The 71892-nt window shown below is 43.5% G+C and overlaps 2 protein-coding genes across 2 annotated transcripts; one reads left to right on the top strand and one right to left on the bottom strand.

Annotated features, from left to right (window-relative positions):
* The first annotated feature begins 15540 nt into the window (after nt 1-15540).
* Nucleotides 15541-48997, top strand: ASB2 (ankyrin repeat and SOCS box containing 2). Its single transcript, XM_014884516.2, has 10 exons — nt 15541-15833; nt 21639-21903; nt 23469-23561; nt 27961-28127; nt 28777-28932; nt 30850-31095; nt 33321-33492; nt 38249-38810; nt 42496-42649; nt 43381-48997. Exons 2-10 carry the CDS (start codon nt 21659-21661, stop codon nt 43515-43517), a joined length of 1932 nt encoding a protein of 643 aa, XP_014740002.2. The 5' UTR covers nt 15541-15833; nt 21639-21658; the 3' UTR covers nt 43518-48997.
* FAM181A (family with sequence similarity 181 member A) lies at nt 48600-51409 on the bottom strand. Its single transcript, XM_088166173.1, has 2 exons — nt 51257-51409; nt 48600-50828 (listed from the first exon to the last, which is right to left on the bottom strand). Exon 2 carries the CDS (start codon nt 50755-50757, stop codon nt 49888-49890), a length of 870 nt encoding a protein of 289 aa, XP_088022299.1. The 5' UTR covers nt 50758-50828; nt 51257-51409; the 3' UTR covers nt 48600-49887.
* Nucleotides 51410-71892: the final 20483 nt, after the last annotated feature.

The following is a 71892-nucleotide window of genomic DNA, read 5'->3' as shown; positions in this document are numbered from 1 at the left end:
ACCCATAATCTCAGGGAACTTAATTTCTGTAAAACATGGTGATAAGGACAGAAAGAAAGAAAACTCTCCCCCAAGTAAAATGTTGCTCCCTCAGTAGAGAATGAATATAGTGGGACTCAATAACAACAACAAGGAAATAGTAAGCCAACAAGGAAATAATCCATTGTGAGACTTCACACCAATGAGTGAAATTGTTTTTTAAGAAAAGCTGTTTGGTCTGGATTTTGGCTTGGTTCTTGTAGGCTGGGGGTTTTTGTTGTTTTGGTTTTTTTTAATGTCTGCATGGGTACTTCTGTGTCCTTTAAATAGGCCACTCCTTCAAACAGACTTGACCTGACAGTGAAAGCAAGCCAGTGACTTTTCTTAGCTCAAGGTCTAAATGTTGCCAAGAGATAAACTATTTATAAGCTTAACACCTGACTAGGTGCTAAATAGCTCTGGCTGATAAAGCTTTTGGTGCAAAATTATCACTCCAGATTAAGACTGGACTGGAAACCCAAAGACCTGGAATGCTAGAAAGGTTTCAGGTAGGATTTAAGATGCATTTAAAAAGTTGTATTTATTGTATCTTCTCTAAGGTTGTGTAATTCAGCAAGATTATGGAGTTTGATAATGATAGACAGGTCTTTTACCTGTATGTAAACAACAGAACAGGAAATTTATTTGGAAGAAAATCACCTAAGTGTTTAAATATGACATTAAAACACAAACGAGCCTTCTGCAAACTGGATCTGTGTTTAACTGGCCTCCACTGGATGGTGGCCCCTCATTGTAACATAAATATTCCCCTGACCTCAGTATATTTGTTATAAAAGCAAGATGAAAAAATAGCAAATATTGGACTGACTTGCTTGTTTGGAGAAGCTGACAGAGCATAGTTGGCCTTAGACATGGTGGGGAGGGGGTCAGGGAGCAGAACTGTTTTCATTTTATAGTGTAATAAATGTTTCAACATATCACAGCTCTCTTGCATGGGGTTGCAGGGGCCACAACCAATTTGCTGAAAAACACCAAGCAATAAAACAGTCTGGAGCCTCTTCTACTGCAGCTCTAATCCCCTAATAAAGAAGTGGAAATAATCAGACTGTGTCATTCACAAAAGGGCAGAAGTAGAATTTCAGGGCTGTCTCCCATCCACTTATTCTCATGCAAGCATGTACTGTGGAGCCATTTTGGGGCAAGATTCATAGTGACCTGGAGCAAGGGAATCCAACCATAGTCAAAACCCAAGTTCTGGGGCCTGAGGATGTGCCTGTATGGTCTGAGAAAAGTGCTGAGCAAGGCCATATATAAGTTGCCATTGGTACAGGCCATTTTCTTCAGGTTGGCCCCACCTGAGGGTTGCAGGGTTGTGTGAAGCCAGAAGCAAAATAGAACAGCCAATAATGGAAATGGGAAACAAGGGGGCCAGAAGGCTCAGGATGCTTATAGTCACTTTGAGTCCAGTCTGTGCTTGCAGAAATTATGTGGTGTAGCTGTCCAAGCATCACTGTCCACTTCTGCAGGCTCAGCAGACCTGCTGCCTATGGTAAATGGCTGGAGTTACAGATGTGAGAGCTTCCTGTGCAAGAGGCATGCTTCAGAGCCCACCTTCAAAAGCAAGTTCAGCAAGGCAGAAATGAACCAGACACTTTGTGAATCCTTTCAACAACTTCATGTCATCTTGGTCCAACCCAATTCCTGAGTGGACACCATCAATTAACTGTGGTGATGCTGTTGAGCTGCACTGTGCAGTTCTGACTTACTTTCTTCCCAAGCACAGTTGTATTGGTAAGCTGAAGAATTCTGCCCCTTGTGCTGGTATCAGCTGGAGCAGTTTGTGCTCTTTGTGCTCCTAGTTCCCAGCCATGAGGCAGGGACCAGGGTCAAACTGGGCTGCTGCTATTATTGAAGGGATCTGTCTCTCTCACCCTCTACTTGCCCCTTGAGCTTGCTGACCAGGCACAGAGGCTCAGCCCACGAAATGGGTCTGACTCACTCCCTGCTGCTCCTGCTATCAGCTGCCAGGTGCATCCCAGCACAGCCCTGCACAGCTGATTGCTGGTAACCAGACCCAGCTCAGGAGAAAACCCAGCAGTGCCAGTTGCTGTTATTACAGTAAAGGAGACAGCAGGTGCCTTAGAGTAACACTGTCAGGCAATTTGTCACTGTTTTTCAGCAGGAAATTCTTCATATACTTTGTATTTAGCAATTTTCCTCTCTAGCTGTTGCAGCTTGTAAAGAAAATGGAGAAACATATAAGACAATTCTAGAAGAGTTAGTTCAAACAGTAGGAATGAAAGCTGTTAAAAGGACCTTTTGGTGTCAAAGGAGCTTTTAATCAAGTTATGCTTCATAACATGAAGGTGTTGAAGGAGTATATAAAACAACTATCCTTTGCAGAGGAAATCCAGCAGTTCTGAACAGTTCAGCCTCCCAGTGGTCTCCTGAAAAATAATAATTTAATAAACATAATACTTAATAATAGCAAGTATTAATGTCCTGTGGTACTAGACATTTATGAGACCTACTCCCAAATACTGCATGCAGTGTGCCCAAAAGGCTGACTCGGACCACGCAGGTGCAGCAGGGAGATCTGAGCAGAGCAGGGGAGCAAAAAGCCTGTCTGGAACAACGGGAACTTGGCTGGCTCCCTGCTACTGAGAACGTATCCCAGAGTGGATACCAGTGCTTTCTATAAATAAAGCAAGGGCATAACATCAGGGAAAATAGAGAGCCAGCTGAGCTAAAGGATAGAGTTGGCAGCAAAAGAAATAAAGGACCATGAGTCAATTAAAGAAAATATTGTAATCAGTGGAAAGAGGTTTTGAACAATATATTACTGGGTGTAACAGCAGCTGGGGCTAGAATCTTGTTGGACACCATCCTTTTGCATCCTGTCCTTGCAAGTCACAGCCTCTTGAAAGCCCTCTAATGCTGGGCATGCCTAAATCACTTAGCACTCTCCCACAGGCATCAGGAGCCTCTGGGGAGCTGCCCTGTGTCACCACATGCCCAGCACTGCTCAAGATGAGCAGCTTCATTCATTGCTCATCCTTGAGCCCCATCAAAAGTGGCCGATATCCTGGGGGGTTAAACCTGGAGGGCTTCTCATCACGGTCAAGAGCCACTGTATTTTGAATCATGACTAGAGGAGGGGGAGAGAGTGCTTCATCGTCCACATTTTTTAGGCAGCTGCTTTGTTGATAAATAGACTAGATAACAGAGGTTAATCTCTGCTGACTGCAGAAGGAACCCGAGCTCCCAAATTTCAAGTCCCCTTTCAGTTTAAATCAGCATTTGTCTTGTCCAGCTCAGCTGTTCTTGCATCATGAGTCCCTTTTAGTACCTTGCTCCTATTACCAATACTGCAACATCGTGCTAATTTATTTTACTAACAGAATAGATAAAACAACAGACATGCAGGAGATCAGATGAGACCACGTGCAGTCAGAGGCAGCCCTGTGGTACAGTCTGATATTGTGGCAGAGTGAGCTTAGCCCTACCTGATTCTCAATTTTCAAACTCTCCTACCAGTTTATTTTTCTCTCCCTCTGTCATTTCATTCAATTCTGTTTCAGCTCGGTAGTTTGTGCTGCCTCATTTCCTTTTCCTACTGTTAGTCTTAAAAAAACTTATGAAAATAAAAGCTTGATTCTGGCACACGAGAAATGAAATGCCACCTTTAACAGGTGAATGAGGCACCATCTTTTCTTTCGATGATATTCCTAGTTACAGAATTTCTATTGAGACATCCTTACTTAATGCTTTGTCCAAGTCATAAGTTCAGTGATGGTGATGCTAATGCAAATGAAAAGGGAATCAGTCGCATTTGTTGGTGTTATAATCAGCTTAATTAGAAGAGAAGAGGGCAGGATACATCTACTTGTCTCCAGTACACTAGTCCTGAGCATACTCAATGCAGTAATGGCTTGAAAAGGTCTTAAAACAATTTTTAATTGATAACAGGGAAGTTTAATATTCTGATTTTTATATAGATTGACTGGTTTCAGAAGAAATTACAGGACTTGGAAAATTTTATGAAGCAAGGTCATTTCAGTATTCGTTATTTCAACATATCTTTTAGGTTCAATATTAAATTAAATTATATGTAAAATGAAATCTGATGTATTTTATTAGATTTTGGGGTTTTTTTTTAAATTAAGATTACACTGCATGTTTGGAAACAGATCAAGAATTTGCTTCTGGAATCAGACCTTGCATGAAAAATACCAGCTTGTAGTGGTAAGATTCTTTTCCTAATACAGATTAGCTCAGTTGGTCGGAACACGATGCTAAATAATGGCAAGGTTTTGGATTCTATATGGGCCATTCACTTAAGAGTTAGACTTGATGACCCTTGTGGGTCTTTTCCAACTCAGCATATTCTGTGATTCTTGATTCTGTGATCCTGATAATAGCAATGATATGTGGTGCATTGTCATGGCATACAACCACACAGCTCTGCCAGGTAGTGCATGATAGCAAAGATGAGGAAGGGCTGTGCTGAGACAAAGAAAAGAGTCTCTTCTATTGCTCTGACATCAGCAGTTTCAGTGCCAAAGGGGTTTTGGTCTGAGTGTTTACAGAGATGACTCTACTTTGAGATGTTCTGCATATAAAATTAATGGGTGTTTTTATAAAAATATATATCCATGTGGGCCGGGCTAATTATGAGGACAAAGTGGACTAAATACAGACTGAGGGAATATGAAACACACCTTGACAAGTTGGTGCAAAGGTTTTACTTTAGGATTGCACAGAGGGGTCAGACAGCAAATACATGACATCATATTGCACAATGGAGAAAGGTGAGGTTTCCAACAGTAGGATTCAACACAGAAATTACCAGCATGACAACCTTTATATTGCATTTTGCTTTAACATCACTGTTGAACTCCAAAGATTTGAAATTTTATAAATCTTCAAGGCCGGGTCCTGATAGGCAAGATTGACATGTATTTATTTGTATAATTCAATGTGATGGTCTTTGGAATGGATCTTTCAGTATGGATGGATCCTAAACAGCTCCTGAAGATTTTCTTCAAATAAAATGTTTGTCCCACCACCTCTGCAGAGATTTATTCAGCGGGCATGACAGTTGGAATATCTGAGAAAGTACCTGGTCTCATAGGGTTTACAAAAAAGAAAATGAGACATGGGCCCATCTACAGATTTTCCACATCCACAGAATCTGTTCCACGATTAGTGCTGTACAAAATGTCTTAGATGATCTTATGCATTTCATGCTTTTCATAGTTATAAAAGTTGGAAGTCTGGAGTGTTTCATTACTGGGGATGAGTGTCTTTGAAGGCAAACTGCAATGATCTTGAAATGTGCAAAACTAATGGGCATGTCTGGTATGTTGCTGATTCTTTTGGAGAGATACTCTGTTGGAAAGAACTGCTGCCAACACATGTGGGAAGGACTGTGTGTCTTGAACCTTTTGCACCATTTGAGAAGGCTGACGAACAAGTCAGCTCAATGTAAGCAGTGAGGAAATAGGTTTGTGCAGCAATTTAGAGCAGATCAGTGCATGTATTTGCCACAGCTCTGTGCTGTGTAAATAGATACGACAGTGGTGGGCACACTGTGGCTGAGGGATGGATTAGATGGACTTAATGCATGAGCAGCAGCTGCACATACTCAATTTCCCAAGTCTGTCCTAAGCTTCTCTGGGGCTGAGTCAACAAGTTGTGCACATATGTGTCCTATTATGCATGATGTTGTTCTCTCTTTAAATTTTATTGGCTCTATATTATTTTCTATAAATTCTAATTTTGCAATGATAATCACCTCTCTGTCTTCTACAATCTTCCCTATGTTGCAAAACAGATTTTAGTTCAGTCAGTGCCTACTGACATCATCCCAGTCTGCTTTTATGTTCTGGGATGCCACCCATGAACGTACAACACTAGGTGTACAGATAGAGTGTACAGATAGGGGTCTTTATGTGTACAGGAAAGTTACTACTCAGTCATTCTGCTGAGCAGAAAGGGGCTGCAGAGAACCACATTCCTGGCCACAGCCACAGACCCTGTTCCCCCAGCAGCCTTAGCCATGGCCAGGCAGAGATGGTGGCCAGGTCATCACAAACCTCAAGGCCTACCCTGGCAAACATTTCTTCTGCATGCCACTATGCAGAGTTCTGCCAAATCATGCTAACACCCTTTTCTGGGAAAATGTCCCCTCCTTGCTGAGTGTAAGACCTTGGGAGAATTCTCAGCCTGAAAGCTTCTAAATCGACTGCAAAAAATGCAATATAATCAGTTCTGAGGATAGTTTCAAAATATAAATGCTACAAATAGAATTGGAAGGCTGGGGTTAGATTTATTTGATTTTTCAGAAGGTGTTTGACTTTCTTGATGCTGTCCTTTTTTCACATAGTTCCTAGTCCTCTCTTTACATCTGTGGTGCAATTGTGCATATTTACTGCAGCATGTGCAGAGGTACACAAATTGTATCTATTTCCTTTTTTAATCTTCCTCCCAATGGAAATTGTCTCAGCAATATTTTGTTTAATTTGCACAGCAGAGTGTGTTTTTCCCGTATGAAACAAGCAAGAGGTGCAGAGCCCCATGATTATATCTGGTTTATGCCATTTTAGTTATATGGTATAGTAGCTTCATTTTGATGTAATTTCATTTGGTTCTCTGTTAATATGCATACTGTGCTGCAAACCTTTCTGATGATCTTTTCTTGAGGAGGCTTAGCCAGTACAGAATTCTGATCTGTGCACTCAAGGTGGCAGAGAAACAGAAACATACACTCCCTGCAATAAACTCTTTTTCCTGGTTACTGCAATTCAGCCTAACTACCTGCAGAATGCACACCTGTTTCTTATATTTCATTGATACTTGGCTCAGAGAGATTGGTAGACTCTGTGCATCAGGTCCTTTCCGGGTGTATTTGCAATTGTGGATGTCAGTAAATTACCCTGAACCATATGGCATCAGCAAAGACTTTTTTACTCATTTCAAAAGAGCTTGAAATATTTCTGCCTGTTTCTTATCCAACATAGGATATTGATCTGGAGCTCTGAAAGAAAAAGTGTTAATGTGTCATGAGAAATTCATACTGCAAGTCAGTGTGCAGCATTTGTGTGATGTTATTTGACAGACCTGAGGCAGAGTTTTAAAAATCTCTTTGTGGAACATCTGCCTCTCCCTGAAGTGATTGTTGTGCTCCTAGGCCTGATCACCACTTACTGTGGAAGCAAATAAGTACAGTTCCACTATAATCAGGAAGGTATTGATTTGTAGTACCTAGAGCAGAAATCTGTGTTCTCTGCCCTTGTTTGTCTGTTTTCCAGCAAGTACAGATGGAAACTGTTTGCAAGTAGTTTTAACTATATGAACAATTTCTTTATAGGAAGAAAGCTGTAGAAAGCCCATATCTTCTGCTTTATTTTCCCCAGCTATTCTCTTGCCATACTAATTTGTACCTGCAATGGGTATCTCAGATAAAGGACTTCATCTTTACCCAAGTGCAGCAGTAAAATGTCTGTTCATATGCACATAAATATATGAAGAGAGAGAGTCCTTATTCATGTTTTGAATGATGGTTTTGTTCTCACTTACTCAGGTATGGCTCCATCAGCTTCCCTGGTGCTGAATCAATATACCTGAGCATGCCACTAAGCAAATATTAAGTTCCATGCTTTGTTACACAGATGTGATGCAGAGCAGAAACAAACTGATCCTCAGGCCAAACATGTGGTATGGATCATGATTACAAAGATCAGTAAAGAGGACAACACCCTTCACTTACTACAGTGGTTTCTGGTAAATCCTCCTTTTTCCTCCTCTGTAAAAAGAATAAAAATAAAAATACTATGAAGCACTCCACTCCTCTTCATATCCTAAGCAGTGAACCAATAACCAGAGATTTTTAATAGAACTGGTGAAAATTTGCACTATCAATCATTTTTTTTTGAGATAGGAAGGAGTGTTTTGTTTCATGCCAGACACAAATGTGTCTCAAGCTCTGCTGCTGCCATGTGCTGCACAGGCTGCCCAGTGAGTCTGCTAGCACGTTCATTAAGAGCTGCTGCCTTGAAAAAGTGAAGTCTTGGTGCATATATGAGGTTTTGGACTTTTTTTTTTCCTTTGGCTATGTTTTGAAGCTAACCACAGTTTCCTGTGCAACCTGAACTCTGTGTTTCCAGCATACCCTACTGTCATTTCCGTTTGATTCAGATCTGGGCTGGGTGTTTGCAGCCTGGCTTTCCCTCGGGCATGACCCACAGTGCCAGCATGCACCAGGGAGTGAAGTCCCTGCTCCTGGTGTTCCAACCACATGTAGGTCTTCACTGGTATACAGCAAGAGGTAGTCAGAAGTTTGACAACAATAGCACAGGAATGTGCTATTTGAGGCTCTGGTACTCATTGTTTCAAAATATCATGGAGATAAATAATTTAGCAAGAATCATATTTAGGTTCAGTGTTACATGAAAACAAGACTATTGAGAAGCAAATAATGGAAAAATATTTGGAAAGGTTGCAAAGTGCCAAGTTTTGAAGATTTAAACCAGTCATCGTGTACTGGCAGGATGTCTCCAAGGGGAACTATTTATCCTGATCAAAGTTTCTTGCAAATGCTCCCAAACTATCACTGTTAGGGTCAGCCTATAGGGTCCACTTATGCTGACCACTGGCCTGATTGATTTTTATGTGTCAAGCCAGAGAAAATAAGATTACATCAGAGGTTCATCTATGACACATAGTAGTGACCATAGTAGTGACCACAACTGATGTGACAGACATGATGTACAATTTCAGTGGAGAAAGCAAAACCATTTTAATGAAAAATAGAACGTGCCAACCAAGAAATGACTCAGTGTTTGCATCACATTTCAGAGAAAATATCTTTGACATCCTGCATGCACCCATTTCACTCATATATAGTGTGAATAGTTTAAGACACCTTATCTTGTCTCACAATCTCAGGTCAAAAGGAAATGACTCATTAAAAGAAAAAATTATGAATCTGATTTAAGCACTTTTGAAAGGTGCTGTGCTGGCATGCCTTTGCTTTGGTATCCAGAGAGCAAGCACAAAGTGGATGCCTACATTTCCCTGATGGATACATGACACTGACATGGTGTTGTTCCTTGCTCTGGTCCCAAAGGACTGTCCCACCTGAGGGTGAGAGTTTTGGTGGAGGAGACCAGACAGTACCCACTGCAGCCCATGATGTGATGGATCATCCTGTCCCCAGACTGAGCCTGCACAGGCTCCCATCAGCTCCTGGGCAGCTGTCAGGTACCAGCCCCATTCACTGGGGCTGGGCCAGCTTTAGCCTCATGACCCAGGGGACTTTCTGTATGCCAGTTGTAGTGCCCTGAAACAAACCCCTCTCCCTGCTCAGCTACAGGCACTCCCCCAGTGCTTGCTCAGCAGCCCTGCATGCTGCCCAGGTGCTCTCAGTGCACCCTGACACCCAGCTGGTTTGCACAGCTGTTGGCCTCTCCATTTCATGGTCAACAGCATTCAGCGTTTTGTCTCATCCTGGTGACCTGCCCTCTGCCAGGCTGCAGCTCCAGGGTGTTTCCTCAGCAAGGAGCCGTGGAGGCTGCCAGCTCCTGTAAGAGGAGGAGAGCTTGGCAGCAATGTCCATCACCCACACATGGCTGAGACACCTGCAGCCCCACCAAACAAGGCCTGGTGAAAACACCCCAACCTGTCCTTATCAGCAGGGTGGGTCTAGATAAATGCCAAAGAACAGAAGCACAGCCACAGCTCAAGTACAGAAAATACATTCTGCTTATTGTTACAGCTCTCAGTGACATCAAAGCAGCTTGGCTGAAGCTCAGCTCTTTACTCCAGCCCTCATCTGTGCTTTTCTGCTGTTCTCATCTTATCTATGAAGGTGTTAAACAGATTTTCCATCTCACTTTGTGGTTTTGACACGTGTAAAACAAGCGTGCTTTTTCCTGGAGCTATGATATCCAAACACAGCTCAAGGAAGATAATGATGCTTAGTTTGGAGATCTGGGTCTACCTGACTCAGTCACATTGATTGGTGTTGAGTGGCCCTGTTGTAGCTTGTATGTAGCAAGCTACTTTTTTACTGTGAAAGAATCTGTCCTCTTTTAGGCTTAAGGTGGGAATTTTAACAGCCATTTAACTTTGCTCTTAAGGAATGAGTGATCTCTCACTCCAGTGGTGAAGAAACTCTTCACAATTTCACTCTAATTTACTTATTCACATCAATTTTTAAGATTGTCTGGACTGTCATACTTACAATGAAACAGTACTTACTACTTGATTTAAAAAAAGCTAAGCAAGACCAGAAACAGAAAATATTTTTTCTGTCTTCTTTCTTTTAGTAATATCTCTTTCCAGAATATACTTGTGACTCTTACTTTTAAACTGTCTGCTTACCAGCTCAGTAGACAGAGTACAGAAGTCTGCTGAGTTAGGTAAGCATACAGTTATTTTTAACCGAGTTGAACATTACATGTTCATATGGCATGTTGTGCAACAGATATACACTGGTGTCATGACATTCTGTCCAGACACTTGTTCTAAATTTAGCTCTAAATTTAACCTGAGATATAGGGCAAATAATTAAATGTCAGTATTGTGAATCAAACCTGTTGCTTTGTGATTTGAACTTAAAGGAGGCATAAACCTCTGCTCCTCTCTGGTTGCATGCTCAGTCAGTCCAGGACAAGGAAGCTTTCTCCATGGCACTATAAAGGACAGTTCATTTGACCAGGGCTTCTGGTGTTGCATTTATTACATACAGATTTGACAGCACACAAAACCAGCACTGGGTAAATAGAGAGGTGATGCAGTTTCGTTTAGCACAGCCTATTCTGGAGCCTCTGCTGCTCTTGTCTGCACACAACCACCTATGTCCCAGGCCTGGCCACCTCATCAGGGGAGTGGGCTAGCATAGCAGGATCAATGTGGAGGACAATCTGTCCCCTTGCTTTCAGCCTCTGAGTGCTGTGGCAGCAGAGTCACTTCCAGCTGACTTGGTCAGAAGCAACCTCCAGCATCCATCCCAAGCCAGGCTGGAGCCCCTGTTTCCAGAGCCCAACCCAGCCACCCCTCCCATGGGGCTGTGTGCAGGAGGGTCCTGCTCTGCCTTGCTGCTCTGCCAGTTCCTGCCTTAGCTTCTCTCCAAGCATATAGGGAGCTGTAATTCCTTGGCCTTCATTGTGGTAAGAGTTATGGACATCACTGCAAGCTGCTGAATTTAGGCAGGGACATTTTTTGTTGTTTGAGGTCTATTTATCTATGGCAAGAGTAAAGCAAAGACAGATCCGTATGCAGAAAGCCTCTCATTTTGTTGCAGGAAGGGGAGCACTGCAATAGGTCTTATTGTATACAGCAGGCACAGTAGTTAGAAACAAATCAGTCTGAAAGGAATTAGAGGGTACCTCAGAAAAGCTTCAAAAGAAATTTTGTTAATAAACTATCTTAAGAGACTGAATGGAGAGGTGAACAGCCTTGCATATATGTAAGGATTTCTATAAAAAACCTATGAAAAAGTTTTTTTCCATAAAAATTAGTTTCATCTTTCCATCAATTTGGAGACAGTTTTTCTCAGGACCTTTGCTATTCACAGCAGCTTGTGTCTCAGGTTGCCATTCCCATCCTCCTGCACCTCTGCAGGAGCCTCAGAGCCCTGGGATTGCAACAATATTTCTGAATTTTGTGGATTTTGTAAAGGTCAAGGCAAAGGCAAGTCTTTCATTAGAATTCTTACTAACATACATTATAACGTAAGTTAAATGATATTTGCACAGCAAAGAGAACTAAACGATAATGTTTGTGATTTCCCTCTTCCTCCAAGGAACATGTATTTGTTTATACAGTCTTTGGGTTGTGTTCACTTCATATTAGATTTTCATGTTCCCTCTGACTGATTCTTCCTTCAGGTTGAGTCAGTGGCTGTGACCTTATGGTGACATTTGCAGAGTGGCATTGACTGTAGTAGTTGTACACTCTTACAAAGCTCACTGGCAGGGCTGAGTCATCGGATACCTGGAAGTGGTCTTAGGACCTGGATTCTGGGTGTTCCCCTTTGTGCTCATGTCACATTTCCAGAGGACTGAGGACTTCATTTTGATTAGGTTTGAAAGGAAAAAATTTTCTGTGAGGAGCCACTGTGCAGAGGTGGAAGTCATACACTGAGGCAAAGTCCACCCTGATTCAGACTGTGTGTCAGCAACCATCGAAGTTGGATAAATTCATCCTGAAAGGAGAATTATAATCTTGGTAGAGTGATCTCAAAACAGCTACATCTTTCCAGCAAAGAAGTACTTAGGCAACAAAGTCAGTAAGGAATAATGTTTATCATATTCATTACCCCTGGGCATGTGTGACATCCTGCACCTTTTCCCATACAAGCTCCTCTGGCTCCTCACCTCTCTCAGGGTATTGTGGCCAAAGCAATCATTTGTTCTTGCAAAGGAAATTGAAACCATCTTTTGTTGAGAGAGTTTCTATATTCTCATTATTTGAACATGGGTTGTTAGCAGGGGGCACAGGAGAGGTGCTTGCAGTTCTGGTGTTCACATTTAATCTTTTGGACTGTCTGATGGAAGCACAGCATGGCAACTCTGAATGCAAAGCTCTGCTCACTGGCTATTGTGGTAAAGGATGTGTACTCTATCTCTATGCTCTCACTGAAATGTGCCACTCAAAATACCTTGTTGTCTTTCTGCAGTAAAAAATTCACACCAGATCTAAGTAATAAGACAACAGTTACAGGTAATTGGTGCACAAAGAGATGTGTGTCCTGAGGCAAAGTATTTTGAGGATTTTCTGTCCAGGAAGTGTTACTCTCAGAACTAGTCAGTACTTTCTTCCTTTCAGAATAGCCACACATGTGCCAAGTGTTTGGATGCAGTAGCATTAGTCACCATTGGTAGATACAGCCTGTGGAAGACAGTTTGTGCTGATGTCCTTTCTCACCTGCACTTCATCACGTGAAGGCACATCTGTGGCAGCTCTGCACACAGAATGAGTCAGTAACAAGCTCACTGATCTCCTGGGCTGCACAAACAAACTTTGGTTTTTTCCTCCAGCCTCAGCTGCCAGATTCAGCTGTGTGGCTTAGCAGAGCTGAAGGGCTTAGCAGTGATGATGGGCTAATTAATTCAGCTAGTGGAAGTAGAAAGGAATTTTAAATGTGTTTTCCTAACCTGGCTTCTTCTGGCTATTTTGAGGAAATATGAAGGAGAAAACAATCTTGCTGATTATTTTGCCATTTGTTTTCACATGGTCATCCTTCCTTTCTCCCCTAGATTCAAATCTCTTCTACTGTGCCTTGTTTGTGAGACCCTGGCTGACTCCCCCCCATCAGCATGAGTTGGCCATTTCCATCACTTCTATTTAAAGGAAGTGAACAGATCTAATATGCAGTGTCTGAAATTGAAATCTGTCCCAGAAAATAGTGTAAATTTACATATTTATTTTTGCAGGTGACATTTGTAATTTATTGAAATGTCTCAGAGTCAAGCTGAAAATGCAGATATGTAACTTTGCATGCCCCAGGGGAAATATTATCCAATCTGATGCAATGTGAATAAATCATTATTGTTATGCCTTGGATGTGTTGTAATAAAGACACAATATTGTTTTATTGGGAAAAAAAATCAACCCCCAAATGTATGATTTCATTTCTGTATAGTATTATTTCTGTAATTAAAATTCAAACTTATATGAGGTTGTCCTCTGAGGATTTCACAAATACTAATTAAATAAGGTCTTATTCAGCAGTCTCTATCCATATAAGTAGTCCCATTAACTTCCCATCTGCAAGGAATTTTGGACTGTTCTCTGAAGTTAATGCATTTGATTATTTCCACTTCACTAATGTAGAAAATGATACACAGAGGAGTTAAGTGATTTACTCAAGACAAAAGGGAGAGTTAATGGTATCTGAAAATAGATCTTCTGAAGCAGAGTCCCATGCTTTTATTGGAAAATGGTGCATCAGCATTCATAGCAGCTTCAAATACATCAAGGCTGCACGGAGTTTTTCAAGGAAGCCCAGAAATGTGGGAGGGAAGGGAACTGCAGTGTGCTTGGTGTTAATGGCATGGGGAGCCACCTGCAAGGTACATAGCCCAGGGGACCTTGAGCCCCAATGCCTTTTGATAATCCAACAGACTGTCCTGGGAAACTCATACACCTTTGCCTTTGCAAAGCACAAACCTGCATCCGTATCAGCAATTTTTCTTGAGTTCAGTGATCAAGGGTGAGAGATTGCCAAAAAGCAAGCAGAAGGGTTAAATGTGGGAGATACTCTTGGTTTTAAGCCAAGGCTAGTTACAATCTTGAAATGGTATCAAGGAAAAAAGCACTGGGTGTTGTTTAAAAGTCACAGAGGGTTGGCTGACATCTTGTCAAGGGCATAAGAGTTTCTCACACTTGGTGATGACATCCAGGGCTCCTTTGTCTTTCACAATAACTGCTGAATGACTTAACTTTGGACAAAATAGTTCCAGTGCTAGTTATGAGGGGCTGATACTTTTCCAGAGAGCAGGGAAGGAAGATTTGCCATGTACTCACCATGATGTCATGTTGGAGCAAGATGGATTCAGGACCAAGCATGGGGAGGGAATTATGCTGGTCCTGAAAGACTCTAAAAACAAAGCAAATGAATTGAAAAGAATCATATATTAGTGGATGATATGGTCTTGCTACATTTTTTCCCTCCAAGATTGCCCTTGCTAAGCCTTAGATGGGGGTATTCATGTATTCATGCATTGTTCATGCCTACAGTAAACCTGAGCCTCCACAAGGTACTCAGAAAGGATTCCAGACCCACTTCCATCTAGGCTTTATTCTCTGTATATGCAATGTTTTGCCATGGGAATGAGTGAAAGAGGAGCTGAAGGAAAATTCACAGGCAAAAGTTTGATATCCTATTATGGTTTCCCTTCATTCATTGTATTAGCTGGACAAACACATGGAAACTTTCCCAAAGTGAGTATTATTGTTTCCACGATCCAGAACAATCCAAGTGTCAGTTCTGCTATATGTGCCTGATTCTTTTCTTCTAATTCATCCCTGGATCAGTGCTATCTCCTCCTTGGCCAGCTTGCCCTCTTCCAGATGTGGGGAAGATGGGTGCCACTTCACATTTATGGTCTTGAGGAGTCTGAGAGAGAGTCTATTGTTCACATTTAGGTGGTATGAGAGCAGTCCTTTTCCACTAGTAAGCTTTTACAAATACTACTTGGAATGGGTTCACAAGTGCTGTTGTCATCTTTTGGAATCCTGAAGTCTCCAACTTGCAGCCTTAGAAACATATGAACAACTCCAAGACATCAGTAAATACCCATGCAATGTTTGGTTGTTTTGTTTAATAAGCATCAGCTAAAACAAAAGTAAATGGAGGTCACTTCTCCCCAGGCAAGTAAAACTCTCCAGGACAGCATATTTTATTTCAAAATTATATGGCAATTTTTTTTCTTCTTTAGGTTCCAGAAACATATCCATATATGGTCTACATGTCAGGGACAATAAATAATGATGTAATAGAAAGGTCAGCTTTGTGTCATTTAGCTACAGGATGTTGATGAAGTTCTTCAGATAATACAACAAAGAACTTTAGGATTGGTACAAGTTTCTGCTGTGCACCTTCAAACAGGAAATCTGAGATTGGGAACAACTTACATTTTGGCTTGTATTCGCTGATCATGGGGTGATCCAGAAATAAACTCCAGGCTTCAAAGCGAGCGTGTTTCAAAGCTGTCCTGCACTTGATCGAAACATCCAGGCAAAGCAGGGAGACAAATACCAGCGAGGATTTTCTGAATTAGGACTTAACCAAGGATATAAACCAATTCAGCACTATTATTACCCTTTTATTTCAGAACAAAAAGGTAATGCAAATATGCATGTTTTGAACTTATTTAGTACTTTCAATTTCTCAGTTCATTATGTCTATGCAAATATTTATGCCTACAGCAGTTTGTAACCTAATACCCTAACAGCCTTGGGAGTTTTGTGATTTGCTTTTGTTTGTTTTGGGCTTTGTTTTGTTTTTTTTTTTCAAATATGCCATAAAACACTGTCTGGTGTTAAACAGAACAGTAGCACCGTCATTTCCTTATTTTTCTTTTACTCGCAGGTGTGCCTGTATCTTTGTCTCTAAAATATCTTGTTCAGAAATCAATGTTGTAACTACAACATACTAATGTAGAATGTAGCATGCAAGGCACAGAATGAAGGAGAAAAATGACATCAGCAAATAATTTCATTAATTTCTAAATTTCTAGTTGGTTCGACATGAAGCTGATATTGCGCTGATTTCTGTGTGAATTAATACGTTCTGAGAAGAAAGAAAAGCTTGCAGGTGTATGAGTTCCAGTAAAGAATTTGCACAGAATCATGATTTGGTGGCATCAGGACATATGCCATGCTGATAGGTGACCTGTTTTGACAGCTGGGGCTGAACAGGGGGAGTTGTTTGCTCAGAGGATTCCTTCGGGAAGCCTAGCTTTGCTCCTTTAGCACTGGGCTAGAACTTGAGTGGTTTGCATAAGCTGTCACCACAAAGAATCCTTGCCTGTTGCCACAGCAGGACAGCATGAGGTGTCATCCTTCTGATGTCTCAGCTCTGGCAGATCTGATGGGCATTGAAATCTTTCTGTTTTAAAAAAATTATTTGCTTCCTTTTAATAGTTATCCAATATAACACCCTTGGAAAACTGCAAAGGTTTATCAGGAAACTGACCTAAAACGCAGAAAAAATGTGAGCACTTTAAGTGCTGCAGGTTGGTCTGGTTTCCATTGGCCACGGAGGATTTGTCCTGAAAGGTGCCATAGTAAGAGCTGAAGTAGAGGTTCAGTTTGCTGTGAAGACATCCAGCCGTGTTTGCCTTCCCCCACGTGTCCTCCTGCTGCTTTCAGAAGTAAAGACAAACACGTGGAAAAGCAAACACGGATCTGCAGAAGTTCAACCATTCTTTGCAAAAGGCAAAATGATGAAGCTTCTCCTCTTCTGTCTCTTTTGCAGCCTCCAAAGAGTTGGTTATGTTTTCACAAATGTGGTTTATTGCACCCTGAGCCATAAATAACAAGGTTCTGTATTCAGTTACAAGCTGACTGGAATAAACTCAGCGCAAAGGCAGGAAAAGTCTGGCTCTGTTCCCTTAATGACCTTGTCACTCATCTGCCATCCTTCTCTGACAGAAATAAGTAATTCTGCTAATTCTGATGCCTGGGATCTATTGAGGGGAGACAGGCAGCCTTGCTAAGCTTTTCTTTAAAGAAGTGCTATCAACAGGGACCAGTTGTTTCAGATGCTAATGGTATTGAATTGCACGGTTCTGCATGTTCAAAGCCAGCCATAATCCTTGTTTATTTATGTTGCATCAGGGATCAGAGGCCCATTCTCCTAAGCATAGTATGTTGACAGAGCTTGTAGTCCGAATATAATAGCAACCTAATTGTGTTTGTCTCTGGCTTTTGCCATCATGTAGGTGATTACTAATAGTCTCCCTTGTGAGTAGTATCTTTGGTTTCAGAGCTCTACCAGGCACAGCTGCTCATCAATACAGGTTAGAAGGTCCTTGCACAAGTATTTTATTTCCAGCCTTACCTTCTGGTCACTGGATGCATCTAGATTGCCTCTGTACGGCACAGGGCCGATTACACATCTGAATTAACAAACTCTCACTGAAATCAAGATGACAAAATTAAAATCAGGATCAGACTCTATGTGGAAATGATGATAAATCTAGATTCTAGAAGATCTTGTCAGACTGACCTACTAAATGGCAGCACAGACAGCAGAATCCCAAGACATGTCTCTGCCAAGAGAGATCACTAGTGAAGCCATCAGACCTGAAAGCAAAGCACTCTCTAAGAAATAATATGGATCCTATACCCATAGCTTTAACTATCAGGTTCTCCTGTCCCAGCAGATGCTGTGTGCTACCTGCATGTGAGGATGGGCTCTTGGGCTGTCAGAGAAATGCAGAGTACAGCCAAATGTTAAAACATTCCCCCAAAACCTGAAGTTAGGATGAAGTATAAACACAGCATTTAAATTTTAAATCTAATTCAAATAGTTGAAACTTACAGTAAACCAGCTTAGAGCAATAAAATAGATTCAAGCTGCATTTAGAAAGGCCACTTTGGCCAGATCTTACTAATCCAGACTTGTTCAAATATTTCTAGTAACAAAGATTGATTTTTTTTTTCACACCTTCATTACAGAAGGTAGAAAATATTTAGCTTATAGAGCATTAGCCTAGTGAGCTTTCATAAGTTTGTGGTTGGCAGTTCACTGATGGCCTCAGTGAGGTAAACTTAGCCCTGCTGTGTCAGCTGAGCCAGGGCACTGCCATGTAATGCCACTGAGTTTGGCCTCAGGGAAAGAAGGGTGAACTGAACCAGGCTGTGGTGCATTAGCCTCCAGTCAAGGGCATGTGTTGAGCCCGTTATTGCAGCTCAGCTGTCTCACTGCAGCTTCTTACAGACATAAGTCAGACCAGTGGCCCTGTCCTGTGGTCCTGCAGCTTCATACAAAAGCATCCTCAGATGGAAGGGGAGGGTGGTGGCTCTGCTGTCTCCACTCTGCAAGGAGCTGTAGGGGAGACGTGCCCTGCTCCTGCCAAACTCAGTCACAGCACACAGGCAAACTGCACACACACTTGTCTGAGCAAGTGGAGACGTGGGGATGCAGGGACAGCTTCAAGTCCAACTAGAACACTCTATGCAGGGGTTCAGGGCAGAGCAAACAAGGCTGTCCCTGGCTCTCAGAAGGACCCAAAAGCTCCTGCAGCCCAGGATGTGACCCCCACACCTTCATCGTATTTGTGCAGTGCTATGAGCAGAACTGAAAGTTTTCTCTATTTTGAGCCCTATGAAGTTTCTCCCTGCACGATGAGTCAGTGAAGGGAGCTGCAGCCAACACTGTTGCTTCTGCACTCTATGGAACTCCTGTCAAAATATTTAGATTAGCGAGGCTCACCAACATGCAGAAGAGGTTGTCCCTTTTGTCTGCGAGTGGGTTGGACCCAGTTAACCCCTACAAAAGATAAGAGGATGAAATAGGAGTGATCCCCACAAATTTTAAATCTTCCCTTTTTTGAACCCTTTGCCTTAAGAATGTGTGAAACAAAAGGATGGAGGGGAAGAAGGTCCAGAAGCGGCCTTTACACCCAGATCCATTTGGGATGTGGTGAAGCAGCTGTATCAGTTAGCTCCTCTGTGCCAGGGTGTGGAGTCATGTTGGCAGAGGTCTCCTGTACAGTCCTTAAAGCCCAGGCTCCCCAGGCAACACCCAGCTCAGAAGCACAGGAGCAATGGAATCACTGCCATAAGGATGCTGGCAATGGGACTGGGGAGGATACAGAGGAGGAATCTGTGTCCTAGCCTGCATTAGTGCAGGTTGTCCTCAGAGAGGAGCAGTTTCATCTTCATTCTTGCCTTCTCCAAGGATTCATTGTGCATCACCTCCATTAGGAGCTTAAGATCAGATCCTGCCCTCCCTGCTGACGGCTTTGTTTAGGATTCTGAGTCATCACTGTGGCCAGGTCCCTACATTCAGGCATTGCAGTGCTGAATGCTGCAGACGACTGCTGGATGTTCCAGCTCCAGCCGCTGGGTTCCACACCTGCAGCTCACCAATCACTACGTGAGTTCCCAGGCTGACCGACTATGTAAGTACTGCCCAGCGTGCCAGGGGCTGAGCAAGACAAACAGCAGCAGAGCTGCTGGACAAACAAAGCTGTGTCATGGTTCCCAGCCAGCTGCTGGCTGGAGAGCAGCCAAAGGCAGGTACCGGGGCAGTGGGGGCACAGAGAGGCTATCAGCTTGGAGCTTTGGGACAGCAAGGGTCATAGCAGAGCTGAGGCACCAACTGGAGAAAGGAAGCAACAGCAGCCATGAGAGATCTGGCTGCAAACAAAGGAAAGGAAAAAAACCAGAGAGAGAGGGAGAGAAAACACCAAAATTGGTTGCATTATTTACCGCAATTGAAGGTTTTATTTTGGCATTTTTCATGGCTGTAAAATATATCCTTTGTTGTTAAAAGTCATAATGTCAATCTGAAATCTGCTGGGCTTCCCTTTACCCTGAAGTCTTCCCACTTTTTCTGGAGAAGAGCCTGAGGTGGCTGTTGATGTGGGACATATCACCATGTCTGAAGTGAAAAGCCTAAATCCAAGATTTTAAGTTACTTGATTCAAGCTCTTGAAATTTCTTCAAACTGTATTTGGGGAGCTGCCATTTCCTCCAGGTCAGGATTGTCTCTTGGCTATGCACACAGCAGCAAGCACTGCTGCAACAGGGCACTTTCCTGGTTGTGAGGCTTGTGGCTGCTGGACCCCTCAGTGTGAGTGCCCAGGAAACCAGGCTGAGCTGGGTACTTGATGGAGAGAGCAGCTGTGCAGGGAGGCTCCTGCTGAGGCAGCTCCTGAGCAGTGGGAAGCTGGGTGATTCTGCTGTCCCCATGCTCAGGGCTCTGCTGGCTGGCGCAGATCAGCAGGACCTGATCCTGGGCAGAGCAGGGCTATGTGGAGCTGAGGACCAACCCTGCTGTGGCACTGATGGGGCAGGGACTGGCAGCCACAGGGTGGGGGCAGGCAGCTTTCTCGGTATCTCCACTGGCACACTCAGCCAGCCCCTCACCTCTCTGCACCTGGGGGACATGTCCCCACAGTCCTCTCCTGCTGGGTCCCTGTCACATCCGTGTCCTCTTGAGCAGCTTGTTCCCATTGCTCCCTGTTATTTTACACAGTTCTCGCTCAGCGTTTATAAAATCAAACCTATTCTGCACTGGCTGTTATCTCCTTAAAAGAGGCAAGCTTTTCCACCTTCTCCCATAAAATAAATCCTTGGCTCTTGAACACTGATGGCCAGAGTGCTCTCTGGCATCCAAATGATATCCTGCTAGAGCACTGTACCATTCATGGTATCAGTACTTCCCTATCACTGCTGGAAATGCTGCAGTATTTTGAATCGTCTTTGCCTTTTAGAGTACTGCAGTGGTGGTTCACAGTCATTCCGTGATTGCTGAGTGTGCCCAGTGTTTCCCCCTTCTCTCATTCCCATCTCACTCATGACCTTGAACTTTGTTCTGTGAAAAAAACAAAAAAACAGAAGTGAAACAGACCAGTGTGGTGTTGCTCTCCTCGCTGAGTGAAACAAAGTCACTTCAAAGCATAGCTTTGTATGTTGCTTGAGAGATCTCCAGATAAGGTGGAAAAAATTACAAAGCCTCTTTGCACTTCATGGTGGAGAACCCATCCTTACAGAAAACCAGCAAAGAGACAAACCTCTTCCCTTAATTTCCTGCAATTACAGCAAGAAATAAAACCAACAAAAAGAGACATCCATTGGTCTTCTCCTACATAAAATTCAAAAATTTGTCTCTTTAATCTTAAGGGGATTTCCTTTACCTATTTTTCTCTTGCGATGTGGTAGCCAGAATAAGCAGATAAAAACGTGCCTTGCTTGCAACAACTCCCCCTTTCTTAAACACCAGCTAAACCAGTTATTTCTGTATAATTGAAATGAGTTAATTCATTAAATTTGCACGTTGAATTTAGCTGATAATATTCTCTCCCTGGTGAAGGATTTCTGAAGGGTTTTCTGGTCAGCCTAATTAAGAGGCAACAAGATAGTTGAGGTTTTTTCATTTTCCAGATTTTGATGATCACAATTTCCTTTTACAGGAAAGCAAAGAGTTATAAAAATGGCTACGACGGCAGCAAATACTCAAAGACAAACGATAGGCTGCGAGGAGTACAGTCTGTACAGCAGCCTGAGTGAAGATGAGCTTATAAAGATGGCCATCCAGCAGAGCTTGGAAGAGGACTCAGCAGGTCAGCCAGCAGCCCAGAGCCCCCAGAAGTCGCTGGTGGCCCGTGCTGGGGAGGTGGCAGCCCCGAGCCGTGCCAGCCCCCACAACCCTCCCTACCGCATCTACCCCTGGCAAAGGTGAGTGAGTGCCAGCCCGAGCTGTTCCCCCAGAGAGCCCTGCCCAGGAGGGGAAACAGGCTCCCTGTCAGTGCACGTGCTCTCTAATTAGCTCTGCCAGGCTCTGCGAGTCTGTCATTAGTGTCAAAGCCAGAGTCTGCTATAAATCCAATGAGGTCAACAATCTACGTGCTCACAGCAAGAGGAGGGTTTGCTTAATGTTGTCTGTTTTAAACAACAAATAAAACAAAAAAAAGGGGCACAGCCACAAGCTTTCCCGAACAGCAGAAGCCCTCCCAAGGCCAGCTGCTCCTTTCCTCCACTCTATGCCAAGCTTAGGTTTTGCCAGAGAGCAAGCAAAGCATTTGTTATATGAAAATGTAAGAAAGGCACAAAAAACAGGTATATAAAACAGTGATACCTGACTACCTGTTAAATACCTAAGTTTTTTAAGACTGTGGTTATTTCAGATCAGTCTGACTTCAAGCACACCACTCTTAACCAAGAGCAACTCCAGACACCAAATCGTGGCAGCATCCCTCTCCCGTGCAATGCTGAGCTGTGGTCACAGAGACCTGCTGACAGTTTCAAACTCAGATATTGTTCCCCTTTCATTTTATAAAAGGCAAATTTCTCAAGGGGGATGGTAATGGACTGCAAAGTCACCTCCAAAGCAAGGAAAAAATACCCTTTTAATCTTTTAAGTTACTTTAGTATTTCCTTTTTTAATAAACAGAGTTACTGATGTTCTGTTCCTACTCCTTTTTCATAACTCCACCACCCTCTCATGCCTTGCTCATTACCACCTGTGGTTGTTTGGTTTCCAAGACTAGGAAACTGGGGACAATTTGATGAGCAGCATAGCTGTGGAATCAGGATGCTGTGCAGCCAGCAGTCCTGCTCCCACCAAAGGCTGTGCTTTCTGGGTGTGGTTACTGTGTGCCTCTACATCTCTCCTGTAGACACCTAGTGCAGGGGAGAATAAGGGCTTCCCTGGCTATTTGGTCCTGTCCTTGCTGAAGGTCCTTTGACACCTGCTATTTTGGCAAAAAGCAGCATTAGCAGTTCTGTGCATTAACCTGTCCTGCCTCAGCCCAGCAGTGTTTGACCTCTCACCAGAGGGAAAACCTTTGGAGCTTGTAGCACCAAATCTGTGGCGTTGCTGAACTCTTCTGCCACCTGGGAAAGCAGAGATGGAAATGGAGCTGACATCCAGTGGCTCTGGGTCCTCCTCTGCCCCCACCTCTGACCTGTTTGCATGTCACTTTGGAGGTGATGAATGTCACCTCACCTCGCTTTGTGCCTGCTTCCTGTGTGGTGCTGGTAGGGTTAACCACACTGTTGTCTTATATGGTCATTTGAATCCCCTGACGCTTCCTCAGAGGGCCAAAAATAAACTCGAGCCGAGTGAGCAGCTGAATCCAGTGCAGAGCAAGCCGTGGCCATCTGCTTTTATTCAAAGCCCAGACCGGCGGGCTCGCGCGCTCCGTCGCTGTGGATGTGTGTCTCTGTCTCTGCCTCAGCATGACCTGTTTCTCCTACTCGGAGTATTTCTCCTTATTTCACTCCTGTCATCGGCACTCCAGATTGGCAGCCCAGCAGACAGGCCATGCTCAGCCATCCAGCTCGGGGGCAGCCTGGGGGGTCAGGCGAAGGCACGACAGCACATCCCAGCCCGTGTAAGTGTCTCCCTCTCCCTCTCCTGCTTTCCCCCGCTGCCAAACAAGCCTTGCTACCCACTCTCTCCCTGAGACATCTTCTGGGTGGTGATGGTGCCTGGTGGGGGGAAATGTGGTGTTCATCTGGAGGAGGTCTCACTGACACCTGCACCTCACCCTCGCTGCGCTCCTGTTCTTCATTCCAACCTCCCCACTGCCCCAGGCCATGCCGGTGCTCTTGCAAGTGACCCACCTCAAATATCCCTTGTTCTCTTCTCCCTCTTCTTCTCTCTCCATCCCCGCAGTGCTCATGTCCTGGGGACTCTGGGTCAGTCAGAAGCTCTGAGGTGACAAGGATAGCAGGGAAGGGATGACTGCAATGTGGTTAATTTATATAGGCTGGCTCACTTATCAACAGGATAGATGAGGCAGGCAGGTGCTGATAGTAACTGCATTGGTATTAAGTTCAGGGTTCAGCAATGGGGAAAAGTAGGGGGAAAATGTATGATACATACTCTGATACAAAATGTATCAAGTATCTCACCTTGTTTATAACAAGGTGAGGAAGTCGAATCCTTCAAATAAGTATTTATATATGCTCCCAAGATGCCATGCCTGTTCCCAGGCATACCTGTGCTATCCAGTCACACTGAGGAAGGCTTACTTGTCCAAGGAGGAAACTGTCTTCACTGACTGATCCTCCTGGCCATGTTTTGCTATTGGCAGAGGTTCCAAATTAGCTTAGTTGAACACAGTCATAATTGAGAAAAGCAGCCAGTGGCCCAAACTCTGTCCCAGTGCCAGTGTGTAGTGCAAATACGTGGACCATGATGGGTTTATTACAGCTCTCTGAAATGCAGAATAGTCATGTGCACTGCCCTTAGCTAACATGACAAGAGGAAAGCGTTAACAACAGCACTTCCCTGTATCCTGTAGAAAAGAAACTCCCTACCTTTTCTATCTACCCAGCTCAAATTTTTTTTGATCGATCTTACAAGTCCCTCCCTGGATGCACAGGTGCAGTGACTACCCTTCCATCACTCTTCTTCCTTTCACCTCTCACCCAGCTCTACAATCTCCCCCAGCTCCCTCTGCATCTTGGCTAATTCAGACTCTGTACCTGGCCCTCCATTGGCATTGCACTTCCTGACAATTTGAAAACTTCTTCCTGCAACAACATGAAGCCTGCCTTATCCCTGTCACCTGCCAGCTTCCCTTGGCCACAGTGAAATCACAATCTCACTAGGTGCTCTGCACTCCTTACATGCCTCTTGGATGCAGTAGAAGACTTGAGGGCAAGCTGGTCTTCTCCACTGGGTAGCTGCATAGCGTTCAGTGTACAAAAAGGCTGAGAAACTAGCCCTCCTCTGCTGCCAGGTAGAGCAAAAATATAGCTGGGAAGTCCTAGGACAGCATGATGGTATGACTGGCATTTTTATAGCCTTAGTCTCAGAACTAGGCAAGGATGATATTTAGCTTCACCTGGAGAAGTGGTGTTCCTTCATCCTGCCTGCATCTCTCCAGGCTGTCAGGAAAAAAAGGAAAAGAAGGAGCTTCTTGAACCTTTCTGTGCTGCACTGAACCTCTTCTTCAGAACTGACCTCACCATGCATCTCATCTGCAAGGAGTATTTATCTTGCCTACCAGTCTTTGAAATGCAGTAATTCTTTTGAGCTGCCTATAAGCTTAAGATTTCATCGTATCTTCAGACTTCCTCCATAGTTTTAATATTTGTATTTTCTATATCTGATGAAATCCAGGCAGCAGAATGTGGTGGGTTTTTATAACAGCCAACTATAAGTCAGGCAGAAAACAAGGATTTCACATGGAGATTCATTGAACCTTCTGTTCTGATCTGGAATTTTCTTGGCTAAAGCATCCACAGCCTGGTCCAGCAAACCCCCTCATCTTACTCAGGAATCATCTAAGGTCAAGGAACCCAACAGAAGTTTGCTTCATTCAACATCTGAGGACTTAGTCAGAATAGTAACTGATTCTTCACACATTTTTAACCCCAGCACAGATCCAAGGTACCCTCCTGCTTTCCCTGAGGTCTCAGATAATGTGATTTACCTTGCATTTGCTGTGAGCCAGCCCATGCGCAGACTCCTGCCATGGCCCACCTGGCATGCAGTAATTCATTAAGCACCAGTAATTATATCATGTGCCCAAATCCTGAGGTCACAGCCCTACATGTGTAACATGAGCCTTTGCATAGAACAACAGATGGTTTCAGCAGCTTTGTGCCAGAGGTGTTGAAAGATGAAGATCCCCCACCTCCGCCTCCTCTCCCAGCCAAAAATGCCAATAGTTGCTGTTAGCAGGCTTCAACAAAATGCTCAATTTCAAACACCTGTATAAAAATCTACTCTGTTACTCAATTAGGAATCTTAGGTTTAGTCCCCAGGGTACTGTAAGCAGTATGGAGATACAGCAGTGTCCCTGGGACGTCCGGCCAGCAGTTATCAGAAGGTCAGTCAATTCCTCCTGGGAAGGCTGTGGCCAGGACAGCAGCTGCCTGTTCTAGCTGTTATCTTCTCAGGCAAAATGCCTGGCCTTGTGTCCCATATCTTTCCTCATTCCAGTGTTGCTATTTTTGTGACCCTACTGTCCTGAAATCACTGCTTCCAGCTATAGAGAAGGAGCAAGTACTGTTTCACCTGGGAAATGGTGTCTTTTCCCATTCTCTGGCACAGGTGTTGAGATCACCTGTTCCACTCTTGGCCCTGAATTTATCATCAGAAAACCAGCTTGGTAACTTCTTTCAATGTTAATGTCAGTGTTTATGGCATAGACTGTGTGCCTTTGGGCAAACTGAAATTAGTGAGGCCTGTGTGAGTTTCAGACTGTTGGTCTATCCAGCCCCTACAAGGCAATGGAGTTCAGTTCTGCTCCTGTAACTCCCATGAAGTGCAGAGGTTGTACCAGTGTACTGTTTTGTGACTCCTATGTTGACCTGCCCATACTTTTCTGTCTCTCATCTCACTTTGCTGTGGTATTTTTTACTTTCTTCTTGTCATAACTGGAGTTTCTGGTTGTTCCCATCATCACTAGCCTGCATGACCTCCACCACATGCTGTATTCCTGTCCTGGCAATGCTAACAGTCTGAGACACACACCTCTCTCCTGCATCTCTCTGTCTACAGGACCACAAGATTTTCTCTGTAGAGCTAGTTCAAACACAAATGCTCCAGTGTTTTCTGCAACTTCTCGTTTTCTGTCTCTGAAACTATAGTCCACATTCATTTTTTTGGAAGTCCCCATTGGAACTGGTGAAGTGTAATGTTGGCTGTGATGAATCTTAGTCATTTAGTGCATAACAGTAACAAAGATGTGGCAGCCTTGTGTCCCAGCACAGCTCAGAGCCCAAGCAGATGCCAATGCTGGAAAGCACAGCCCACCAGTATGCACAGAGCTGCTGCCCACCACGGGCAAGGGTCCTGCCTGCCTTGGCTGCAGGCTGTGAGCTCCCCAGCTCCCTAGCTCTGCCATACCTCAGCAGCCTCAGAGGGGTGGAAGGAGGGTGGCAGGTCCTGCTCAGGTGCTGCTGACCTGGGGAAAAGTGGCTGTCAGTCAGTGTTGGGAGTCCCTCTATGTGGAGACACTCACAGGAGCTGTCACTGTTGCTCTGCAGTAGGATTGGTGTGCCCAGGTCAGCCCTGCCCTGCAAACACTCAGAGAGCTCAGAGAAAGGAGTTACTGCCCAGAGTGTGTGGAATGCATACTTGGCAGAGGCATTTGAGGAGGTGGATTTTTTTCAGTCCTCCCTGGGTGAAGAAAAGAGAGCCAAGACCAACACCCCAGTGTTTACATGCTCTAAACAGAGCTCTGCCTTCTTCATAAGTGGACTGGCTAGATTCTGAAAACAGGATTATGTAAGGAAATAAGAAGTATCTTAAAAATACAAGAGTAAGATTTATTGATCATTTCTGTTAAAGCCACCTGAAAATCACATCTAAAAATTTGTTCAAGGATGAAAAGGGGTAATTCTCTTCAAAGTTGATCTTATTTAAAAGATCTCATATGGAAGCACCATGCTGTATGGGACAGCAAGGCGATGCAATTATCACAGTCATGGACACTCCAAGTGTATACAGCAAAGTCAGAGCCAGCCTTCCACAGCTCCTGACATCTAAAATATAAGTGTTTGTGTCAGACATTAGTTACACCTCCCTAGTTTGTTTACATTCTGAGGAGAGCAATCAGTATCTCCAGAAAGCGATTCTTCTGATCTACTGACTGACAAAATTAGAGAAGACAAATTTTACCTTTACTGGCCCTATGGTGTCTCTCTGTACAAATATGGGTTATATAGGCTGCAGGGGTTCACTATTTTGGGCAAAAAAACCCAGTGATGTTGCTGCAGAAAGCTTCTCAGCAATGAAGGAAGCAATAACCAAGTTTTAATCTTGTTTTAAAGAGAAATTGACCCTGTAGTGGCAGCAATCAAGGATGGAGATGAAAAAGCAGTAAGCAACATGATGAAATCAGGAAAAAACCTTTCTGTACCTAATAAGGATGGCTGGATACCCCTACACGAAGCTGCATACTATGGCCAAGTGGGCTGCCTGAGCCTGTTGCAAAAAGGTCAGTGAACTTAAAACTAACTAATTACAAAAGGGAAAAGAAGAACATTAATAAACTAAAAGGCTAAATTAGCAGTATTTCAATCCTAGCCTGGTGCTGTGTATGAAGCTTCTTTCCAACCTTCCTGCCTGTATATTAATTTCACCTTCTCTTGGAAAGTAAGTTTCCAGACTGAAGCCTCTAAAAGATAGGATATTTGGGAAAAAGTGATATGGGATAGCCAAGCCCTAGATTTCTCATGCTCAGGCTTTGAAGCTGAGCTCTCTGCTATTATGAGCTGCTTAGATGCTGCAAGCTGTCAGGAATAACCCCACTTTCCCTTGGGGGGAGATCCAACCCAGCATCTCTTTGCTGGTGCTTGAAGTTAATTACTGTAGTTTCTTTTCAAACTGAGGCTGAAGAAAAACTCAGCTCAACAACTCTGTGCATCACTACTGGCCAAAGGTGAACATTTTAATCTAAACTGAAGACAGGTTTCAATACTCGACCTGAGTTACAGCAACATTATAGTATATTACTAACTTCCATTGCTTATGGAAATGAATAAACAATAAAAACTTAAACCCTCCAGGATTTAGAAGGGTGGTGGTGCTGCAGATATTTGTGCACTACGTGCCACAATGACTTTGGGCTGTCCATTCCTTCTCAGCGTACCCAGGCACCATCGACCAGCGCACTCTCAATGAGGAGACAGCTCTCTACCTGGCCACCAGCCGGGGCAACCTGGACTGCCTGCTCACCCTGCTGCAGGCTGGGGCTGAGCCTGACATCTCCAACAAGGCCAGAGAAACGCCCCTCTACAAAGGTGAGTGCCTGCTTCCACAGGGATGCCGAGCTCTTCTGGCACCACCAAGGCAGAACTGCAGGATCATTTGTGATGTGGTGCTGAAAGTCAGTGATTGCCTCTTGTTTTCTGCGTCCCTGTGGTAGCCCTCTATCTTCTATGCCTGACCTGCTATGCCATGGCCTTTTATCTCATCCTCAAGAGAGAGGAATAGCAGCTGTCCTGCAGGGTGCAGGCTGTGATGGGGTGCTGAGGGTGAGGGGTGAGATTCTCAGCATGGGCTGTCTGCACAATGTCCCAAACTTACAGAAAGTTGGGCAATGAAGGACTACCTGTGCTCTGCTGAACAGTAGGACCTAAGGAGCTGTTAGATGTGCAAGTACAGTAACTGTAGACATACTGTGTGGGTCAGGCCAGGCTGTGTACTATGGGAGAATCATAAAATTATAAATAATTCAGTGAGGTAGATAAAGTATTTAACACAGACATATTACTTTGCTGCTGATTGGAGAGAACACTTTCTTGTTTTAGTAGACTAGCAATATATCCATGAAATCACAAACATTCAGAGGAGACCTCTCACACTGTCATGTCCAGCCTCCTCTGCTCCTGCCATGACAATTTTTAGCACTCTAAAACATTAAAAACACATACTACAGGTTAAAACACCAATCTTGCCTCCAACTTTGGATGCCTAGCATTAGAGCTGCTTTTAAAATGCTTTTGTTTTAAAATTCTGGCTTTTAGTTGACCAGGGAAAAGTTGTTCAGCTGTGCATTAAACATACAGTAGTGGTTGTAGTAGTGGTACTAGTAGTACTAGTAGTGCTCATAGTAATCATAAGCACAATAATGATGATATGAAAACACCCTTTAGCCAGAGAAGAACTGTTGGTAAGAATGGGCTAGCCTTGATGCAGAATCTTCTACACTATCCTACAACAACAACAACAACAACAAAGAAGAGTTAAAAAGACTGTCATAACAAAATAGTCATCCCTCATATGTGAGCAAATTAAACTCTGCAGAGCTATGGATAGATAATTACGGAAATGCCTAATTACATAGGTGCTCTCAGTATATGAGTGACACCTGTTTATGGGGGAGAACACCATGGAGCTATTGCAAGGGAAGAATCAGAACTAAAAGGTGGGACCTCTGTGAGAAAAAGGCACTTATTTCAAAGAAAAAACGAATTGCTATGAAATATGCTTCTCTTCTGTACATTGTACAACAGATGCTAATTGGGGTTTTTCAATGTAGCTACTCATCCTAGGTACCTTTAGGTTGGAGTCCCACCATTAAGGTGCATGGGAAGCCTCATGATTTGGGATTCAAAAAGCTATGGGACAAATTGGTAGAATAAAAATCAACAAAATTCTATTAATAATTAAGAAACTATCTTTAGCCCAGGATGGTCCTGAACTATAAACTGAATTATGAATTGAGAAAGTGCTACTGACTACCCAACTCTTGGTTTGAGCTTTTTTTATTTTATTGTCTACATGGGGCTTATTTGCAGTCCATGGCAGTAAGATAAAGAATCAGTTTGCAGAATTTGGAAAGAAAGTGTTCAGGTCACATGATTTCTGCAACATATTTGTTCTCCATAAATTAATTTCTGCACCTCATCACCTCACTGTGTCCCTGTGGTTTCCTGTTGGTACAAATGTGTTGGGCCAGATTCCCTCCAGTACCAGACTTGGCACAACCCCTGCACAGGACACTTAGCCAGGTCCAGCTGAAGACTGGCTTCTTTCTGAGCCTCAGACAATGTCACTTGGTAGCAGCCTTGGCTCTCATGTAGACCTGAATGGATCTTTGGTCTTACTATATGGCCTACTTGTATTATATTGCCTTGGACTGCAAGAACGGATACACAACACCCAGAATATTTTCAGAAGCCTGTCCTAGTCTCTTCCCTTTTTTTCTAAAACAGCTTGTGAGCGCAAGAATGCAGAGGCTGCAAGACTCCTGGTGCAGTACCATGCAGATACCAACCATCGCTGCAATCGAGGATGGACTGCTCTCCACGAGGCTGTGTCCCGAAACGACCTGGAGATCATCGATATCCTTGTGAAAGGGGGTGCCAAGATTGAGTCAGCAAATGCCTACGGGATCACCTCTTTATTTGTGGCAGCTGAGAGTGGGCAGCTGGAAGCTTTGAGATATCTTGCAAGATGTGGTGAGTCCAGCTTACATGCATCTATTCATTTAATTCTTAATAATTCAGAGTTTCCCAGTAATTCTCCCTGGCTCAGTTTTTGTCTCTGGAGGCAAGGCCAAGCCTGCAGAATCACTAAAGCCCTGTTGCTTCTGATGGTGGAACTGGGTAGGGTCTTTCACAGAGCACGGTCTAGACACATGTGCTTCTTCAGCATTCATTCATGGTCACCCACTTTGGGCAGTGGTGCTGTCTGACTGCATTTCCTAACAGCTGTCTAAACCCATATTGCTGCACACATGTAGCCTAAAATCCAGTCATAAAAGGCAGCTGTAGGTGGTAATAGATGGCAGAAGTTGAGCTTCAGCCAACCCCATCTGCTCACGAACATATGCAGTGACAGGCAAGGTTAGCTGTCCTCCTAATGTATCCTCTGAAAATAGATAAAGTACTACTGTACAGTTTATGGGTTCATATCAAATAGAAGCAGACTCACTCTCCCTATGTGTGAATATTCAAACATGTAAATAGAGAATTTGAATTGAATTTACACTAAACCTATCTTTTACTGCTCCACTCATGTAAAACAGCTTTACAATAAGCACAATACACTTCACTACTATTCTGAGGCATATTTTATTTTCACAATGGACTAATATCTTCAATGTAGGTAAGACTTCGGTCCTTCACTTGCAAAACAAGAGCTTACCAGTGATGAAGATAAGAAAAACTTTTGAAAAAATTAGTATGATTAAGAAAGATATGAGAGTTGGGGAACAAAAAATGTGTTCTGCTGCCCAGCTAGTCTTGTCAAGGGAGTTTTACATGACCAGTTAGTCCATCATGCTGCCTATGACTTAAGAAACTAATCCAGAATGTGATTTGTGTTTCAAATTAGATAGACATTAAGATGTCCTTAATGTTCAATTTTGAGAAAAATACACAAGAAAAAATCCAAAAAAACTGTCCAATTGTTTCAAGCCCTGAAAATCTCCTCTGAGCATCCCAGGAATGATATCATTCATTGTTTATGATGAGCAATTTTCATCATAGAAAGGGTTTCTTTCTCATTAGGAACATAGTCCTGTGTTATGTTTTGTCACTATAATTCTCTTTATATTTCCAGCTACAACATCTTCAAAGGGCCAAACACAACACAGATGTTTCAGCTTAGGGTGAGAGCCCAGGGAAATGTTCTCATTGGCAGGGAGTTTTCATGATCTAACAGAAGACTGATTGGTTTCTTTATTGGAGTTTAGAAGCAAAACCTCAGTGAACTGTCATTGCCATTTAGTATACACACAGAGCAGCCTTCCTGAGAACACCATGGTACAGTATATGACAGCCAAAATATCAGAACAGAAAAAGCTCGATTCCATAGTGTTTATGGCAAAAAAAGTACAGTCTTGGTTTATACTTGCATGTTATTTATTAAGCTAAGTACACATTAGAGCTCAAGAAAGACATTCCCAAATAATCTAGTAGTTCACTGGTAATATTTTTTTTGTAGTAAAACTGACCATTTGAAGCCTAACTCCAACCCTTATGAGGTGAAGAAATATGGCCTCAGGTGCTGAGTTTTGAAACACAACATTCATTGATTAAGGCACTCCCAAATAAAACCTGTTTAGAATTGTTGATCAGCACCATGCAGATGTCATTTTATAAAGTATTATTTTAGTTGGATACATACTAAAATTAAAAATTAGTATAAATGCTATAAATCTGTGTAATGCTTATAGTGTGACTATATGGAGTATCAATGATAAATATAAATAAATATATAGCATAAATAGACATCCATAGAATTTTGGAGAGCACTTATTGAGATAATCTAGTCCAAACTCCAAACTATGTACATATATATAGTGTAAACACACAAAATATTAATGGAATTACTGTTTTTGAAGAAAAGGCCATGCCATATAAAGAATAGACCAATTGAAATATTTTTTACCTTTGAGCTACAGCTGTATGGAGCTGGGATTCATGATTGGGACCTAATAGTTGCCACCCATGAAAAACTGTCCCTCATAAAATTCCTATCACATTATAAACCAATGTAAATCTATGATATAAAGGTGTATAACTGATATGACTGTGCCACCTCTGATATGACCATGTGCACATCCCCATCCAGCACACTTCATAGCTCCAGTATCATAGAAACAGAAGTGTTCATTCAAAGTAGGTTCCTCCCATCTCATTTTAACCTTTTCGTGCTCAAAGGTTTTCTTCCTTCCTAGGTGCTGATATAAATACACAAGCCAGTGATAACGCCTCTGCTCTTTATGAAGCCTGTAAAAATGGACATGTGCATATTGTGGAGTTTCTTTTGTCTCAAGGAGCAGATGCTAACAAAGCCAATAAGGATGGCCTGTTACCTCTTCACATAGCAGCCAAAAAAGGGATTTGCGAGTAAGTTTGTTAGTTTCATGGTTTCATCTTTGAGACAAGAATCCAAAGTCTACAAAAAGGAGAATGTAATGTCACAGAACTAATTCTGAGCAATGCAAGCAAGGCAGATACCAGATGAGAAGTGGGCTTTCTGCTTGCAGAGCTCAGACTAGAACCTAACACTGGAGAGTGTGTTTAGAGGTTGGGATGGGATGGGATGGGATGGGATGGGATGGGATGGGATGGGATGGGATGGGATGGGATGGGATGGGATGGGATGAGGTGAGCAGGAATGTGGGGTGAAAGATTCCTTTAATTTTACCAAGACATCACTTATTACAGCTAAATAACATAATGTATCTTGGAAGTGGATTAAAGTGAAGTCCTTAAAATATCCTTGAAATATAATAGAAAAAGTATTGGTGGGGAGTGTTAGTCCTTAATAGCTTTTGCAGCATGGTTGGCAATCATTTTCCTATATGGACTCATTGTGATGCTCCTGCACAAGCAGAAGATGCTGGATTCATCTCTGGTGTGTCCAGGTTTTAATAACAATAATTCAGTTGGTGACAGCAGCGAGTGGTTAAGTGAATCTCTAGGGCATTAGTGAGATTGTCGCTAGAATATGGTGTCCAGTTCTGATATCCTTCCTTTCAGAAACCTGTCAGGAAATTGTAAAGACTTCAGAAAAGAAGGACGAGAAAATATATTTTATTCATGAGTTATTAAATAACTCTTAATTGTAACAGACAAATTCATAAAAAGACCCACTACTTTCTTTCTGAAATTAAATGTGTTTAGGATAGAGCTGACCATATTTTTTAAGCAGGGAGAAAAGTAACTAGCAGAAAAAATAAGCAGAAATCAGGTAGAATTACCAGTCCTCTGAAACAGATTTTTCTAGGAAAGTGACAAACTATAGTCTATGATAAAGAATATCAATTTAGAAGATGCTGTCTGGGGATGGGATGTTGCACTGTCATGTAAGTAGTAACCTGGGACATTGCAGCACGCTTCTGAGCCTGAACTCCACAGCATTTACTTCTGATCCTAGAGCAAGTTTTAGTTCCTGCTTTTAATCCCTCACCACTGCAAGAGTGAGTGACCCACAGCTAATTTTTCATTGCAGTAACAGACCCCTTTGGTGACTGTAGAAGACTCTTCTGACTATCACTATTTCTACCAAAATATTTCTACAACAGGCAGGCAAATGAGAGTGTCTCTCCAACTGCAGTGTCTGTTTCTGGACAATACAGCTTTCTTTGCAGATAACTGCTCGAGCGGATTCCTGCATATTTCACAGTGTGAGGAATAAAAGCTTTTAACATCACTACAGCTTCCCATAAAGTTTTTCATTCTAGCATTTAGATTTGCTTTGGAATGCCAATTAAGCTTCTCAAATAACTTTGATAGACCTGAGGATATTAATTTTCTGTAGTTGGAGTAGGCCTGGTTCCTTGTGCAAGCTGTGTATTCAAGAGGGCAGCTCAGTGTCAACTTATGTAACAGGTTTATACACTTACACCCTGCACTGACTAACATAAGTATGAGTCAAGATTTTCTCCAGGGTTTGAGTTATAAAGTAATTTTCTTGTGTGAGAGACAGAACTCAGCTTCAGTTGTTCAATTTCTAAAAAGTTTGTCTGAAAGTACCGTAAGTTGATCTGAATCCAATTTGTATATAGAGTATGGGCCAGCTCTCTGAATCTTTCCCTCCCCTCAGTAATCTTACACTCTGACCTGAAAAAATGTACATGGAAACTCCACAACCTGTGTTCATCCCTGAGTTATGAAAGCAAGGGCCTGATTCAGGGCTCATATCTATTATTCCCAACAACCAGCAGCACAAATGACTCCAGAATTCAGTTCAAACTCTGCATTCCTTCATTTGTAAAAGACTGAGCACAAATTTTGTGCACAACTGCTGGAAACTAAATAGATAAGAAAGACAAAAGAAAAATATATTCTCTTATAAATATTTATCTAAATGACAAAACTTAAGCCCATTTGGCTGATCATTCTTAATTCCTCTGGTATTCAGTAAAATAACACCCTTCATGGTGACCTCTGTATTCCTGCAGATTTAGTACGTAATTCTGCAGGAATTCCACACTTCAACTTTTTGCCAGAGCACGAAGGCTCCCTACCATCAAAAAGCCAAGAATGTGGTCCCAGGGCTCAACTGTCAACTCTTGTTGCTTGGTGTTTGTTTATTTTAAATGACACCTTGTCAATACTGACCTGAAATTCATAAAGGTCATTTCATAAGCTGTAGTACAATCACAAACAGCCATTTAACTCTTTCCCCCTTAGAACTGAGATGTTGAGAAGGGAAGACTTTGTGAAGCGTGGGCAGATTTATTAAGTAAATACAAGTCAGTAAACTCTTGGCATGCTCATACTAAGGATGCTCTGCCTCCTCCTCCATATAACCTCTAACAAATAGAAAGCACAGAAGCAGGTGTTAGGGATTAGAAAATCTTGGCACTATTTAGAAACTGTACATGAAGCTCATCCCTGTGACAGACATGGGATATAGTCTGACTTGTCTGGCCTTGGCTGTCTTCACTTGAGTTGCATTCTCCCTCTAGAGAAAGAGGAAATGCTCCAGAAGCACCATATTACTGAACTGACCCACTTTGGAGGGTGAGAAAGAGACACAGGTTCAACCTATACAATTAAACTGATAAAAATTTGATGCTTCCTGCTTGTCATACCAAAATAAATGTGGGGTACAGGAACTGTACTGAGCTCTAGGACACTGCAGCATTTGGATGTAGAGCCTCAGCGTGGCACCCGTGCAGCGAGGTTCAGGTTCCTCTTGCAGTTAGAAATTATGCAGTGCCTCTTTAACTCTGATGAGAAGAGCTGGCTGAAGCACATATGCTGGAGGGAAAGAACAAAACAGACCCTTAAATCTTCAAAACATTTGATCATGGGATGAGTAATGCTGGTACTTGGCGTAGTGTCCTCACAGTGCTCTGTGCCCTTTTTGTTATTAGGCTCTTACAGAACATTTGCTGAGGGTGGGAAATTGCCAGCTCACCAGCACCCAAGACTCCTGCTCCCTGGCAAGTGTCACAGTGCTGGAAAATTAGTTCAACTGCTTGGAGAAAAAAAAGTGCTTAATTTCCCAAGATATTTACATAATTTAAAAAGCCTTTTTGTTTAAAAATAAGATGTAGAAGTAACTTGGAGACATCAACTGTCCATAATGTAAATAGGAACATAATCCTGTAAAATACGATACATCTTCAACTCTTATTTCAGCTCCTGGGAGTGTTGGAGGCTCAGTCTTTCACAGGATGACAAGATCATCACAGACAAAGGTTTTACTGGCTTAGTTCACTATGTAAATATATGTTTGAGGGCCCAGTGTTGGGACCAGACATTGCAGTCAAGCTGAAGATATGCAGCATTTTAAAGGAGACACACTGCATGGTAGGAAACTGAGCTTTGCATGTTTGTATGTCACAGAGCTGTTGACTGCTAGGTGGAGTAGTCTGCATGGGAGGAAAAGAGCAGAGAAGGTGTGCTTGGCATCCCAGCTCACACAAGCTCCTATTTAAGGTATCCCGCTCTACAGAGCCATTGCAAGGGGAGTGTGGGCAACTCCTGACACAGCAGGCAGACTCAGGTTGGATGATCCCTAGGCTCTTTCTGAAAGTAGCTTGAGGTGACTTGTCTATATCTACAGAATCAACCTAGGGCCTTGGCTATATCATCCATCCAACTTTATGAGCAGGAAATGAAGGTTTAACCCATAGGGTTGGTCATGCAGCTCCACTGACACCTATGCAGACATAAAAATGATAATGGATTTGTGACTGCAGGGCTCCTGTGCATCATATACTTGAAATTCATATTACATATTAGAGCAGCTTGATTTATGTTGTGTTTAAGACCACATCACGCTGTCCAACAGCAATCTCTACTGGGGTTTAGGACCTGGCTGCACATTTTTTCTCCCTCAGCTGAAACATGGAAACTACCCTGGAAAATATTTTTACTTCTTTTATTCCCTTTTACTAATTGACTTTTTGCTCCCCATGATCTGGGATGGACATAGGTAGCCCCACTAATTTGCCACAGCCAAAAGCTGCACAGTGAAGGCCTACAGGATAGGGATCAATGCAGTGTAATAACTGAATTGTAAAATCTAATAGGGAAGGCCTGAGAACCAAACCTGTAGTTTATCCTCGCTCAGTCCTGTAGACATGAAGTTTCACCCCCTGTCTGGTGTCAAGCTCATTACTGTGGCTGTGACCCACAAGACCGGCCAGCACTCTGTGTTGACACCTTTTTCTGCTGAGCAGTAAAGCAAACCCTCTGCTGGCACCTCAGGCTGGAGGTTGTGCACCTTTTCCTCCAGTTCTACCCACAGCATGATGATGAAGGTGCAGAATATCTGGCTGGTCGTCTGCCATTTGGGCTGTGGAACGTAAGAGAAGTTACAACAGGGTGGGTGAGTGCCAGCATGTCATCTCTTCCATTGTAACTGTCCCTGTAGCTGCCTTACATCACAGAAACTGGGTGATAATCTAAAACAAAAGTGTTCCTCCATGAAAGGGGAAGGTCACACAACTCACATTTTTGGCAATGTAGGTGCACAGGGAGTTGATGACAGGTTTGAGATTTGCACTCTGGTTTCTATGAGCTGTTCCTGTGCCCGAGTTAGCAGGCTCTGCCTCACGGGTACAATCATAAAGCTATGACTTGCTGTAGGGTTGTAGATCCCCTAGAGCTCACAGGTGCTCACTGAGTCTCCTCCTGGCAGGATTGTCTCCATGCTGATCCCTGTGACCAGTCGCACCCGAGTCAAGCGCAGTGGCATCAGCCCCCTGCACTTAGCGGCCGAACGCAACAACGACGATATCTTGGAAGAGCTGATAGATGCTGGCTACGACGTCAACACTGCCCTCTCTGATGAACGGTCCTGCCTTTACGAGGACAGACGCACCACCCCACTCTACTTTGCTGTTTTTAACAACAACATCTACGCCACAGAGCTGCTGCTGCAAGCCGGAGCCAACCCCAACGTTGACCTCATTAACCCATTACTCATCTCCATCCGCCACGGCTGCCTGAAGACCATGAAACTGCTTCTTGACCATGGGGCAAACATTGATGCCTATATATCAAGTCATCCCACCACATTTCCAGCTACCATCATGTTTTCAATGAAATACCTTTCCGTGCTGAAGTATCTCCTGGATCTGGGCTGTGATGCCAGGTCCTGTTTTGAGTGTCAGTATGGAAATGGCCCACACCCTGCATTGAATTACAGGCGGGAAAGACTTAATGATCCTCAGGTGACCAGGGAGCCAACTGTAGTACAGGTAAGCACTGCCTTGTCTACCTACAGGACTTCTGAGGACATGTCCTACCTGTGGGTTTTGACAACTTTGGTGTATTTTTTCTTCCAACTACTTTGTGAGAAAAAATGCCACTATCCCTACTTTATTTACAGAAAAAAAGAAAACATTCCAAGTTTATGTCCAATGACTGCAGGAAGGTTGCCAACAGCCACTGTGGCCATAGCTTGAATTTACAGTGAATTGTAGCCATCTTGACAGTCTTACCAACAGTTCTACAATGCTCTTTTCCTCCGGACCTGAGGTGCCAGGAGTGAGGCATATTTTCCTGAAAAACATATGGATGATAGCATATGGATGATAGAAACTTTCTTTTTTAACTTGCCCTGTAGGATTTGTTTAGTCTGATGCAGAATGTTAGCTACTGGTTACATGAAAACAGTCTAGTGCTTCATGCTGTGAGGGTAAACTTGTGAATGTGAACATTTGCAATTTCTGAGTCCACCGGATAAGCAGTCATGGAGAGAGAGCATAAATTATTACATTAGCTATGTGACTGAGTTATAATTGAAGTTTTCACAAGAGATTAGGAGATTTAGGTCCATGATTTCATATTTTCAAAGCCATATGTAGGCATTAGATACCTACATTTTTATACATGTATCTTTGCAATGCTTTTTAAAATGCAGTGGAGCTCAACTTCCCTTGGGCTGGAATGGGACTCTCAATCCCTTAAAAGACTGCAGAACCTCAGATTATACTTTTTTTTTCTGATTTCTGTATGTTGTCTCCTTCCAATGTATGTCAAAACCTAATGCTCCACTCAAAATTTGCTATCTTTCAACATATTACACAAAAATGAAATCTCAACATGACAGTTTTTCTATTTTGCAAAGACTCGGGGAAGAAATCAATCAGCTTCTATCTAGTTTAAATGTGGCTTTGAGGGATTCGGAAGAATCCCAAAGGTATGGTTACCAATATATGTTCTTTGATGGTGGAAAGAATAAAGGAAAACATTAAAAGATCCTAGGAAATCTTGACCTTTTTATCAGTCCTGTCTTCCAAAAGACTTTACTCTCCAGTAACATATGTGGGGGGAAAAAAACAACCAAAAAGAAAATCTTATAGAGAGAATTTTAAGAGTCCATCACAATAATCTCTTATCCTAAACAGGGCTTTACCCTCAATAGTCTTTGTCCCAACAAAATTCCTCCAGGATACCTATTTTTTTGTCAAAGAAAAAATTATAAAATATATAACCCCTAGTTCTTTATCTGTGATATGGTAGGACATTGAGTGAACAGAGAGATGGAATTCCAAGACAAGAGAGTTTGTCTGTAGCCCTCTATGATATTCTAGATACTCAAAACCAGCTCCTTCTGGATCTCACCTGAATCTATTGCCTAAGAAAATACTAGGTCACTCACAGTCAGTGCCTCAAAGGTCACATCACATGAGGCACAGATAGCAAAAACTGTATGAAATTGTATCTGTGCCCAGAGAGAAAGCAATGAGGACAGATGCACACACACAAAAAAAAAAGAGTAATCCCTTTCCTCGAATATTGTTTTTAATTTGCTTTCACCCCTAGGATTTTGGCAAATAAAAGTGAGGTTTGTGTGGTAGCTTCATGATATGTAGTTATGAAATTATTTATATTCTGAAATACACAGGATCTTATGAAACTACAGCCTTCTCCACACAAAGGATGTTCTTTTTCTATTTTCTTATGTACGATTTCATCAGGATAATAAATCTCAATTATTAGTCTTTATAAAGGCTATAAACTACGGTAACTGGATTTGGAAAATGCACAAATACAAATCATAACTGATGCTACTAAATTAATATGTCCTGGAGAAAGTGAACACAGAAAAATGGTTGCTGACTGTGTCAGTTCCCAGAACTGCTGTTGATCCCAGGAAGGTGGGGACACAGCAGTACCAGACTGCCACGAGAGGGCATTCGGGTTTCTGCCGAGAACACAGGCTCAGAGACACCTTATTCCCGAGTCAATCCCACTGCCTGGTGTTGCAGTTTTGCATTATTTTCCTTTATTTTGCTATGCTTATTTTCCTGCAATGTGTTTTGAAATGTGTTTATTCCAGAAGATGTTTTTGTAAGCCGAGCTTGTGAGCAGGGAAGAGAGAAAAAGGCAGGCAAGGTCTCTAGTGGAGACAAGAGAGCAAGTAAGATCCAGTGTTTTATGGCCCTACACGTGTCTTCATTTCAACTCTACTAGAGCAGTTACTGCAGGGAGGTGGCAGTGCAGGTGCCACCCAACTCCAGTGCATGGCAGTGACACAGGCACTGGAGAGTGACAGCCAGATATACAAAACTGCACTTCCTATAGGCAGCCCAGGCAGGAAACTGTGGGCTGTCCACCACGATCCTTCTGACATGACTGTCTCTAGTCATCCTGGGAAACATTACATGGTGATGTTCACTGAAAAATAAGAGTCAGAAGAGTAGTAAACACCTCTGTGAATGCTCTCACCTTGAACAAAAAGTACCTTATTTTCTGCAGCTCTATTTTACTAGGTGAACTAATATAATTTTACTTCTGAAGAAGAGCATCCACACAAGAGTTTAATCATTTTGAGTTAGGACTCATGCATGAATAATCAAATTTTATCTAGTTACAGGAATTCAAACTGAGAGAACTTTAAGATGGTGCATTTTCTTTCCTGTTTGGTGTGGGTTTGCTTAGAAGGTGTTTGCAGACAGTCTGAGTGACTAAGTTGATGGACGGTGCTTCAGCCACCATCATTCAATAGGGTTCAGCCATGTGCCTGAGTTCTTATCCACACAGCATGATTTAATTCATGTTAAACTTCCTGACTGCTTGCATGCAGATTATGTCTACAGATATCTTCATCATATGCAGAACCCTAAGAGAGACAGACGAAACTGACTGGCATAATATACATATTTAGATTCAAGTGGGCAGATTTTTTTTAAATGAGACTGCTTAAAGTCAAGTCCTTAAGATTATTCTTCTGTGTCTCCATAAGAAGCCCTCCATGAAATGGATTTGGGCACTCTGCAGCTTACACTGGAGCCAGTAGAAAATTTGCATGGTCCAGACTGAGTAAGGAAGGCATCCCTCTATTAGGCCAAGGATAGTTCTCACATGAGTAAGTAAAACAACCTGGGATTCATCTGAGCAGAGATTTCTCCAGACTTGCTTCTAGTAAGATATTTGGTCCCCCAAAGCTGCAGATACCAGCAGGTTCACAAGAAGCACGAGGTGCTGCACTCTTCTGAATCTCCCTCTTTCCCTAAGATTCCTTTCTGCCCCACAGAGCCTCACTCAAGAAGGAAAAGGACCCAGCATGCCAGGTCACAGGGCCCTAGACTGCATGGACCTTTCAGCAGCCCCTGACTAGCTTAGGGAAAAGTTCCTCTGCCCTTGCATTTCTCTGGAAGTAGGATCTTGGGACTTGTATATAATTCAGCATTATTCCATGCTCCAGAGCTAGGACTTCACTAGGGATTTGTGTCATCCTGTGATTGCAAAGAGAGGATTCTACCCTCAGCTGGAAAAGAATAGGCTTTAGTTGAAGTTTTCTGAAGGGAAACTGGTGATTGCCCTCACAGCTGGTGGAAGGGAGGTACCATCAAAGCTGTCAGAGCTATTGCAGTTGCTGTTTCTACAAGTGCATTTATGGCCCACTGATGGTAGTCAATCTGTTTTTCCTTGAAGTTTTGTGAAATGGTGTCTACTCCAGAGATAAGTCGCTGGGCTGGGCCGATCATCGATGTTCTTCTGGATTATGTGGGTAACGTGCAGCTCTGTTCCCGGCTCAAGGAGCATATTGACAGCTATGAGGACTGGGCTGTCATTAAAGAAAAAGCAGGTATGGTCTCCCAGAAGAGAATCGGGCACAAATAGTCCCACTGTTGGATTCAAAACCTCAGTCACCATCTCCTCTTAGTATTCATCCCATAAACTTGAAAGGATTTCCCTGCTGGGATTGACCATATATGAGGGTCAGAAATTTCTGGGGTGTCACTGGCCCTGGGGTGTGAAATGCACACCAGCCATCGATCTGACCCACTGAGAATGAACAGTGCAGAAAGGCCCATTTGGATGTAGCTGGGTTTCAGTCAGATCAGGACAGGTGGGAAGCACAGCCATCTCCACAGCCTCACAGGCACCAGTGGCCTTTAAAGCCTTTATTAATATTCCACTCTCCTAATACACTTTCCCTCAGGATAAAGTCTTTCACAGATATTATCAGAATCAGTTTTCTGGCACCAAGCTAAATTTGGTGCCTATCACATTTATTCTCAGTGGGAGGGCTGAACACTTTGAAGTGGCTTGTTTAAATCCTCCTAGAAAGCCCATTGCTATAGCTGAGATGGGTACAGCACCCCATCCTCCAGCCCCACATCCTTCCCCATGTCGTGCCTCAGAATAGAGGATCTGCCACCAATCCTAGACATATTATACCTTCATTACAGAAAAAAAACTTTTTAAATTCTTTCTTCTCCCATTTTCCTACTGACACTGTACTGCCCAAGCTGAGCTCAAGTCCCTCGAGTTAAAACCTGTTTTGCTCATGTTTCTGACCCGCCTGTCTTTCAGAACCTCCACGACCTCTCTCCCATCTTTGCCGCATCAAGGTCCGGAGCCTGGTTGGAAGAAACCGCATTAAACTCCTTGACACGCTGCCTCTCCCAGACAGACTGATCCGGTATTTACAGCACGATTACTCACAGTGAGCCCAAGCACACTGGATATGCAGCAGCCTCCTGGCGTGGCACCCAGTGTCAGCACCACGGTATAGGTGCACGCCAGGGAGGAATTGCTGCTGGCTTGGTCAAGCACCCTCCCATGACTATTCTAAGAGAAATGTGCTTTTGAAGCATGAGAGAGAAGAAAATGGAGGAGACAGCTAACATAGGAGATGCTGTTAGGTTTTTCAAGAGAAAACACATACGATTCACCTCAGACCTTGGTCTGCAAAGAAGAAGAAAGAAAAGCCAACACTGACAAACGAGTAGTGCTGAAGCAAGTTATCAGTAAGGAACTCAAAAACGTCCTAAAGCTGTGGTGGAGCTTAGCATCCCTGTGTCACAATTCAGAACTTGTCAAGAATCAATGTATTTGGGAAAACAATCACATTACCTTCACTGACTGAGATTTTTATTGTAGTTTCTATTCTATTGTTTGGATTTCTGCTAAGTGTGTTGGTTGCTAATTCTCTGATATTTTGACACCACCTTGCTAACACTTTTACTTTTTTTTTTATACCTTTCGTATTGAGTACTTGATTTCTGAACCTTCAAATCTCAGAGCTCTTTAATAGACTAAAATCCAGAAATGCTGAATCCTTTAAAAGTCAAGGAAATGTTTATTTAAGGAGGATGGAAGAATTATATTTGCACATAGTGAATACAGTTCATTCTGTATTATATTTGCAATAGGAAGTAAGTGAAATTTTGCTTGAGAAAATTTCCTAGACTGGGGATTTGAAAGCAACCCTGAGCTCTTTTTTTTTTTTTTTTGTGTAAATCAGAAGTAGCTGCAGTGTAAACAGTAGGTTCGTGCTTTCATGAAGCCGGTGTCAGAACAGAACAAAGCCCTAGAGGAGCAGGAACAGAGAGTGATGTGAAGGAGAGAGGCAACACTGCTGAACCAACTTATTCTCTTCCTCCCCCAGAAGATCTTATCTCTACAAAGCCAAGCCTCTCTGACCTCCTTGGACCTCTGTGGCTGTAACAATACCACGATTGAAAGTAAGAGAAATTACTTCAAAATTATGGAATTCAAACTGCAAAATTTATGGAAATGAATACCCAGAATTAAATTTCCAAATCTTTATTCAGGTGCCTAAATAATGCCAAGTTGCTTGCACCAGGTGTTGTTTCACTTAAACCAGTGGAATTATATTCAGTATCAGATGTTACTGAAGCAGATTAAAAATCTCAGAATTTAGCCCTGAATTTTCTGACTTTGGAAGTTTGAAGTATCTATTAGCTTCCTTTGACACTGATGAAAGTTATTATCTCAGCTTCTTTGAAAATTAGGTCACCTATTTACAGCTCAGATGCACAACTGATTTATGGCAGCTTAACAAGTCACCATCTATCTGCTGAACCACTATAATTGTCCGTGAAATTCTTTTATTGAAGTTTTTAACAAGTCACATTCCCTCACAGCTGGGGAGGCCAAGGAGCCCATGAACAGTTATTGGTAGTGACTACAGATCACTTGACAGGTGTGACTTGCTGAACTGCTTTGATGAGTGCTTTATTCCTCAGTAGGCACCTAAGAAAGAATGGAAGAAACTAAATTTGGAACTAAATCTTTGCAGATCTTATGCTAGAAGCACACTCCTTACCTTAGGTGACAGAGGAGCTGTGCACCATGGTCTGCTTGGATCCCCACCAGAGACTTTACATATCTGGTTTTGTTTGTTGGTCTGCATACCATCGGTGGAATGTGATAGAAATCTAACTAGGGTAAGTACATTGCACTTTTATTTGTGTGGAGTTTTATACCTTAACACAGAACTAAAGTGTGTTGCACAAATACAAGTAATACAATCTGTCTGGGCACACAGACTGTGATGACTTTGTGTGAAATGTGTTCATCACTTGTGGGACAGGATGTGAGCAGAAAAAGGATTGGTCACAGGATTGCTTACTCTGTCCATTGCTGTCCCCTTTATAAATACAAAAATTGAAAAACCAAGAGAGTTTCAATTCATACTGAACACTGATCTTGTAAAGCTTTGGAAAGTCAGGTGAGATTCCTCCACTGGTGAAATTTCATCCAGTAACTTCCTTTACTGCCAGTTTAAGATCTACTCCCTTGTCTCCTGCAGTGTGAACAGGGAATTGGTTCAGGTTAGAAAAATATTGGGTAGAGAGAAAAGGAACAAGAAATCTCTGTATCAGTTCTGCCAGTATTGGTAAGCAGTACCTGGAGAGATAGAAAATCACGGTGAAGTTCAGGCTTCTCTCACTTTCTGGGGCTGAGCAACAAAGGTCTGGATCTTACATTGATATAAATCAGAAGTCCTTGAAATCAAGTAAGTGTAACAAAGCAGAGTTGTAGAGGGTGACATATACAGACAGAGCTTGGTGGAGACCACTTCAGAGTTTGGTGTGCAGTGACAGCCCTGAAGACCCTGGCAGGCTGAAGGGTTCACAATCACCAAGTACATGGATAACTCCAGAAGTGGCATTTCATAAGTATCCCAAACTGGGAATTTCCCCTGAGCCAACATCTTTGTGTCCACAGAAGTCTAACAAGTAGCAATTTCATTTTTTGTCCTTGGAGAAGATGAAACTGGATTTGAAGGGGATAAATATAGAAAGCCCGTTTCTTCTTTCAACCAAGAGACCTTCATTTTTATTGGGAGACCCATGTCCTGGTTGCTGTCAACGACCTGTCCTGAGCAGGAGTCAGTGAGCCAGAGAGCACTGGTCTGATGGGAACATAACACAGCTGTGGGAAGGATAAGTGCATGCTGCACACAGAAACTGAGGTGAGAAGAGTCTACCTGTTAGAGGGGGAGTCTGGTAATTACAATGTTATTAAGTCCTTTCTGCTTGATCTTTAAAGCAAACCTTCACATACTCAGTTTACATTTATTTGCACTGAAATGGAGCCCACTACCTCTCCACTCCAGTCACTGACATACTATTTTGTGCACAATACTGAATCTGCACAAATTCAATGTGCCTTTAATGCATCTATCTACAAGTTACTGTGAAAAGAATAATCTTCTAAAACCCAGGCAAGCCAGGCTTTGTAAGCAGATCAGTAATTCTAGTGCAAGGTAAAGCAGCTTGTTTCACTGAGTGTGATAGTTAGACTCCTTCAGAGATGATGACTTTATGTGAAATGTTCTAGGAATATTTCATGACCAGGTTACTGTACTTTTTTTTACTGCAACATGTGCAATTCACTTGATGTTCTTGTGCACTTTTTTGATTTTTTAAATTTCATTTTGTATGAAAGTTTTTTCATCTACCTTTCCCTTCCCATTATTTATAAAAGCTATTGTGTTTTTAAAAGTTTAAATATGCACTGTTCTAGTAAATAGCAGCTCTCAAATGTTATGTTTCCATCTTTCAAACAAAGTATGAATAAACAAGTAGATTCTTAAGGACTATCAGCTGTCCTGAATAGCAACATCAACCATCGACCAGCCAAACACAAAAATATCCAGGAAAATTCTGAATCAACCCAAGCTTGAACAATTAATAATTCTGTTGTAATCTCAGGGATGAGGGAACAGTAAGTATTGCTAGAGAGGAGACAGAGTTGCTATTATTTGCAAACCTTTTGGAAAGTCTCACACATCCCCATTCAGGGATTTTGAATATACTTAACAATTGTCTTCTTTTCGTTTGTGTTTTACTTCACTGCTGCTCCAGTTCAAAGCCCCAGCAAGGGCCATTGCCAGCCTTGGGCTGGGGGGGAGCTTCCATGTCACAAAGGATTTTGAAAAAGTAACATTAGTTTAAATCTGAGTGTAGGAGCATAAATATTTGAGTCAGACGTCATTTAGAATGGTCTGATTCAATCTTTCATCATAACTTTAAAACACACTACTCTACTACAAGGAAAATGTGCAGCAATATACATTCAAATAAGAAAGTTTAAAAGAAGTAGAAAAGAAAACCAGGAATTTAATATTCAAAAGATAGAAACTTGGTTTCAACTCCTCTTTCTCTGGATTTCTTCAGAAATAAAATCTATACAGAGGCTATCCACTTTGCCAAGTATTTTAATTTTTATAGAAATACTTATTCTGGTGTAATAATCCACAGCACTTTGAAATTTCCCTAATGAACTCAAGGAGGAACACTTGAGCACAACAACTACGGCAATACGAGTAGTTCATTCCATTACTTGGTCTGGCCACCTGAATGGAAATCCAGACCAATACCAAGGAGGCTGCTCTGCATTGATAGTACTGAGACAGAGTTCAGCATCTGGCTGCATCTACATTACAGGAGTGACACAGAGCTATGGATGTGAGAAAAGCCCCCCATTTCCATGTAAAAAAATTCCTTACTTACAGGTCTGTAAATTAAAAGCCCTTGTTCTCCTGCCTTTAACTTCAATGGCTCTGGTTTCTGTTACATTCCTTTTGGAGAGGGACAGAGTTTCCTCATGGATTTTTTCCAAAAAAAGGGAAAGGCATCTAAATATGTTGCCATCTTCACTTCTGGATCAAGAGCTAACCTGATGTTTTTAACCCCCCGATTAGCTCTTTAGCACCTCACACCTTGCATTTAGTTGCAGGTACGTGCTACCAAAGACATTTCTTGCTCTCTCTCCTACAGTCTATACTGGCTTGATACATATCAAGTGCCATAGCAGGGAGAAAGCAATGAAAGAAAGCTATCTCTATTTCTACTGTCTGCCTGCACTACAAACACATTACAGACGTTGTTTCCATAAAAGTGAACATTGGTGGGATATGTGAGGTATGAGGAAAGAGTAAACCACTTTTAGCCTGGGAGTAGAATCACAGAATATTTTAAGTTGGAAGGGACCCACAACGATCATCAAGTCCAACTCTTAAGTGAATGGCCCATAGAGGGATCAAATCCACAACCTTGGCATTATTAGCACCAGGCTTTGACAAACTGAGCTAATCCCAGTGGGAGTTCACATCCTAATAAAAGTTGCAACCTGGTTATATAATACCAAGAGCATCAGAAGATACTAAATTATAATTGCTTCAGATTGTATTTTTTAATGACTGCAATATACTCAAATGAAACGTTTTCTCGTTTTCCCCTTGTAGAGATATCAGGAGTCATAGAGAGCTATGCTAGTTACAGACCAAACCAATCAAGGCCACTTTTTATTGAGTCCTGGGAAAAGTTCCCATTAGCTTCAGCAACAGCAGGTTCAGGCCCTGGAGATCACAGGTGTCCATTCTTTAGCCCAAAATGTACTTCTCTCGACATCAGGGATTTACTCCAGTATAGCCAAATAGATACATACACCTGCAGTATTAAACCTCTCATATCTCATGTTCTGTGTCTTAGTACCACTTTCTCCATGGGTTTAAGAGAATCTAACTTAAAAGTACTTCCTAATAAATTCTCCAATGCCATTTTGTTAAAAAAATCAGAAAATACTAGACAAAACATTTACAGACAAGTCTTGTGATAACATCTTAAAATCAGGCAAAACAAAAGATCTGTCTCAGCCAGAAATCAAGGCAATCTATTCTTTACTTTTTTCTTCCATCACTCCTAATGGTTTTGTATTAAATTAATAAGATTCGTCATTTATTCTATTGATGCAGAGCAATTCCTGATGTGGAAATTCATCCCACTTCCATTTGCACCAGCTTAGCACTAGCTAATATCCTAGCCCCAGAAGAATTACTTCTGATTCATATCAATCTAAATAGGCAGAGATTTCAGCCCTCGTATCTTCCCACCAGTTGCAAATCAAATCCGTGTCTATCCAGTGGGGCAAAACAAGGACTGCATTTGCAGAACCACCAAAATAAAATTTACCTTCTTTCTCTCCTTATTTTTTTCTTTTAATTCTCTCAGTATTTACATACAGCAAGAGCTTAAAACAATCAGAAGTACCAAATACCATCATTCCAGTCTCTCGTATACGCAACTAAATGACCTGAATATCTTGACTTCTCTGGAATTACTTTAAAGTATAAAAACTCTCTGAATGCATTTAATTCATTCCATTTCACTGCTGCTGCCGCAGGGCAGCCCCAGGAAGATGTTCCCACGTGGAGGACGTCTCCTAGGTGTTACAAGTGCGGCTATGAATGGCCCGCAGCCCCGCTCGCCGCGGCTCAGACAATGCCCATCGATGAAAGAGACCTGGTGTGCCTCATGCTCCATGCCACCGGCTTCGCAAGGTTTATTCCCGATTTAGCCCCGCGTACGGAGGGGACAGAGCAGCCCAAGTACGTTCCCAGCAGTTACAGATTCCCTGCAGCCCGCCCACGAGGCACAGGGTGTGATCGCCGGCCTCCTGCCCTGCCGCTCCGCGCTGCCTGCAGCTCAGGCCCGAGAGCTGACCGGGCGTTTCAAATCCCCCTCAGGAGCTGTCGTGTTCGGCGTGACTCCGACACCCGCCCCGCTAAAGATAGCCAAAAACATTGAAGATGGGTGGGGGGATGGCGGGCTTGGTGGGGATGGGTTTCAGAACCATGGGCCTGTAGAGTTTCTGCCCCGGGCCATCGGCCTCCTTGCCGAAGTGCGGCACCTCCGCCGGCAGCGCGGCCGCACTCTTCCTCCACAGCCCCAGCCCCGGGAAGGGCGACGGGGGCAGCGCGCCCGGGGGCTGGTACACGCCCGGCCCGGGGCAGGGGAAGGGGCAGCAGGTCCAAGCGCCCACTCGGCCCGACAGGGCCCCGGCGGGGTCCTTCTCCCCGGCATGTGGCGCAGTGTCAGGGGGGCTCTCCGGGCCAGCAGCGTCTGGGCTCCTTCTGCTTTTCTTGCCCTCGTAGGGAGGAGGGTCTCTGGGGGCTTGGAGCCCCTCAGGGCTGGCAGGAAAAGCTCTGGCCGTCAGGCTCTGGGCTGGCCGTGGCTCTTCCCAGAAGGAGGCGGGGAGCTGTCGCTTCCTCATGGGCACCTGGTCCGGTCGGGCAGCCTCGGGTTTTTGTTCCTGCAAAACGCGTTCGCCGGTGAGGCTCTCCTCTGCCTCGGCTGTCTGCACCACCTTCTCGGCGGCAGCCCCGCCGTGGGGGCTGGGCTCAGGTGCCTCGGGCTGGGAGCCGCGGGCCCGGTCCTCTGCCGCCCTACGCCAGCCGCACTCAGGGGGTTTGCTGGGGTGACACCGAGGGATCCGCGAGTACTTCTGAGAAAAACGCTTGAGCTGCTTCTGCAAATATTTTCTGTGGTCAACTGAGCGGCGACAAGGAGCTGATTTGTCCAGAGCCGCTTTGATGTCGCTCGAAGCCAGGTTAACGAAGTTCAGCAGAGTTTTTACCTCGCTGTCCGATGCCATCTCACTGAATGCACCGTGCAGAGTTTCCCATGAAAAGTTTATAATCCTCCTTCAGACAAACCTTGGCAAACCTGCGAAACATTACGGGCAGACTTTAAAGCAAAAAGCTTTGGTTCAGATAGCACTAAGCAGATGGAGGGAGGGTAGGGGGACATGTCAAACTCCTCAGCCACGCAAACAAGTTGTTCTCAGCTCGCTTCCGAGCAGGGAAGCCGCTGTCGGGGCGGACGAATGCCCGCAACCCACCGCCCCGCACTGCTGCCCGGCACACACCGCTCACACGGGGCCGGGCCGGCTCACACCGCCCCGCACTGCTGCCCGGCACACACCGCTCACACGGGGCCGGGCCGGCTCACACCGCCCCGCACTGCTGCCCGGCACACACCGCTCACACGGGGCCGGCTCACAGTGCCAGCCAGCTCAGCGCCTAATCTTGTTAGAGAGCGCTTAGGTGGACAGAGCCGGGGTGGCCGCCCTGTAAGCAAGCGCGGACACTCACCCGGCGTGCGGCTGCTTTTCTCACCGGTGCTGGCGGCGGCGTGGCTGCAGAGCAGAGAGAGCCCCTTCCCCGCTAATCTCGTTAGGCAGGTTACACACCGCCAACCTCGGCGGAGGCAGCCGGGGCCCGCCACTGTTTGGATGTAGTTTAGCAAGCACTTGAGCAAGCTGAATGAATATCGACTCCAGCGAGTTCGGGGCTCTCCCAGGCCAATCAGAAGCCACTTTGCCAAATACAAAGCATCCCAATCAGGCATCAGCCTCCCCTCCTTGCATTCTTTGCCATCACAAATTGTCTCCATGGGGACAGCCGCAGAAAGACAGCTAATAAATACAATCATTTCCCCATGATTTCTACCATTCTCCCTATCCTCTTCACCCCGATGGAAACCTTTCATTTAAAAATTACACAATCTAAAGCAGAAATGCTGAAGATCAGTTAGGAAAGTTTAGATACCCTTTTCTCTTCATTCTCCAAAGCTGACTGGGGGCTGATACTAAACATGCTTCATTGGCACAGGACAATATAATACGGGGGACTGGACTAGCCTACTTTTAACTGTTCCCCATCAGAGCTGGTTTTTTTTAAGGGGAGGATGATGTCAGAAAAAGGTAGGAAAGGAACAAATCTCTAAAGAGATGTGCAGATATCCATGGAAAGGGAGCTTGAGCGCTCAAGAATCTTGTCTTTATGTTTGCCCCCTCAATTGAGTTACACAAAAGCTGAATTACCCATTCAAACTACCCGAACAAAAGGATGGAGTTGGATAGTACTCTTGCATCTGTAGTCAAACAGTTAGAGACTTAAATCGAGTCGTCATGATGGAGAAAGAGTTAGACAAAGCCCATAGAATTGCCATCAGCAAACATTTTCCTGTGTCATATTAGTGGGTCTCCATGACTCCCCCTGGCCTGGGGACAATAGCACAAGTTTGCACACTCGACTACTGTCACCCTGCCAACGCTGGCAAGGAGCAGAAACAGGACAATCCTTTAAGGGGAAAGCATGCCCGCTGCAGGGAAGGTAAGAAGAGAGGGAAGAAAAGGCGTGTGAAATGCTAATTGAGCTGCTTCCTTTACTGATCCAGAGTTATGCAAGCCCTCTGCCTTCTCGAAGGCTTGTCCCTAAGGGGTGACAATTACTTAAAAGCAGAGAAAAACCTACAGTTGGAGGAAAAGGAGAGCAGAAGAGCTGCCCTTGATGTGCACTGATGACATAGAGCTGGCAGCAGTCTGTATGCCAGCCAGCACCCACTGCCTTCCACAGCTGAAGAAGGTTTGTTCCTGCTCTCCAGTCCCCAGTACCCTGGGGATGGGAAGACTGGATAGGGACACAGGACCTGCGCATCCATCATCAGGGAGATACTGCCAGCTCCCAACCAAACACAGATGTGCACTGAGGAAAGCAGAGACTGAAGTCCAAGACATTTTGCAAGTAAAATCTGCTTTACTGACATGAGGCATCAAAGGCCTGAGTACTGAGGGATGAAAACAGCCACATTTTACAAGTATTTTACTGACTGTTATTTTACTTTATTTCTATTTATTCAATTTTCATCAGAGGAAGCCAAGATGCAGACTGTGCCATTATATGAAAGTCTGGGCAGAGGCCTCAGGGGTGACTCTTCAGGATCCCTGTATTGGGATCCCTATTCACAACTTTTCTCTCAGTCTGGCCTGCGCCACATGTGATGGTGCCCAGGCTGAGGTGTTTCTGGTCTAGGGAGACCTAGGGGTCAGGACATCCTGCAAGAGAATGTGCTGCAGAGCTGTTGGCACCACAATGGGCTGTAACACAGTGGGTGATTAGCTACTTGCAGGTGTGCTTCTCTCCTCCTAGTGTCTGTGTGGCCTGCACAGGAACCTCTGTGCAGCTGAGGCTACAGGGAGAGGTTTTGTCTAGCTTATTCAAAGAGATTCACGCCGAGGGGTCATGTCTCTCTTTGCAGGAATAAACTGCCTCCTGTGCTTGAGCTTTCAAACCCAGTCCAGGACACCACATTTCACGGTGCAGTCTCCCACTAGAAGGTAGTTGGTTTCCCAAGGCAGAAAAAGGGAGAGATAGAGAGGTATGTGACAGGTACCTGGGAGTCAAAGATTATCTCAGGATATTAATGAACTATATCCTCAGAGGCCTGGGAAACTCGTGCCATGTATTATGAGACCTACATCCAATCACGAGGGCCCCAGAACCATGGGCTGTGCTCTGGGCCTGAGGGCTAGTGGGTGGGTTGGATTGAGGAGGGTGCATGTGACTTGCCTGCTTACTGGGGAGATACCAGGCTCGCACACCTCCAACACACTCACTGCAGAAGTCCTTTCCAAGCTCCTACGCTACAGCCATGCCCATGCTCTCCCAGAAGGATGCTCATGCAGGATGTGGCTCTTTGGGGACCACATGGCAGGGGTGGAGGAGCTCCCCACGCCTTGCTATGCTCGCTGCTCCGCCATCTCATTCCCCTGCAGCTGGTAACACTGGGGTGCCAGAGGGGAATGAACCAGCAAGCAGGATTTAAAAACCAGAGCAACCCACCCTTTCAAGGTCAGACTCAGGTTGAGCTGCACAGGGTTTTCTCTAAGAGGCCACCGGAGCCCTTTTGTTCCTCGCTGCTCTCACCATGTTCATCCCAATGTACATGTGAAAGGAACAATTAACAATAGAGCACTCCTCTATGAGGATCCAATGCACTTTGAAGTGTCCACCAAGCAAAGGCTCAAGAATGATACATCATTTTCCACTGTGAACATGTCAAACTAGTACAGCAATTGAAAAAATGTCTCCACATGCCTTCCCAGCATGCAGACAGGGACCAGCTGGAGAGCTACTTCATATCCGACGTGTCACCTCCTGACAGCTGTCTTCTTGGGAATTTTTGGTATGTAAAGTTTTCTAACTCCTTTTTTTTAAGTAAAGCACAGGAATAAATCCATTCACTTGAAAATTGCAGCCAGGCCTCTCCTAAAATGAAGTATTTCTTTTGAGACTAAATGAAGAAGAGAAGAAAGAAGATTTTCTTGCACAAAAATACCTTGCAACTTTTTTTGAAGTGTCAATACTTGTAAGCGATGTCAACTTTTAGTCACTTATATACCAAAATCTCACAAAGTTTATTTCCAGGCTGAGGGGCCCATTCAGCAAAGGTATTCCAGTGTTAGGTTATCCTGGACCATGTGAGCACACCCACTAACCAAAATGCACACTATTACCTGGGGCAGGGATCCCTCCCCCATAAGTGCCACGAGCATTTCAAATAGCAGGAACACCTAAATCATGCTGGTAAAGCAAGAAGCAGCTCAGTGAACAATTGAGCAGTACAGAGATGATATAGAGAAGGAGAGGAGAAAAATTAATTTCCATTCTTTTATAAATTTTTAAAACTATTTTCCCCTATTTGAGTGGCAATTCTGTTATTCCTTGTTGAGCCTAATGGATGTGGACTTTGAAGCAAAGAGAAAATGGGGCTCCAACTGTTTTGAAATGTTAGGCAGTTAGCTGGAACATCTTGGGCCACATGTGAATTGTTCCTTTTCTTTGTCCAGTCCACTATTAGCAGTTAAAAGTAAAGATAATTCAGTTGTGTGGTGTGTTTTCACTCACCTGCTGCCTCCTAAGCCTCTGCTTTGTCTTCACACTTGAAAAGGAGAGCCAAGAACCTGAGAGGAGCTGATGATGATTCATGGTGAAACCAGAAGTACTGGCATGGAGAGGAGTAGTGTTGGGATGGAGGAAGACCACCAAAGCTCTTCCTTGACTTTAAATTTCATTTTGACAGTGACTGAAGTGGAAAGACGTTAATGGTACACTGATGGCATAAAAATGGGAGATGTTATTTAACATCATACTGCAAGAACTGGGTGACCTTAAAGGTGAATGAAATGGGAAAGAAAAGGATTGCAGTAACTCTGAGCTACTCACCTCAGGAACTGATAGCAGGAATTTCTGTCATGAGGAAAAATGTCATTGTCTGTAAATGAGAAGGGAAATCAGGTCATAGGATAAAAATGAATCTCCCCCCATCTAGTCTGACCTTCAAAGTGTGTGGAGGGGAGAGGCATGAGGGAGAAAGGTGGTGTGGTACTGATGGCACTCAGAATCCCAAACTGGCTTAGAGCCTGGCCCCAGCCTGGGGTGGAAACTTGTCCATTCCAGGACCTGCAGGTTAATTTGAGAGGGATGTCTGACAGTGTGTGTACAGGGGTGCATCCAAAGGCCTTAGCATCCCTTCCTGCACTCCACCACACAGGCGCTGCACACAGCAGCAGGGATGTCTCTCCCTGGCACTGACACTCACACAGCGTGGTCCTACCCCAGAGCTGAGTCCTCTAAGCTCAGGGAAAGAGAATATGGGATTTTTCCCCATTCTTTCGCTATCCACTTGTCCCCTTTCCTCACTCTCCACATCTTCCTGTTGAAACTAACACCTCTGCTCCCAGGAGAACAGCAGCCTGGCACTCCAGCAGATGAAACTTTGACTCTTTCCCCACCCTCCTTTTTTTTTTTTTTTTTCCCGCCTCTTGACAGTCTGCTTTGACCTGAGTGACATCCTCTCTTTGCTTTCAGTCCCTGATTTTCTGCACTTGGGGACAGACTTTGAGCAGGCAGTAAGTGTTGAGGCCATGCAGAGACAGCGCGGGGGGGCTGCTGCTACCCCACAGCCTGCCATTCAGGCAGATGGTGGAGGGGGCCGATGTGAATAGCTCCTGTCAGTCTCATAGAGAGAACTTTACAATTGTGCTACGTGTTGGACTGCACGTGACTAATGCCTTTCTTCTACAGGCTGCAGGCAGGACACAGCTGTTTCTTTAAAGAGAATTTTGTTTTTCTGGGCAGAAAAAAAGCACCCATGACAATATTGTATCCACATATCCAACATTACACTCCATAATTAGGCATGATCAAAGCCCATCCTGCCTTTCCCTGTCTCTCTTTTTGGTAAATAAGATAATATTTTTTTTAAAAAGCATGTCCTTGGTTTGGTCATTCTGAAGGTTTAAATTCTATCTCCCCACATGTCAGGTATGCACTAAAAAAAAAGCAACAGGGCCAAATATAGGTTTCTTTACATAATTTTGGAGTATGTAAGTATTTCAAGAGCAGGATGAACTCCATGACAAATGCTACAGGGTGCAAAACAGTGAGAGAAACAGTGCTGCAAAAAGAAATTAAAAACACAGACATTGATATGAGCATATGAAAGAATGTCGACCTTTTTTTAAAAGCTGCAAAATAAGAAATACACTAATGGTCTCTGGACAGGGAAAGAGTCCGGATCTTGAGTGCATGGTACAGAAGAGCCATGCCAGGCTAGAAGGGTAGTGTTGCTTCTGCCCACATTTTGGCTAGGCTCACAGCTCTGCTCCCTACTCCACTCTCTTTGGCAAGGCTTCTCCCCATGGGTGTTTTTGCACTGAAATCAGTGCTTGGCTCCTCAGCCCAGAAACGCACCCCCGACACTCCTGCACCTGCATTCCCTTTCCACGGGGCATGGCCCTGTACCACAGCCCGGCTGGGGCTGCACTTGGACAAGGTGCAGGCAGCGCCAGGCAGTGCTGCCTTGAGCTGGCCCCTTGTCAGGATGACCATGAGGCTTCAGGCAGGCAGCAATCTATCTAGCATGGCACAGTGTGTGGTTCTATCCCTAACATTCCCTTCTGGCTTCCTCTCTTGTATTTCCAGACACTGTGTCTGCCCACCAGCGCTGGTGAATCACCCCATGAAGTGTGGAGCAGGGCAAGAGCCTTGGTTTGGCGTGAACATCACCCACAGATGTGTGCAGGCACTGGCTCAGCACACGGGGAGTCCAGAGAGGATGAGCTTTGCTTAAAACGCCTTTGCCATCTCCTCTAAAGGGTGAGCCAGGAGGTGTCTGAGCAAAAGGGTGTCTTTGATCTCTTCCTCCTCCTTCCATTAATGAGCCACTGAGGCTGTAACAAGCTGTGTTTCTGTGGCATAGCAGTCCCAGCTCAGACTGTGTTTGTGCAGCACAAATTGACCTTGGACCCTCACTTGTTTGAGGTGTTTCATACGTAGGATTGGTAGAGGCAATAAAAGTTAACACTAACTACTATTTTAGTTTCTCTTTGTTGATAAACAGTTAGAAATAACAAGGGTCATTACTGTCAAACAAACAAAAAAATCCTTTCTTACCTGTAATGACAGAAATAGCTGATGAACTACAACCCTCTTCTTGGACCAGATCTTCAAACTCTCTTGGTGGTCTGCAGTACAGAAGCTGTGAGGGAGTCCTTGCAGTCCCAAGTGACCTACTGGAGGGATGCTAGGATGAGGACTCAGTATCCTGCCTAGCTGGGCCGAACTATCCCTGAAGAAGGCTTAGAAAATACTCTGAAGATCTCTAAATCTTCTCTACACTACCTATTGTCTTGATTGGTAAGTTTAGCAGTATTCATGGTTTGGGGAATTCGGCCACCTTTGCAGTAGGCAGCTGTTGCACAAGGAAGTAGAACCAGCATGTACCAGCATGTGCCAAGTTGGATGTCATCCCTCCATCCCAGTTTTGGAAGTGTCCTCTAAAACTGACCTTATGCTTCAAAGGAATATGTGAAGGTGACAAGGGTTGTAGCTGTTACTGACGTTTACTTTGTAATAAATCAGCTGAGACTCTATTTTCTTCATGCAGAAAAAGCCCCTCCTTTATTCACAGAACTCATTTTAGACAGTTTTCACAGACCTCGTGTACACCAATTGGTTGGTAGTTTTCTTACTACTTCATTCATTGGTCAGAAGGTGAATGTGTGTATGTGCTTTACGTTTTTCCTCTGTGGATTCTCATGGAAAATCTAATGTTTATGCAGCTGCTACTTGTTTTTCTCCCCAAGAATAGGTTGTTGTGTTAACGAACTTTTCATACCCATGATTGTTTCATATGGGAACTTACAAGCTGTCTGCAATTAGAAGAAGTGACAGGCTAGCTTTGCAATTCAGCAAAGCAAAGCAAAATTCAGCAAATTTCATAAGGCCTTTCTTTTATAACATCTTTTACCTGTCTGCAACAGGTCACCTAGTGGGAACCCCTAGAAGGGTCCATAGGAGGTGAGTGCCAGGAAATGGGAAGTGCCAGGAAGTGCACACTGCACTTGCTGAGCAACCTGAACACAAGGAGCTTTTCAGGGCCTCCTTTTCTGCAGGTTGGGTAGATGGAGAAACTTCTGCAGAAAAGGCAGTGATCATCACAAAGACTGAAGAACCGGGCACTTCTCTGCAGTGCCAGCTGCTGCCACTCTCACTGCCCTGATGGTCTCCAGGTGTACACCCTAGAGCTGAGACCCTGAGACCAAGTGGGTGTGCCAGGTCTGCCTGTCAGAGTGATGCAATTGATTCCCAGGCTGTGCTGAGGCAGGTAGGTGCCCATGACCTGAGGAAACGCCGGTCGGCCGCTGCCTTCGCTGCCGGCACGGCCAGGCCCGTGCGGCGGCGGTGCCGCCAGGGGGCGCTGCGGGAGCCGAGCTGGGCCCGGCCGCGCTGCCGCGAGTGTGAGCGACGATCGTGCTGCGGCCCCGGGCCGGCCTGCATCCCTGCATCCCTGCTTCCCTGCTTCCCTGCATCCCTGCATCCCTGCATCCCTGCTTCCCTGCTTCCCTGCTTCCCTGCATCCCTGTTTCTCTGCTTCCCTGCATCCCTGCTTCCCTGCTTCCCTGCTTCCCTGCTTCCCTGCTTCCCTGCTTCCCTGCATCTCTGCTTCCCGGCCTGCATCCCTGCTTCCCTGCATCCCTGCCTACATCCCTGCATCCCTGTATCCCTGTATCACTGCATGAATCCCTGCATCCCTGCAGCACTGCCTGAATCCCTGCATCCCTGCATCCCCGCATCCCTATCTGCATCCCTGCTTCCCTCCCTGCATCCCTGCCTGCATCCCTGCCTGCATCCCTGTATCCCTGCATCCCTGCATCCCTATTTGCATCCTTGCATCCCTGCATCGCTGCTTGCATCCCTGCTTCCCTGCATCCCTGCCTGCATCCCTGCCTGCCTGCATCCTTGCCTGCCTGCATCTCTGCCTCCCTGCCTGCTTCCCTCCCTGCCTTCATGCCAGTGCTGCTCTCTATGCCCGGGCAGCTGCGGCCTTTACTCCGGCCAGAAAAGCCAACACCAGGGGTTAATTGTAACAAATCCCCGCCTCTCTTTTCCTCCCCTTTCCACGGCGATGCGGGGTGCGGTCGGGAGCTGCTCTCCTCTCCCCACACGGTGCTGCTGCTAGAATGCACCAGGGAGAGAGAGAAAAGCCATCGCGGGCAAACAAACGAGCTTTTGTGTCCACGGGTCCCTTGCTGGGCCAAAGGTTCAAAGGCGTCTGAGCAAAATCCTTCACAGCCTCAGAGCTCCCTCAGTTCAATGGTGCCTGAGCACGCTCAGCACTTTCCAGGTGCTTGAGTCTTGTTCTTAGGGACCAATGCTGCACAAAGCATCAGGAAAATCGTCAGAGGAAAATGGAGTCTGTAGAACATATTGTGGTGAAGAAATTGAGCAAATCACAAAGCCAATATTAATCAAAGTATTGGTGATCAGAATCAGTCTCTGCTGGAGCCCAGTATTTGCTCCTAGTGTTCCTGGGCTCATTACTACCACTGAAGACAAATTTTAAGTGAGCATGGATTTTCACAGATACCAAATTAGGTTCCATCATGAGTTTTCCATTAAAAATACAAGAGCTGGCTACTTGGAGCAGATTAGCACTCTGCTTTCCTGGGATATAACACTGTTTACATCCACTGGGATCCTATAGTGGGTGTTGATGGGAGGCAGCAGGGTTTGGTATGTGCTTCTGCAGAATGTAGAGGACTTAGAACACCAATATGGTGAAGTAAAAAACCAAAACCACCAAAACAAAAAAATAATTATGTTTATTTGCCTTAACACAATCTTTTCAACCAACTTTTGCAGAGAGAATGCTAATAAAGAAAAAAAAGTATTTAATTATGATAAATAACAAGAATACATTGTCTAAAACCTATTTTTTTCAAGTCTGATACAAAGTCTGTTATTTTTCTTTTTTCTTTCTGCCGTCAATGAACCTGGTACATAGGGAAGTCTGTCACTGTTGCACAAGCTAGATCTGTGCATACAGCTGCCAGACATGAGCAGAGCTTCATATGAGAGACAGTGATATTGGGGGTCCTGGTCTGATCCATCATGAGGATCAGGGAAATTAATCCAGATGGATGGTGCTTTTAAGCAGTGCTTCACCCACAAAATTCTATAATCAGTAGCTCATGGTGAATGAAAAGATGTGTAGCTATTTCTGAGAGTAGCTTAAATGTCTATTACTTGCAGTGTGATTTGCACCTTGCCAATGTAATGTAATAGAATTTTATATCTGATGAGACTTTAATATCTGAGGAGGCTTTTATACTTAAAATACTTATCAGAATTTATATTGTTTTCTTCATGAAATCATATTGTGGAGCTGCAGTCAAGGACAGCAGAGAGTGATATAAGCTACACTTTGGCACAGCTTTAGCAATCCTCAGCTTAGTGACTGCTGTTTGTTCTAGCACAGAGAGATGACACAAAGTAAACTAGAAGAGACTCACCAGTTTGCCAGCCTGACTGAAGCCAAGCTCTGCCCCTGCTTGTCAGAGAAAGACCTTTACACTATAGAGCTGCCTGCACTGAAAATAAATGGGAAAAAGAAGGGTGAAAATGCAACTTGCTGTCCTGCTAGAAGTCTCTTTCTCACTTATAAGAAGAGATATAAGCATATTATGTGTGATGCTCCAGATCCTGGTTCAGGGTAACACATGAGGACAGATTTTGTGCACTCTATAGATGTCAACACAGACTTACTCACATGGACTCTAATAAGTAAACCTTTGATTGGCAGCAGTCAGTTCTCCCTAACCCACTTCTTTGGTACAATGCAAAAGACTGCTGCACTGCACTCCCATGCTCAACAGGATGCTAATTCTTGGATACTGAAGGTGTACCCCAGGCCTGAGCTGGTAGAGAAATCACCCTCAGTCTAAGAGCTCAATCTAGGTGTACAGGACCCTTCTTTTAAGGATTTGTTTTGCTGGAAAATGGAAAAGGTTGACATTTCTGATAAACAAGTATTTTTGCATTGTTCCTAGAGCTGAAGCTTTGATGGTGAGGTGGAACAGCTGTGGACAAAGAGAATCACCGACAGTCTCTGTAAAGCAGACCCTCTTGGATAAATCGACCTGAGCCAGACAATGAGGACAAAATGCCATTCAAATAAGTGTGCTAAAAGACCTCAAATATAAAATTGCTGAGCTACTAAGGCAGAGCTTAAACCAACCACCATCTCAAGGAACAAAAGTGTGTAATGTGATAGGTAGTTGAATGAGTGACAGAATAAATAAAACAACATTTTCTCTGAGCGGGTGGTAAATTTACAAAAGGAGTGTCTAAGGGTTTATGTTGGGATCGTTGCTGGTCACCACCTCTGTATGTGGCATGTCAAAGTGTGTGAATACTGGCAAAGTTTGCAGATGGTAAAAAATTATTCACAATAATCAAAGCTAAAGCTGACTGTTGCAGAAAGAGCAACTGACAGTGAAGTGCCAGATGAAATTCAATATTGACAAGTACAAAGTAAGACAGGGAAAAAATAACTCTTCTTATACATGTGCAGTGACAATCTCTAGATAGCAACATTTAAGAAAGATCTTGGGTAACTGAAATTAGGGTATGAGGTTTTTGAAAACATCACTTATTGCTCTGCAACAGTCAAAAGGCAAATTGGATAGTAGAAATTGCTGAATGAGGGAACACAATAAAATAGAACAGACAATAGTATTACAGCACTGATCTAATAACTTTCGAAAAGATATAGAACAGGTAGCAAGGATGGTCAGAGTTTTGTAACAGTGTATTTTTCAGGAAACACTAAATTAGAGCTTATCAACTTGGAAAGAAGACTGCCCGAGGGGACTTGATGTAAGTGTATAAAATCACCAGTGGCATGGAGAAGGTAAAGAGAACAAGGTTTCTTTGTGTTTCTCCAATGAAAGAATTAGGGGTAATGAATTATCCTACAGCAGATCTAAACTCTAAGGAAGGAATCTTCCACGTGATGCATTAAACCATGGGACTTGTTCCCAAAACAGCAACTTTTTCTTGCACAAATATGTTTAAAAAAGACTTAGACAATCATGTTATATAGGACCATTATTAAGATGAAATATCCACCTTCAACCTGTAGCTCAGAGATTCCTGAAACTATCGATCATCAAAAGCCAGAACAGTACAGACCACTGTGCACTGACTGCCCCTGTCCTTGTGCACTTCCTTAAATATCCACATGGGCTGACATCTGAGGCCAGGTTCTGGACTACAGAGACTTTTAATCACAATCACTAGAGCATTTTCATTTGAAGGAATGGGAAAATACTGGATATATTATGGATATATCCTGGATATATTATACAGTGAGAGGCAAGGAAAGGGTATACTGGAACCATATGAAAAACAAGGTCCCATTTCCCTCCACCTACTATTTAAAAGTTTGTTTGGGACAATTCTGCATTGATAGCAATTTTGTTCTGATCCTCATGAAAGGATATCTGCAACTCAGAAAGGTTTAGTTATGATTTCTTTAGAAGATAAGGTTGTTCTAAGGGGAGCTAACATAATTCAGTGTCATCCATCATGAAAAAAATTATTTTTTGAGAAGATTTTGTTTCAGTTGCTGTTGTATTATGGTCTCAGTCACAGCATCTTTCCTTAAACCAGAATATATAGTACTAAGCCCATCTAAACAAAAGTCCCAGTCCAGTTCTGAAAACAGCAACATCCTATTTACCTCTGAAGCCTCTCTCCAGCATGGCTGGAAGTCAGGGTGGCCATTCATTTCCATGCACTTGAGTTTGTGTGTGCTTGCAGATTTGCAGCACAAGAGAAAGTTCAAGCCAGAGAGAGAGAGAGAGGAAAATTACATTCTTATTGCATGTTTGCAGGCCCCATCAGGGGTTCAGATGCAGTAGTTCAGTAGCACAGTATCTGCATCCAGACTGAACAGGGGGTCTAAGACATAAATAGGCAGTTGTTGAGGGCACTACACAGTTGCCAGCAGCCAGATGTGGGCCTGACAGCAGGAGCAGACAAGCTCCTGGGGCAGCACAAATTCAATTTTGTTCATGTTCCCGATGGAGCTAAAACCACTGAGATGGAGCTGTTTCTGCTGTCCCACTTTATCACACAGATTTCATGACCACATTTGAAGACATATTTGACACCTAGACAAAAGCCAGATACTTTAAGATCTCCCAGGATTGAGACAAATACCCATCCTCAGCCCCACGAGCCTTCAGATACTGCAATGAAGTCTTTGGTAGAAAAACTTTGGTTTCTTTCTGTTCCAAACAGCTCAGCTTTGATAAATGCAGTGGGATTGATCTGTGCTGTGCATCCCTTAACTGAGTTACATGTATAATCCTCCCTGGTACAGAACATTTACATTCCACTGACCTAGTTGAAAAAATGCATTAATTTTAATTTATGCAAAATTCTCCCAATAGAAGAGTGAGAGAAGAGAGGAGATGTCTTATTTGCAGTACTTGCCTGCTTGGAGCTAGAAGTGAAGCCAACTTTTTAATCAGGATTTTTTGAAAATGCTGAAGCACTTCAATGGGTGTCTTGTTCATATATATCCAGATAGAGCTTTTTTACCTCCCATTTATCTCACACGGTCACAAATACAAAATGTGCTATTAACCTGTCTCCTCTCCACTGAGTGGTGCCTCTCTGCCTCTGGAGACCCTGGGGCAGTGGAGCACCAGGGACAGTTTAACGCAGATTTCAGCCAGATACCTCATTTCAACTCCCCCTATTGCACACCTCTCTGGAGGCTGATCCCATGTGGAGACAAATAGGGAACTTTATTGTCGAAGAAGGAAGTTAATGGTGCATATACCTGTATCATCTAACCTGAAAAGCCCCAAGAGCATAGTTAGCCTACAGCCTGGCCCCGGTGCTGCAGCTGTCTCAAAGGAAAAATGGCCAGTAATGATTGTGAGAACCAGTTGTGTAGCCCAAAATTTGACTGTAGGGTCACTTCATCTGTCTCAGTAAGTCAAACACAACAGGTACATGTACAAAAGGGACTGAGTGGAGGGTGGTTTTATATTGCTTCCGCATGGAAAATCAGAGGGATTTATGTCCTCATGTTAGAATTCCCTTTAGTAATGATTACTTTGGGGTCTTGACTCAGAAATGTTGCTGCTACTGCAGCCAGCCAGCCCTGTTTCCACATGGGAGGTTGTCAGAGCAAGGAACAGCTAGGAGCCATCATTTTTTGCTCAGCAGGCTTTTGGGCAGCTACCAACATTGCTGTAGTCAGTGTGAAGTAAACCAATTAAGTAGCTTTTCATGCCAGAAGGGCTCAGGAAAAGGAGAGCACCACAATAGCTAAGTCATCTTTTTCTTTACTCCTGCTTAAAAGGTAGATTTGGAGCAGGTGGCCATGAAGTCCTTTCTCTATCCCTGGAGGCTCAAACCCAGCCTGCCTTACTCACGCTGACAGCCCAGCTGTGGCTCAGGGGGCTCTTCTCTCTGTGCCCAAAGCAGGAGCTCTGCAAGCCTGAGCAATGCCACAGCTGTCCACAGGAGCCTGTATGTGATCTGAGGGAGCAGCTCAGAAAGTCATTGATCTGGGGAGATGTCCAGATTCTGACTCTGCCATGACCCCTCCCAAAAACATCAAAGGCAGCCCGTGCTCACGCAGTGTTGCTGCTCAGCATGTTGTTTCATATAGTCTTTGACAGCTACCATGTAAATACAGGAACCACAACCTGAGCAGGGGAGAGGAGAAAAAATTAATAGAGGTAATCTGCAACTGTGTAATTCTTATATTTCCTTATCACGTAGTATCCCTGCTGTTTATAGTCCTGTACATTTCTTTGTTTCAAAATCACCTCTGTTGTAACTGAGAATGAGAAAAATGTCCCTTGTAGATGCAAGTAAGCATCTGTGTTTATTGGAGTATCACAGGAATTAATTTTATTACTAATGTGTAAGGGCAAGAGCCACCATGCTTTCAGGAGATTGCTGCCCACCTGACATGGTATTTTTTCTTAGTTGCTGGTATCTTTAGCTTACAGTAAAGCTCATTTCAGATGGAAAGTACTGTAGATGTTTCGCTCATTACCAATGGAAATGCGATGGTATGTTCTCAGTACAGCTCTGAATGTGCTTATCTCCAGCTGTTTAAGGATGAGTATTGCTGAAGAAGGGCAATCCCTACACTAGAGTACAGCTGCTCAGAGAGGTATAGTATCGTAAAATACAGACAGTGATTTGTGACAGTAGAGAAATTTTTATTCTTTTCCCCAGCCAAAAGTAATCATTTTGCACTCTTCCTTATGCAGAATGAAAAAGCTTTCATAAAAAGTAACTTTTCCTGTTTTCTAATAAATGAATACTGATAACATCATGGGTGCAGTATCAGGCAGGTATAAAGAAAGAAAGGCAAGGAAAGCAGGAGGAATAGTGTCCAAAGAAAGTACCCCATCAGCTCGCAGAACATTTCCAAAGATCCATTTGGTAATTAAATCAGTAATGTTAATTTCAGATATTAGAACCCAATTGTCAATTCCTCAAGCCTAGGTAACTCGCAAGCTGTCAGATGTCCTTCCAAATACACATCCTCTGTCACAAACTTATTTTTGTCTGCAGCTAGACTTTGGAACAGTCTTAGAGCAATTGTTTCAAAAGAGATAAACAGATATGCAATGATACAACTTTTGCTAAAAGGAAAGTAAATAGAAATAAGTAATATCAATGAAACAATGTGTACTTCTCTGTACCATTTAAAATTTTGAGAACTCTGTCAGGAAAGAGAATTTTATTAACCATTCTTCCAGGCAAGTGTTGAGAAGAGACCAGAGTTGTTCACTAGCATGAGTAGCCATGGCTTGGTAAAAGCACTTTTCAGGTAGAAATATTCTTTCAGAAGAATCTTTATTTTCCATGGAATTGCTCATAATCTTCAGGAATTTGATTAACTCCTAGTTTATATGGATTTGCTATTATTAATCTAGTTTGTTTTAAAAATCAACATGTCATTCTGTAATGTCACTCTAGGGGCAAAGCTGACCAAAGGCTTTCTTGAGAGAGAAGACTGTTCCAAGGTTTTGAACACACCTGGAGTTTTGTGCACTCGCATCCAGACACTAGCTAAGAAAAGCTGCACAGAATCGTGAGTATTCTCTGCCAGCAGGTAGGATTGCTTCACATAGAGGTAGTCCACTGTGCCATACCTTAGACCAGACCCTGTTCCCTACACAGGGTCTCCACCAGTATGAGCACTTGGCAAACCAAACTGGAGGTGCTGGTAAATGTGTTTGGAGAGAGGAAGTGATCTATCAAGAGACTGGAAAGGCTTTTAATATGAACTGAACTGGCCCAATGTGATCCCACAACATCTAGGAATAAAACTATCCCTAAACGTATGTTCTGTTTGCCACCTTTAGGACAGACTTGATTGAATACCACAAGGGTTTCTGGCATGGTAGCCTCATTGGCTTGAAGCAGATCCATTAGTCCCTTTCTTCTCTTCTTGCTATTACTTTAGTTCATATTTATGCAAGCATGCTGGTCAGAAACTCCTTGGGACTAAAATAAAGCATTTTTTTTAGTAAGAATTAATCATTAATTATCCATTCATTATTTCCTAAGTCATTTGGGTGTACCCATGTTGCATCTAATGGGTTAATTCATTTTATGTCAGTTCAGCTGTCACATTGTGGCATGTTTCTTGTTTGGGTGAATGAAACCTTTGAAATGGGATGTAACAAGTAAGGAATACCTTGTTCTTACAGTAGAATCATTCTCGGGTTTGTGTGTGATTGACTGTTCAAATGATTACATCCAGGCCAGTTCAGCCAGCCACCATAGGGAGAATGCAGCATGTCAGCTGCACAGAGAATAAGTGAAATTTGAAAATGTCATGGCAGACCTGGTCCCACTGCTTTGAATGAAACATCTCCTTTTTTACAAAACTTTTGTAAGAAAAGAAGTTAAACTGGCCCTACAAAATGATTGGCACTATCATCTACTTGTTTGTTTTTGTTTAACAGTGACTTTCTAAAACCTTTTAAATGCCTGTTGTCACCACTGGACTAAGTCTTTATTTGTCATCTGAATGCACTTCCCAGGATAGCTGTTAAAAAAAAAAAAAAAAAAAAGGAGCAAAAATAAAGAAAACCACATTAAAAAAAATTAAATTGAACAGAGTTAAAAATTGAAAACTGAAACTGAATTGATTCAGAAGGGTTTTAGGGTTTTTTTCTAAACTTGTTTTTGTATTTTAATGCACAAGCATGCCCATCAACCATTCAGTCTATTTCAGCAGATGTAGTACACAGAAAACTTAGCATGCCAGGATTTCATTGTCCTTTGCTTTAGTCTTCTGTCCAGGCTGAGCTTCAGCTTCTCTTATTTGTATTTTCCTCCATCACAGATTTGTATTATTTCTATCATCATCGTGCTAAAATCTCTTACTTAGATGTAGAGAAAAGTAGGATCTCACCCCTATGTTTATCGAGCTACTGGGAATTATCTGAATAGAAAATGAGCACAAGCAACACTCATTTACCACGAGAAAGCAAGCTGGAAAGTGTCAGAGAGCTGCAATGAATGAACTCCTCTTGCTAATGACTAGCTGGCCTTGTTATTAATATGGTTATAATAACGTTAAGCTTCTCTATTAAGTCAGCAGACAGGGGCTATTGGTTACACTTCATTTCTAAGAAACAGGCCCGTTTTCAATTATATGTAATTCATGGTGCCTTTAAATGCCTGGAAAATGCGAGTTCAAGAATATCTCATTGAAGATGTTGCAAAGTTTAACTAAAACAAAAATCTGTTTAGAAAGACCACATTTGCTGGCTTGTGATTCACTTCTTCCCTGTTCTAAGATGAAGGGAAGAAACTGATCACCCCTGTTCAGATTTGGAACCAAAATTCATAACAAATAAAACTGAAAGTTAGTGAAGATCATCCTGAGGACATGACTGAAGTTGTGTTCTTAAAACTCTCTGCCAGAGCCCTCGAAATGCTGAGTTACCTGGTTGTGCTTAGCAGTCACATACTGGCGTGCAGCTGCAATTTTGGACTGCCTGTCAGCATCAGAGGACAGGTGTTAGAGCACCTTTATCTCTTCCTCATGCCTCTGTGTCCCTGATCCAAGGGTCCGTTTTCAGTCCCTACCTATTTCTGGGGCAAAGATGTGGTGCAGTCCATCCTGGGGCTGTGGGCCTCCCAGGAGAGCAGGGCAGCAGGATCCCCATGTCTCTCAAGTTTCGGGGTGTGCAGGGAAATAGTGTTACCTCAAGGATGCTCCTGGACAGTGATGAAAACAAAACACAGCCCATGCTGTTTGCATCTGCATCACTGTACATACACCCTGTACATACCTGAGCTCCCAGCCTTGCCCAGGTGCCAGCAGCACTACTGCCCCTTCCTGCTGTGCACACACTGTGGGGACTGGCTCCAGGTACAGCCTGTGTCACCATGCCTGTTTGGGAGGGAAGCAGAGTCTTCTTCCCTCTTGGTGTCCTTGTCAGTTGTTCTCTGTCTCTTTCTCACTTTCTTTGTATTGCTCCAATGAGATAGCTCAGCTCTTGCCAGCATGGCAGCAGTGATTTACTGTTCATATTGTGAGTAGGGTCAGGGCCTGAGGTATGTCCCTTATTCCCCCATCTCTTGAGCTTTCAATTCCAACGACTTGCACTGTACTGTGGTCATGAGCACACCTTTGTTTAAGTCCAGCTCTTACGGGAAGAGCCCTGGTGCCAGGCACTGGGAGCTGGTGTTCAGCCAGTAATTATAGGGGTGTCAATGATAACAGTGAGCATTTCTGACACTCTCAGGACAAAGCACTTACTGCAGAGAACAGCCTGTGCCATTTCACCTCCCTGTTTAGAATGAAGCAGCCTTTTGAATTTGAGAGTGACTGATATTCATGACCTTTTCATCTCAGAAGTTAGGGACTGTCTTTAAAATATGCTCTGCCGGCATCTCAGGATGTGCAGTGAACTGACCTGCCCTTGAAAACAGGACTTGAAAGGACTTCACTTCCCAGGCTCTTGGTTCTGCCAAGAGAAGTGTATTGGGGTTTTGATCATTCAAGGTAAGAAACTACAGAAGGGATCAGGGGTAGGCAGTTTCGCTTTCCATCTTTCTCAGCTGTAACCAATGCAAGGGCATCTTGCATCTCAGGCTGCTGATGGCAGTAGGGCTGGCTGGCTGGAGGAGACATGCCAGACCCCAAGTGCAGGTCCCACCACAGGACACAGGACAGGACCTGTCCCCTGTGCCAGCCAGGTTACAGGGATGTGTAGCTTGTTGTCCTCTCAGTGTGTCTTGTACTGCCATTTTGTGGTGGGAATTGTCTTACCCACTGACAGGGTTTGAGAGCTAGTGCTGCCAACACTTGTCCCACTAATAGATTTGACACCCCAAATGATCATGAGGTTTGGAAAACTGAAAGCATGTTTCGTAGATCCACCAAACTTTTGCAGTTAGAACAGCAAGAGGAGGAACCCCTGTGTAAGGTGCAGGGAAAATGCTTCCTTAACAGAGATGAAAAATTAATCTAAGATATGAGCTATCTCGCTGAACAGACTTATAAAGACAACATGTACAAATGAGCAAGAGGTTGAGGTGTTTTAATCACAGCTACAGGGCTCTTTCTTAATTTCCTACATACCTGAATACAAACAAATATCTGACAGATTTAACTCCGGGTCTGATTCCAGTTCCTTGCAGGAAATAGCAAGGCCAGTATTGTTGCTTGCAGGCTTATCAAAATTACAGCAAGATACAATTCCCTATTAAATGATTGAAAAAATAGAAAAAGAAATAGAACCAAGGAGTCAGAGATGATCATAGAAATCTTATGATCATAGTGAACCTTTAAGCTTTAAAATTATGATACTATAGGAAGGATATTATTTCCTGTGTAATACAAAAATGTCTGCTAAGCCTTATTATTTGATTATATCACTAGTAATGCCTATACCAAGGTAAAGTTTATTTCCTCTCTACATAGTGAAAAGGAAGTCTTGAGAGCTGCAAAGGTGCAACTGAGAAGTAAATTAGGTTGATGATATTTTTGCAGCTTTTGACTTTGTTTAGTGTACCTCCTTTTGCATGAATGCTTTTTTCAAGCTGAAGCTCTATAGCTGTATGTAGGCACAGGGAAAAAACCAAGAAAACTTTCTTAAGTATATGCATTATCAGCTAGTCCTGAGGCTCCTCTGAAGCTGTTGTACCTACTTAGGCAGTGTTTGAAGAGCTTTCAGATCATAATGAATTCATGCACCCTACTTCATTTAAATACATGGAGATACTAATTTTAAGTGCATATTCCTGAGCTCTCCTGCTTTGTTTTGCACATGAAACAGGAAGGTAGTTGGTCAGTCCCTCTTCAAACTGCAGTTACAAGGGAATAAAAACTATTTCAATGAACTCACTGCAGGGGTGATATCTCAGGATGCAATGTTTGGTGCAGTGAGAAGTATCCAAGGAACTAATCCAGGGACCCTGATGCCCAGACAGGCTGGGGAAAAGAGGAAAGCCTGCTGCAGATTGTGCTAGAGGTACCTGAGCAGGTCCAGCAGGTCCATCTCGCTGCAGATAAAGTAGTTGTGGGTGATGGAGAGCTGTCGGTACCACCCTCTCCTGTGCAGGGGATTGTGGATGGTTAATGTCTGGAAGAAGTGGCTCTGGAGCAGTGTCAGCAGGGCCCATGATCATAGCTGCCAGCAAGACCACCTCTGATCATGCACCACATGCAGCTGATTTGTGAAAGTGAGCACAATGCATGCAGCCCGGATGTGAATCGCAGATTATGCCTTCCCGTGGAATATTATCAGCCGTAAATGACAAGTCACAACCAGGTGTTCCAAGTATTGAGTGCTGTGTGAGCACTTAGACAGGGTCCACACCTGAAAGGCCCAGGCTTTGGGACATTTTGAACAGTCTTTAAGCCACATTGTCCATAGCTTGGTCTTTTGCCCTTGGCAATCTGCTTGAAGAGGTTGTCTACAGCACAGCAGATCTCCTTTCCTACATGTGCCACATTACTCTCTTTTTGAGCTAGTAGTATCCAAGTCTTCCCAATGTCTTTCAACAGCCTTTTGCTCATCACAAAAATGAAGGATGGGAAGTGCTATTTTTTTGCACATTAAATTAAAAATCGAGTAAAAATTAAATAAAAGTGAAGTTTAAAAGTACAAAAAGTAAAACTGCATCTCAGACCTAGATAGACTAAAATCATTGATCTCTTCAGGGACAGATCCAGATGAAATCTCATCCATGCAGATGAGACTGACACCTTCCCTGTGATCTGAAGGGGGAACAAGGCTAGAAGATCTCCTGTGACAGTGACACTAGGAGCTGGCAAAGCAGCAGCAAGTCTGGCTTGCATAGGAGCCTGCATGGTGGCAAGCTTGCCCCAGGTACCCTACATAGCAGGGCTGGCATGCCAGGAAGCTTCACTCTTTTGAAACAGTACTGATAGCTTGCCCCTCAATGCATACTCTGGTTGCCCTCCTTCTAAAGGAGAAAATCCTTTCACAAGCCCCCACTCCCCTCCCTGACACTGTCCCTTGTGGGTAATTAAATAATGGACTAATGGAACATGTCATGATGGTAAG

This window comes from Sturnus vulgaris, chromosome 6 (assembly GCF_052056855.1).
Source record: "Sturnus vulgaris isolate bStuVul1 chromosome 6, bStuVul1.hap1, whole genome shotgun sequence".
NCBI classification, from domain to species: Eukaryota; Metazoa; Chordata; class Aves; order Passeriformes; family Sturnidae; genus Sturnus; species Sturnus vulgaris.
Note: the sequence above shows the minus strand (reverse complement) of the source record. Positions and strands in the feature narration are given on the sequence as shown.

Coding starts and splice junctions, on each gene's coding strand:
- ASB2 (XM_014884516.2), top strand. CDS start 21,659: ATGGCTACGACGGCAGCAAATACTCAAAGACAAACGATAGGCTGCGAG. Junction 21,904..23,468: donor CGCATCTACCCCTGGCAAAG/GTGAGTGAGTGC, acceptor TCGGCACTCCAG/ATTGGCAGCCCAGCAGACAG. Junction 38,811..42,495: donor GGGAGCCAACTGTAGTACAG/GTAAGCACTGCC, acceptor TTTTCCTTGAAG/TTTTGTGAAATGGTGTCTAC.
- FAM181A (XM_088166173.1), bottom strand. CDS start 50,757: ATGGCATCGGACAGCGAGGTAAAAACTCTGCTGAACTTCGTTAACCTG.